Consider the following 71,697-nt stretch of genomic DNA (forward strand, 5'->3'; position numbering starts at 1 on the left):
CTCCACCTCCTGTCCTTGGGTTCTGGGATTCACTGCAACATCTCACAGAACTCACGAATCGTATCAAGGAAATGTCTCATGCGGTTGTAGAGGCTGGCAAGTCCCAAATCCATGGGTCAGGCTTAGGTTTTTCCTGACCCACGTGGCTGCAGGGGCGATGAACCCAAACTGGCAGGTCGGACCACACGCTGCTGGCTCACAAGGCTGTAGAAGCTGGCGAATCTCAGAAGCGACAGGTCAGATGGCAGGCTGCTGGCTCAAGGCTCAAGAACCGGAGGTCAGATGATCATGAACCAGACACAGGATTCAAAGTGAGAGAGGATTCAAAGTAAGAGAGAGAGCACCTACACATGTACATTGGATGCAGGCCACACCCCAGGGAAGGCTGTAACTTGAGTAAGATGGGACTTGAGTCATGCCTGCCTACAGCGGTGTGACTCAAGGTACACCCCACACTAATCCTGCCTCATTAACATAAACCTACCTACCTACCTACCCATTGCTGTAGAGTCGATTCCGACTCATAGCAACCCTATAGTACAGAGGAGAACTGCCCCATACAGTTTCCAAGGAGTGCCTCGCGGATTTGAACTGCTGGCCTTTTGATTAGCAGACATAGCTCTTAACCTCTACGCCAACAGGTTTTCCCATTAACATATAGAGGTTAGGATTTACAACACATAAAATGGAGGAGAACTAGGATAATTACATCAGATCACAAAATGAAGCACAACAATACAATACTGGGAATCATGGCCTAGCCAAGTTGACACATAACCCCAACCATCACAGATTCTATATACTTTATTTGCACAGTCCCACTCAATCATTGTGTGTGAGTCACAAAGATCATGGCTAGAAAGGCCATATTAAGTAATTCATTGCACCACAGCCTGATAAAGCATATTTACAAAAAATTCACGGCTAACATCTTAGTCAATGATGAAAGATTGAAAGCTTTCCTCCTAAAATCAGGAACAAGACAAGGATGCCCACTTTCCCCACCGCTGTTCAGCATTGTACTGAAAGTTCTAGCCAGAGCAATTAAACAAGAAAAATAAAAAGGCATCCAAAACCAAAAGGAAAAAATAAAACTATCTCTATTTGCAGATGACATGATATGGAAAAATCCCCCCAAATCCATAAGAAAGCTACTAGAGCTAATAAATTAATTCAGTAAACTGTCAGGGTATGAGATTTTTGATTTTGTTGAATCAACTCGATGGCAGTGGGTTTGGTTTTTTGGGTTTATACAACTACAAAGGAGCCCTGGTGGCACCATGGTTAAGTGCTTGGCCGCTAACCAAAAGGTTTGTGGTTTGAACCCAACAGTTGCTCCATGGGAGAAAGATGTGACAGTCTGCTCACATAAAGATTCACAGCCTTGGAATCCCTATGGGGCAGTTCTACTCTGTTCTATAGGGTCGCTATGAGTTGAAATGGATTTGATGGCAACAGGTTTTTGGGTATACAGCTATAGTAATCAAAACAGTGTGGTACTGGAATAAGGACAAACATACAGACCAAGAGAATAAAATTGAGAGTTCAGAAATAAACCCATACACCTACGACCAAATGATTTTTAACAAGGATGCCAACTCCATTCACTGGGTAAAGAATAGTCTCTTCAATAAACGGTGCTGGGACAAATGGATCTTCACAGGCAAAAGAATGAAGATGGACCAATGCCTCACACCATATGCAAAAATTAACTCAGAATAGATCAAACTAAAGCCAAAAAACTCTTAGAAGAAAACATAGGGGTAAAACGTCAAGACCTTGTTTCTGACAATGGATTCTTGGATATGACACCAAAAGCACAAGCAACACCAACAGCAAAAACAAAAAAACTGAACTTCATCAAAGCAAAAGAAGTTTATCAAAGGACTTTATCAAGAAAGAAAAGATAATCCATGGAATGGGAGAATATATTTGGGAACCAGATACCTGATAAAGGTTTAATATCCAGCATATATGAAGAACTGGTACAACCCAACAACAAAAACACAACCCATTCTAAAAAAAGGGCAAAGGATTTGAATAGACATTTATGTAAAGAAGATATATAAATGGCCAGTAGGCACAGGAAAAGATGCTCAAGGTCGTTCATCATTGGGGAAATGCGAATCAAAACCACAATGAGATACTACCTGAAACTGTTAGGATGGCTATTGTCAGAAAAACGGAAGTTAACACATGTTGACAAGGATATGAAGAAATTGGAACCCTTGTGCATTGCTGGTGGGAATATAAAATTGTGCAGATGCTGTGGAAAACAGTTTGACAGTTCCTCAAAAAGTTAAACATGGAATTACTATGTCATTGTTACTATGTTGTTAATTACTATGTTGTTGTGTCGGCACTAACTCATGGCAACCCATGTACAACAGAATAAAACACTCCCCAGTCCCGCGCCGTATTCACCATCATTGGGATTCTCGAGTCCATCGTTTCGTCTACTGTATATTTTAAGCTTCTTCCAACCTGGAGGGCTCATCTTCCAGCACTATATTGGACAATATTCTGTTGTTATCCATAGGATTTTCACTAATTTTCCGAAGTAGATGGCCAAGCCTTTCTTCCTAGTCTGTCTTAGTTTGGAAGCTCTGTTGAAACCTGTTCACCACAGGTGAACCTGCTGGTATTTGAAATACTAATGGCATAGCTTCCAGCATCATTGCAACATGCAAGCCACCACAGTACAACAAACTGACAGACGATCCCACTCATATGTATATAGCCAAGAAACTTAAAAGCAGGGATTTAAACAGATACATGCACACCAATATTTATTGCAGCATTATTCACAATAGCCAAAAGGTGGAAACAACTCAAATGTCCACCAACAGTTGAATGAACAAAATGTGATATATACATACAATGGACTATTATTCAACCATAAAGAGAAATGACGTTCCGATACATGCTATGACATGGGTGAACCTTAAAAACACTGAGGTAAGTAAAATTAGTCAGATATAAGAGGACAAATATTACGTGATCCCACTTATATGAAATACCTAGAATAGGCAAATGCATAAAAATATAAGTTTTTTAGTGGTTACCACAGGTTGTGTGGCCCGGTAATGGCAGTTATTGATGAAGGGGTACTGAGTTTCTGTTTGGGGTAATGTAAAACTTTGGGGAATTTTTAGTGGTGATGATAGCACTACATGGTGAAAGGAATTAATGTCACTGAATTGACACTTAAAAATTGTTTAAACAGAAAACTCTTTGTTATATATTTTACCACAATAAAATTAAAAAAAAAATTTAAAAAACACCAGGCCATTAGTTTGAAAAATTCTGCCACAGATAACTGATATTTAATCAGTACTTGAATAAGGAATAAAAGAATTTTTTTTAATGTGCATTGCCATTTCTTTAAAAATATGTATTTCTTATAAATACAGAAATTATCACAGACAGGGCTGTGCCAATTACCAAAAAAAAAAATCACCTTTTCACTTATCTTACACACGTTTACAGTGCTTTAAGAGAAACAATGACTGCTTAATGTACACAAGTCCATCCCCAAAGGAAACTACATTGAGAAAGAAAATGATCTGTTTTGCCAACCAAAGAGTCAGATAGATAATTGTGTGAAGTGCAGAAGGCTGCAAAGAGGAGTCTAGACAAATAAAATGGAATGCCTGAACCTTGCTCCAGTTATGCTGCTTCAGCCTGCTGAAGAATCTGACAGGAACTGCGACCATAAATTCACACCTGATGGTAAACTGCAGGTGGGGCTTGCTGGGGAGTGTTCTCTTTGGAAGTCCCTGGCCACAGGGAGCCTGATGTCAGTGCGGCAAACTCCCTCCAGTGTCTTCTACCAGACCTTGGGAAGAAGGCAAGAATGTGCTTGCCACAAATTTAAGAAAGCAATTAATTCTCTTGCCCATGGAAGGTGAGTAGCATTTTTATTTGTTTGATTAAAATTCTGGTTTGATTCTGGACGAATAAGCAAGATGAAGGGGTGGGAGGTCTGTGGGCTGGCCATTCTTCAGTGTGTGCTCTTGTTTAGCTGGTTCGAAATTTTTATTGTCGTCTTGGTTTTGCCAAGGAAACTTTCCCACATTCTTTCCTTCATCTATCATTCTCTGAGGAAGGACAGCACATCCAGAATGGAGGACAAACATGGCTGCCAAAGACCTCCTGGACCAAAGAGTGAACTAGGCAGGCCTGGAATGCATGACTCTGTAACTTGTGTACTGGAAGTTAAGCTTAAGTTGCATTTAAAAAAATCAACTCCTGTCTTCAATGTCCTGGGTGACTGGCTGTATAAGGGAACTACATGTAAATCCTTTTGTAAAGCAAATAATCAGTCTGGCTGCTGATTTGGCTTCTAAATCTTGATTTTCAACACAGAACTGTATTAGGTTTGTTTGAATCCATAGTGTGAATCCCAGAGACTTCAACAGCGTAGCCTGAGACAAGATGATTCGGAGCGGGCAGAAAGTCATCCCTGCAGGAGCAGTAATAGCACTTTGACTGATAATCGCTCCCTGGGGCAGAAATGGAAACCTTGGTGGCATAGTGGTTAAGTGCTATCGGCTGCTAACCAAAAGATCAGTGGTTCAAATCCACCAAGTGCTCCTTGGAAACTCTATGGTGACAGTTCTACTCTGTCCTATAGGGTTGCTATGAGTTGGAATTGACTCGAAGGCAATGGGTTTGGTTTTCTGGTTTTGGTTTGGAGCAGAAATCATGGCTCCTGGGTTTGAGAGGCTTTGACTCACTCAGATTCACCAAGCTGCAAGTACAGAGCATTGTTTTTGTAAGCTGGGAGTGGCAACAGTAAGGTTGTTTGAAGATTGCTAAAATAATTCTACTTGATCCACTCAAAGGAGCACCAATTTCGTGATGAAATAAATAGAGGTGACATTCTGGAAAAGGTAAAACTAGAGATGGTGAGAAGATCAGTGGTTGCCAAGGGTTAGAGGGGACAGGAGAGGGATGAATAAGTGGACACAGGCATTTTAAAGGCAATGAAACCATTCTGCATGATACTGTAAAGGTGAACATGTGACATTTAAAAAAAAAAAAAACTTGCTGCTGTCGAGTCATTTCCAATCACAGCAACCCTATAGGACAGAGTAGAACGGCCCCATGGGGTTTCCAAGGAGCACCTGGTGGATTCAAACTGCCAACATTTTAGTTAGCAGCCACAGCTCTTAACCACTACGCCACCAGGGTTTACTTTTGTCAAAACCCATGGGACTGTCCAACACTAATTGTGAACCCTGATGTAAACTATGGACTTAATAATAATGGATTAATATCGGTTCATCAGTTGTGACACCTGCACCACAGGAATTCGAGATGTAGCTAATAGGAGAAACTGTGTGCACGGGAGAGGGAGTGGATGGGAACTCTCTGTCCTTCCTGAACAAGCTTGCTGTAAACCTAAGACAGCTCTGAAAAATAATGTCTGTTAAAAATAATCATGATAATAAAATTGGTTCCAGCAGTTTAGTTCCCGCCTGTCTGGGAAGGAGATGAGGCCCATAGGCCGGCTGCTCTCCTCACCGAGGCTGCCTCATTCACCAGAATGGCTGCTGGGCACTTGGGAGGTTTGTTCAACGAACGTGTGTGCAAGAGAGAGGTTTGAGGGCTTTACAAAAGAAGGGCAACTACACTACCTGGACAGGTGGTATCTAGCACGTGGGGTCAGTGAGGTCGGCGCTGGGGGCTGGGCTGCTTCAGCGCACATGCTGAGTCTTCTGCTTCCTAGCTTCATCACAATGCCAGCAAGTCACTTCAACTCTCTTGCTTTCCTTACTTGTAAAACAGAAGAAAATAACAATACCTAACTCATAGGATGGAAACCCTGGTAGCTGGTTAAGAGCTACAGTTGCTAACCAAAAGGTTGGCAGTTCAAATCCACCGGGCACTCCTTAGAAACCACATGGGGCAGTTTCTACTCTGTCCTATAGGGCCGCTATGAGATGGAATGGACTCGACAGCAATGGTTGTTTTTTTTTTTTTAACTCATAGGATAACTTTAACAACAGAATGATGGAATACATGGAAGGTACTTAGCATAGTACCTGATGTCAGTAAGTCATTAATTATTCTTTAATAGGCTAGCATTCTGTGTGTGCAAGCATGCACGCATCTGTTTTTTCTCTTCTGACTGCTCCCCTGCCCCAGTCTCAGACTTACAGCCTTTTCTCAACTCTGCCTCATCCAGACAAACCTTGGTGGCTAATCCCTGCTTTTACTTTCTTCAGAAGCAGCAATCCAAACGCCTTAACTTTCTCTTATCAAGCCAAGCGTTTCTTAACTGTGTGGTCTGTACAGAGCACAGCATTTGCCTCATTCGTGTCCAGTGATATGTCAGGAGCACTCTGGATGGAAGAAGGAGGAGGAAAATGGTGGCATAGCCTGGGGCTGGAGGCAGGCGCTGCAGCTAGCCGAGGCTAACAGATGTCTTGGGCTCTGTCCTCTTGGCTAGGTCCAGGGTCTGACTGCTGAGTGAGAGTGGGTAGGGGGTCTGGAGAAATCCAGCGTGGGCAACATGGAGCACTCTGCATAGGGTTTCATTTTGTCCTTTCATCCCAGGGTGAAAGTACTGATTAGGAAAAGGAGCATGTTCCAAAATGTTAAAGTCAGCAGGCAAAATTATGTGGACCTCAACTCATGAGCTCTTCGGCCTGCACAAATTGCCCTCTGTACTATGGATTTGAATGTCCAGGATTTTTGGGGGGGGGGGGCCGGTGGCTGCAGGGAATTAGGATCAGAGCAGATTCTCAGAAGTTTTGAAGATTGCAATCAGAATGGCTGCTGTAGTCAGCAGCCATGCTTGCTTCAACCTTCCTCCCCCTTCCTGCTGGCAGGGCGCTGTAGCCCAGGAGGTGGAGGCTCTTTTCATCTAGCATGAGGGAACATTCAGAGAGTTGGGATGCCATGTTGGAAGCACTCAGCTCCAAAGCAGCCAGGACTGAGTGCTCCCCTCCCACCCTCACTAGAGAAGCTGAGGCAGGAGCTAGGACCAATGTTCTCTAAGGCCCTTCAGAGTCTGCCTGACCGTGAAGGCCACAGAGTTCAGTCTAGTCCAAGATGCATGGTGGAGCACCAGTGAATGTCTCTGTCCACTTCAGACCAATCCATTGGGAACAGGTGTGAATTGCAGCAGGAAGGATTTAGGCTAGGCATTTCAAAACACTGGCAGCCAGTCAATTACTAAATCAATAAATGTTCCCTGGGCTCCGTGCTGAGTTATGATGAGGTTGGAAAAGAAGCATTTGGGTTAACTGTGATGACAGACCCAAGACGTTAGACATGGAAAAAGAGATGAGGCTTCACAAAGTGGGAAGGCCATGGAAAGGAGACCAGTTGCAAAACAGAGGCCCAGAAAGGTTAGGAAATTTGCCTGAGGCCACACAGCTTCTCAGCAGCAAAGCTGTTCTTGAAGGAAGAGTATTAGCTATGTAAGCTCTGCACAGGAAAAGCCCAGGAGGGCTGTGCCCGGCTGTGTGGGGAAAAGGCACAGGAGCCAGGCTGACGATGGAGGCTCCTTGGAAAGCAGGAGATGGATCAAAAGGGGACTTAGAAGCCAGGTACAATAGAAAAGGGACTATACAGCAAAATGTATCTTTTGGTGTGGGGTTTACTCATAATTTTTATCATCTTGTCTACCTTGGAAACTCTATGGGGCAGTTCTACTCTGTCCTATAGGGTCGCTATGAGTCAGAATAGACTTGACGGCAATGGGTTTGGTTTTTTTGGTTTACCTATGGTTTTCAGCATTTTCCTAGGTTTTTTTTTTTTTTTTTTTTTTAATATGTGTAGGTTTCTCTTTTTAACCAGGCAAAGAAAAAAAAAAGAAAGAAGCAGGCGTAGAGTTTTGTAATTTTTCATAACCAACAGGGAACCATCAGGGGTTTCCTAAAGAGCAATGGTTCGGTGGAAGTGTTTAAGGAAGCTAAGACAGGCAGTGTTAGGGAAGATGGATGGCTGGGGCTGGGGGTAGAGGTGGGAGGTGATGTCAAGGAGACTGGCTGGGGACTACAGTGGTGAGAGGGGAGGCAATGGAATCTGGTCTATTCAAGTGGTAGAGCTGGGGAATGGAAACATCTAGGAAAGATTTATCTGTCAGTGATCTGTCTGTCAGTGGAGGCTTGAGTGTTGCTATGATGCTGAACAGGTTTCAGCAGAGCTTTCAGACTAAGACAGACTAGAAAGAAAGGCCTACTTTTGAAAATCAGCCAGTGAAAACCCTATGGATCACAGTGGTCCAATCCGCAATCCATCATGGAGATGGCACAGGACTGGGCAGTGTTTTGTTCCGTTGGGCATGGGGTCACCATGAGTCAGGGGTTGACTTGACAGCAGCTAAGAACAACAACAAGGAAGGTATGGGAAGGAGACTTGTAGGGTCCTGGTGACTGATGGCATGTTATAGGGGGGCAAGAAAATGGTGAGTGACAAAATTGCCTTTGAAGTTTCCAACCTGTGGCAGTGTCATTAGTAGGAATGAAGAAATGAAGAAGAGGCACTGGATCAGGGGGCGGTGGGGATTGCTTGCCATTGGGATGCACTGCCGCCAGGTGGTGTCTTGTTCTCTGGAGGCCTTTTGGATGCCCTCCATGCAAGAAAGCTTGAGGAGGGCAGAGAAAAGGTGTGGATAAGCTCTGAACCCCAAACTGATGCTTTTCTGGAGGAGTTACCCACTGTGAGCATCACTCCACAAAAGTACTCAAGGTCAGACAATTAAAGCAACACTAGAAGTGCTCTTTTCAGATAGTTTGTGAGACAAATCAATGCAATCATCTTGCAAAAAATCAATTTCCCTGGAAAATAAAGTTGAATTCTACCCAACAAGTAGCATTAGGTAAACCCTGATTAAGAAAACCACTGTTTGGCAACATTGTGAAAACTGCAAGTCATTGAGGAAAGTAAACACTTTAGACCCAATGCCATTTGAGGGCTGTGACTGCTGTTCTGTTCCCTTCAGTCGTGGGGCCTTAAGCTCTTGCTGCTACAGATCTGTGAACCATGCCCTCCCTGCCTTTGGAGGCTCTGAAAGGAGAAAAGAGCGTGGAAGGTGACCCGAGCTGAACCCAATTTCCTTTCCCTGTTCAGTGTGTGGAAGTCACCGAATATCCAATAACTGGACGGAAAGAAAAACCCATTTGCCAGTCACAGAGGCATCCGTGATCCACACAGCCAGCAGCTGAGGAATGATTGCCTGGTCTCAGCACAGCTCAGAGTTCCTCTGTGGTCATTGGATCGGTACCAATTTTCAGAAGTATTTCTTTTTGTCAGTGGCTATATGCCTGAAAAGTTTTACATAAATCAAATCCTATTTTAAACTCTTAGCTATTTAACATGACAGCCCTGTTTGCATAGTGGTTAAGAGCTCGACTGCTAAGCAAAAGGTCAGGAGTTTGAATCCACAAGCCGCTCCTTGGAAACTGTATGAGGCAGTTCTACTCTGTCCTGTAGGGTCGCTATGAGTGAGAATCAACCCAAGGGCAACAGGGTTTTTTATAGGCCTATGCTTCTCAAATCTTGATGCGCATACAAACCAAGCTGACAGTCTTGTTAAAATACAGATTCTGACTCAGTAGGTCTGAGGAGCACTTGGGACTCTGCATTTCCTACAAATTCCCGAGTGGTGTTGATGCTGCTATCCAAGGATCACATTTTGAGTGTCAAAGTTGTAAAAAATCCTTAAAAAACCAAACCCAAAATTCTTTAAATGTGAATATGTTGTTGTTCTTAGGTGCCTTCGAGTCACCTCCAACTCCTGGCAACATTATGTGTGACAGAATGAAACATTGCCTGGTCTTACACCATCTTCATGATTGTTGGTATGCACGAGTCCACTGTTGTGTATTTTTAGTGCCTTCCAACCCAAGGGAGCTCATCTTCCAGCACTATATCAGACAATATTCTATTGTGATCCATACTGTTATTATTGGCTGATTTTTAGAAGTAGCTCACAAGGGCTTTCTTCCTAGTCTGTTTTAGTCTGGGAGTGCTCCAGAAACCTGTCCACCATAGGTGGCCTCACTGGCATTGATAAAGCAATGGCATAGCTTCCATCATTATAGCAACAAGCAAGCCACCAAAGTAGAACAAACTGATAGATGGGAGGTAGAAATGTGACTATAACAACCCCTTAATTGTAGTAAGTTAGGATGTTTCTTCAATTTTTTTTTCAATGGAGGCAACAGCTGCTGCATACGAAGTATTGATCTAAGTGCTGTGTGTTAGACAAGGAAGATGGCAGAGTAAAAAAAATTCTAAGACTTTGATTCACATACTCATTTAATTTGGATAACTCATGCCAAAACCACCCTTCTTCCTCCCTAGTGACTCTGTAGGACAGAGTATAACTGCCCCATAGAGCTTCCAACAGCTCCTGGTAGATTCAAACTGCCAGCCTTTTGGTTAGCAGTCATAACACTTAACCACTACGCCACCAGGGTTTCCTGGCAAGTTTTACGGAACTGAATTAAGAGCTCCCTAATTAGTTAAAAAAAAAAAAAAAATTAGTTACACGGTAGCAAATTAAAAAGGCTCAGCACCCTCCAGAAATTATTTTGACCGTGTCAGCTATATCTACTGATGCCTGATCACCAAGAAACTTGGGGAGGGTGGGAGAAAGGAGATGGTCAGGCTGCCAATGCCAGTGTTCCCACCGACATTCCCAGAACCACTTTCTTTCTTGGGTTCCTTTGTGAGGAACTTGTTGGAACTACTAATTCATTGTAATGTTTAAGCCATGTTTTAGTGCACTACAGGGTTATTTTCAAAAATTAAACTGTATTTTGATGATCTTATATGCTCCACAGATTGTGAATGTACTCATTTTTATAAAATGCCGGAAAAAAGTCTAGTAATTATTGTTCTAAACAAGCCTTTCTTTCTCCTTTTAAATTAATATGGAAAGAAAGAAAAAAATCCTCCCTAAATGAAAGGTCTTTAGTATGCTGCGTTTCCCCCAGTTGGCTCCGGGTCATTGGGGGATGGAGGATCCCTGCTCCTTCCTTTCTCCAGCAGCATCACCCCTGGCCCTTGTCCTGTGGAACAAAACACCCCAAAGAAGCAGCAGCCTCTGGTGGGGAACGTGTTTATATCCACAGCGTTCTGTATTTTAGGGTTTTGGAGAGGAGGCTGGGTGATGGGGCAGAGCAGTGGAATTTTTTCACATCTAAACAGTAAATGAAGTATTACTGTAATCGCTTCACTGAGCTCATGGAAAAACTCAAGTCACTGAATGTTAGCTTTACGGATGAAGCAAGTGAGGTCCAGCAAGATTATCTGACTTGCCCCAAAGCCACTAAATCTTGCTAGAGGAAGACCTAGAGGCTGGGGCACCTCCCAGCCTCTCATGCACAAAGGCCATCTTTCCTAGAAATTGTGATGCAGCCAAATGCTTCCCTAGGATTCAGTCTCAGTGTGAATCTCTTTGGATGCTTCCCAATACCCTATACCAAGCCGTCAGTTGAAATGTATAACTTATTTTCTTTCAATCAATTAAATGAACATTTCAGTTAATTACTTCTCTAGGTGCTGAACTTTATCTTTTCAGTGACCTCTAATATATATAGAACAATTACTGGGGAAAGGTAATAATAATAATAACTCACATTTACTTGAGTTATGTCATATAATCTACCCTACAGTCCTATAAAGTCAGTTTTATCATCTCAATGTTATAAATGCAGCAGTTGAGACTCAGAGAGGTAGAACAACTTGTCCAAGGCCACACAACGAATAAGTAGCAGACTTGAACCCAGGTTACCTGCCTCTAGAGCCTACTACACTCAACAACTCTGCCATAGCAATACCATTGCTCAGGCAAGGCTGGCATTTACTTGGTGGATCTTAGCTAGGGGGCACAAGCTACAAATCTAGACCATCAAGCAAAATTGTCAAGGGTGCTTCATCCATCTTATCACATACCTTCCCAGGAAGTTTCTTTCCTTAGTCATGAGCACCCCAATTTTATAAGTGGGTTATTTTCACAGCAGCTCATACTCTGCAATCAACCCATTGGGACCTGTGTGCTCTGGACCTCAAGCCGGCCAGCCCAGTCTTCCCAACTCGTGACTTAGGGACTGTCTTAGTCATCTAGTGCTGCTTTAACAAACAGAAGTTTATTCTCTTACAGTCCAGTAGGCTTGAAGTCCAAATTCAGGCATCAGCTCCAGGGGAAGGCTTTCTCTGTCAGTTCGGGAGGAAGGTCCTTGTCATCAATCTTCCCCTGGACTAGGAGCTTTTCTGTGCAGGAACCCCAGGTCCAAAGGACTCACTCTGCTGTCTTGGTGATATGAGGTCCCTGTCTCTCTGCTTGCTTCCCTCTTTTATATCTCAAAAGAGATTGGCTTAAGACACTGTCTAATCTTGTAAGTCTCATCAATATAACTGCCACTAATCCATCTTATTAACATCATAGTGATAGGATTTATAACACGTAAGAAAATCTCATCAAATGATAAAATGGTGGCCAAGCACATAGTACTGGGAATCAACGCCTAACCAAGGTGACACATATTTTGGGGGAACACAATTCAATCCATGACAGGGACCATACATCTGTACTCACTGAAGGGGTCATTGCCCTGACACCTCTTTTTGCCTGACCACTAACCAAGTAGAAATGCAGCAGACAGGAGTGTGTGTGTGTATGTGTGTGTGTAAATCACTAGTTCTTCCTACTCTGTTCCCTGGATTTTCTCCCTTGAGGCTCCAGAAAAAAAAATAAAAGGATAATAAATACCACAATGAGAAAAATGATTCATAGGCAAAGTGAAACCAAATCCCAGGAGCCCAAACTCAGAGCATAAGCAGCATTCTCTCCCTCAAAATTTGTTTTGGAGAGAAAGTCTGCTTAATCCAGACTAAAGTATGTGTTTGGCAATCCTCACTAGTGAGCAGTTTGGACCCCAACTTGTCGCAGAGAGTACAGGAGTCATTTCTTTCAAAGTAGTGGAAGCCCCCAGCACTGAGGCTGACCCCCACAATCTAGGGTAGCAAGTTTGCATCGGGGAAGGATATGGCTTTCCCCAAGGTTAGAGTGTAGAGCATCCCCTAGTCTTTGTTGCAGAAGATACAGGCTTGGGTTAGAATGTTCCAGGAAACTTTCTATAACCTAGTAATCTTTGGTTTCCTGACTGCCAACGGACCATTAGAAACCACTCATTGGTATGATCCAGCTTGAACTCTCTGCCCTACCTGGCAATGATGGTGGCTATCTTTGAAATGTTCTCCTGTGGCCTCTCTGGATCTCTCTGGGCCTCTCTGTCCGTTCAGACTTCCTTCTCTGTCTGCTCCTCAGCCTCTCTAGTTTGGTTCTCCCCAGGGCTCTGCCCTGCCATCCTTTCTCCTCTTCCTCCTCATCTCTTCCAACACAGGCTCCCTAAGGGAGCTCATCCAGTCCCTGGACTCAGCCATGACATGCATGCTGTTAGCTCCCATTGAATCGAGTGTGACTCGTGGTGACCCTATGTATGCATAGTAGAATTGCTTCATAGGATTTTCAAGGCTGTGACCTTTTGCAAGCAAATCACCAGGCCTGTTCCCCAAGGCACTTCTGGATGGGTTCAAACCGCCAACCTAGTAGTACAGTGCTTGACCATTTACACCACCCAGGGACTCCTGTACACTACAAAAAGAAAAAAACAAACAAACCCGTTGCCCTCCAGTGGATTCCAACTCATAGTGACCCTATAGGACAGAGTAGAACTGCCCCACAGAGTTTCCAAGGAGCGCCTGGTGGATTCAAACCGCTGACCTTTTGGTTAGCAGCCACAGCACTAAACCACTATGCCACCAGGGTTAACTGTACACTAGTGATTCTCAAATCTGCATCTCCAGCCCTCACACTTCTTTTGAACTCCAGACCTTGAGTGCAGCTCCCTCCTGGACATCTTTACCCTGGAAATGCAGGTGGCACAATGTGAATACAATTGAAGTGTCCTCACGCACCCAAATGTGCACCTTCACCTGTATGCCCCGTCCGTGCATCCAGTCATCCCAGCTGCATGCCTCGCAGTTGTATCTGCCTCCTCCCTTTCCCTTATCCTCCATAACCAAGCACTTCCCATGTCTTATGTCTAGTCAATGCTACCACTAAAATCTCCTTTAGTGAGAAGGAGAAAACCTGTCTCCTCTGCACTCCCCCCACCAGTCTCCCAACTCAGGTCCTCAGTATTCCATCCCTACTCCAGCTCTAAGCTGCTCCATCCATTTCATGCCCCCCTTTGCTTCTGACCTTCCTTCACTCTGTTTCCTCTCTTCCATGGCTCTGCCCTCTTCCTTTTCACCTTCTTTTCATCAGCTTTTTAACATATTCAAGCCTCTCTTGAATATGTTAAGAAGTGTTTAAAGGCAAAGATGTCACCTTGAAAACTAAGGTGTACCCACCCAAACCACGGTGTTTTTAATTGCCTCATATGCATGTGAAAGCTAGATGATGAATAAGGAAGATGGGAGAAGAATTGACACCTTTGAATTGGGGTATTGGTAAAGGATACTGAATACATACCATGGACTGCCAAAAGAACGAACAAATCTGTCTTGGAAGAAGTAAAACCAGAATTTTCCTTAGAAGCAAGGATGGCGAGACTATGTCTCACATGTTTTGGACATGTTATCAGGAGGGATCAGCCTCTGGAGAAGGAAGACATCATGCTTGGTAAAGTAGAGAGTTAGTGAAAAAGAGGAAGACCCTCAATGAGATGGATTGGCACTGTGGCTGTAACAGTGGGTTCAAGCATAACACTGATTGTGAGGGTGCTGCAGGACTGGGCAGTATTTTGTTCTGTTGTACATAGGGTTGCTATGAGTCAGAACTGACTTGATGGCACCTAACAACAACAATGTTGTCTCCATCATCTCATGTCCTCTTCTCCCTCAAGCCACCATCATCTGGCTTCAGCCTCCCCACTGCCCTGAAGCTATTCCCTACAGCCAAGTCCCCAGTGATCTCTCTGTTACAGATACAGAAGACACTCTTCAGATCTGTCATGTGTACAGCATTATTCACTGCTAACAGATCCCTCCTTCTAGGACTCTCCTCCCTCCATGACAGCTCCTCACTCCAAATTGATTTCCTCCTACTGACCCTCAACCCTCCTTTGCTCTCATCCCTCCTGTTCATCTTCTGCCATCATCCCACCTCTTGCTCCATCTGCCCTCACTGGGGACTCACCCACTCTCACAGCTTCAGCTTCCTACAGGCCACAGATGACTCCCAGGTCTGAATCTCCATCCTAGCTCCCTCACTTGAGATTCAGATCTTTCGAGCCAGCTGCCCACAGGACACTCCGCCTGGATGAACCACAAGCACCTCAAACTCAGTGTGTCGAAAATCACGCACCCTTTCCCAACAAACCTACACCTCTTTCCACATCCCTAGTTCTAAAAACGGCTCCTCCGTTCACCAAGATGCCCATGCCTGAAACACCTTAATTGTCCTTGACTCCTCTTTCACTACTACTCCCTATATACCAAACCAACCAAACCCACTGCCATTGAGTCGATTCCAACTCATAGCGACCCTATAGGACAGACTAGAGCTGCCCCATAGAGTTTCCAAGGAGTGCCTGGTGGATTCAAACTGCCGACCTCTTGGTTAGCAGCTGTAGCACTTAACCACTATGCCACCAGGGTTTCCACTCCCTATATACAATCTCCAAATTTGGCTGAGTCTGCTATCTTTCAGACGGCCCTTGAATTCGCCCGCCTCTCTCCATCCCCCCTCCTCTGCCATAGTTCAAGCCTTCCATCACCTACCCACTCATGGTGGCCTGATCTTCCTGCCTGAGTCTTGCCTTATTTTATCTGATTCACTCACAGCCTATGCATGACACTGATCATGTCACTTGCCTGCTTCCCTATCACCTTCAGGACTCTTAGCCTGGCACCTGGGTCTGGGTCCTCCCCCGCTCCCTTTGATCCCACCTTCCTACACTTTTGCCAACTGAATAACCTGACTTCCTGAATGCATGCCTTATTTTGCTGACCTAACTCCTTCTCATACTTCAAGCCTAAGAGCAGACGTCACCGCCTGTCAGGGTCAGGTGCCTCCCCTCGGTTTCAAAGCTCCCCACCCTGCCCCTCTCCATGGCACTTTTTTGGGGGGGGATGCGGATCCCCCCACCACCACCGTGAGTTTTTTTCAGAAGGGGCCTGGGTCTCATTTATGTTTGTCTTTTCAGAGGTAGCAGAGCAGCTAACCGGAGGGTGATTTATAACCGCTTGGGTGAGTACTTACCTTTCAACCGTGTGATGATTTGTTTACTTACTCTGAGCTCCTCCAGGGCAGAAACTTGTCTTTTCAATCTCTAAGCAGCATTTATCTGGCATGTTGTGCTCCCAAGATGTATATTGAAAGCGATAATGTGTGAATACCAAGGTGATGCACCCCACCCTTCCAGAAGGTTTCCAAGAGTAATTTGGAAGCCTAACAAAACCTGCCCCTCATTTCTGGCTTCTGCCAATCTTAAGATGTACTCTGTCTCTCTTTCAGTTAGCAAGACGGGACATGGAGAGGGCTTCTGGAATGGGAATTAGTATTCTCGGGATCAGAATGGGCCCCCTTCCCTCGCTCCTTACGGCCTCAGATCAGTGCAGGGTCTTTGGGCTCAGGGCGGTGCAGGACCCGGGGAGGGTGTTAAGTTTGAAAGGAGCCTCAGAGACAACTGCTCCTCACTCACAGACCACTCCCTTTTGAAGAGGAGTCAGCCTCGCCCTTTGAGCCAGGTTGGTGAGGGGAGGGAGGGAGAGAGGACGTGAGCGAGGAGAGTTCAGTGGGGAGTGAGTGAGCCAGGAAGAATGCGAGTGAATGGGTTCAGAGCGGAGCCGGGAGGCCTGTGGGGGTCGGCGAGCGGGGCGGGCCGCACAGGCGCCTCGGGCCGCCCTCCCTCCCCGCGCCAGCGGCCGGCTTCCCCGCCCCTCGCCGCCGCGCCCTCCCGCTCGCCGCTTACTTAAGCTGGCGGGGGCGGTGGAGGCGCTCTCACTTCCCCGGAGCCGCCCGCTCACTCGCCCGTAGCTGGTCGGTCAGCGCGTGTCCTCCGACTCCATGGCGCTTCTCGTGCGGCTGCTGCCCCTCGCCCTGGCGCTCGCCCTGGGCCCGGCCGCGAGCCTGGAGGGACCCGCCAAGTCGCCCTACCAGCTGGTGCTGCAGCACAGCCGGCTCCGGGGCCGGCAGCACGGGTAAGCCGATTCTCCCTGCTGGAGTTGGAGAAGGGACGGGAAGCCCTGGGTCCGCGCGGACGCCTGGGGCATCGCCGCGGTCTGGGGGAGCAGGGGACAAAGCCCGAATGAAAAGCAGGCAGCATGGGGGGCTCGGAGAGACCGGCCCTGCAAAAGGTGGAGGGTAGGATAGTGGGTGCCGATAGAGGGAAAGACAGCGGCAGCCGCACAGTAGAGGAAGGGGTTGAGGGAACTGTGTCACGACCCCCCCACTCAAGCAAAGAGAGTGCAATGGGCCAGGCTTTCAACCTCACCTCCCAGCCGACAGGAGGACGGGCGAGTTGGCAGCTCTCAGCCCAGAATCCCCATGGGAAGGTAGCCAGGGCAGAGAGGAAGCCCACCCAGCAGTGCACACATTCGGAACCCTTGAGGTCCTTGTCCAGGGACTCCAGAATGAGAGTAGGAGGAGAACAGGAGGCAGCATCCACGGCCCAGACTTCTGGTCACCTGTCCCATGGCCTGAGCCTATCACCTGGCACGAGATGGTGCTCTTGGGCCCAGCAAGGGTAGGTAGGTGCCCTCTCCCCTGCCAGATGTAGAGCAGGGGAATTCACTGGGCCCTCACACATTGTACAGATGGGGAAACCGAGTCCAGAGAGGATACACCACTTTTCTATGGTCCTCCAGTATACACTGGAGCCAGGATTGTCATCTGTCTTAAAGCAATAGCTGGGTTTGTAAATGTGGGACATTATCATTGTAGGTATTCCTGTGAGACAGTGAAGATGTGTTGGCTTTAGGAGGCAAACCCAGGCAGAGGGTCTGACCTGGTGGAGACCCTGGCATAGACCCAGGCAGAGGTGGGCAATATTTCTACATCCAAAGCCAGGCCACACATAGCCAGGCTTTCGTGCGGCTTCCAGCCTACCTGGTTGTACCAACCTTTTTTTTTTTAATAACTGGGAAAAACTATGTGAGTAGAGTCATGCTCAAATGTCTTTGGGACCTGGCATTCAAACCCAGGCCATGACCAGCCCTCCAGTGACCGAGTGGATTTATAGTTGGATCAAAACTCCCTAAGCTGTTGTTAGCTGCCATCAAGTTGGCCCCTGACTCATAGCAGCCCCATGCACAACAGAACGAAATGCCATCCCCATGATTGGTTATCAGTCTGACTGTTGTGATCCATAGGGTTTCCTTCAGTTGACTTTTGGAAGTAGATAGCCAGGCTTTTCTTCCTAGTATGTCTTAGTCTGAAAACTGCTCTGAAACCTGTTCAGGATGATAGCCACACACAAGCCTCCGCTGACAGATGCGTGATGCTGCGCAGAAGGTGCGTTGGTCGGCAATCAACTCAGGTCTCCTTTGTGGAAGGCAAGAATTCTACCACTGAACCCCAAGTGACCTCAAAACTCACTAGAAGGAGGTGACTAGAGATGACTTCATAGGCCCTTATAAAGCCATGGCTCCCTACAGCTAGGAGTGCTCAGAGGGACACTTGTTCACCCTTGTTCACACTAGTTACACTTGTTTCCTCTGCCTGAGGCTTTATGGTCTTACCTAGCCTTTCAGGTGCTCAGGGCTGGCGGCAGGGGCAGAAGGGCTGTCCTGGGAGTAAGTCCAGCCACTCTGCAGAGTGAAATCAAGCCAGGCCATGCCTCAGTCACAACCTGGAAAGAGGAGAATACTGGGGACTATCACGCCGGCTTTTTATCACGCCGGCTTAGGGAAGTGGGAGAATCACATTTGACTTAGGCTGTGTGTATGCTAGAGAGCGAGGGGGATAAGTCAGAAAGGCAAGAGGGATGTGAGACTTGAAAGTCAAAATGTGAGTAACTGGCATTTGTACTATCCCTGCCCAGCTCACCTTAGTCCCTCTACCTTCCTTGCCAATGAAGCTTGTCATGTTTGGGTGCCACAGTCTGCCTGAGAGGCATCTATTCCTTCTGTGGCTTAGCTACTAAGTTAAGAGAAGATCCCTCCCACTAAGGATCATCTCTATAGCAAACCTCCTTTCCTTCAGAGTCCAGAAGAGCCACTGGAAAATGAGCCCCCTTTCCTTTTTTAAAAATGCAGACGCTCTTTACTGTGAGTTTCAGATATTAGATCAACTCCCCACCGTAGCCCTGCAGGCTAATCCTCTCGATTAGCTTCTTGCGGTGCAGTTTGAAAGGCCTATGGTGATCTGTTATGGGCTCTAAGAAATCACAAGTGGGCCCCCCCCCCCCCAAGAAAAGCCTGGATCCACCGGCAAAGGGACTAGGACAAAACGATTGCAGTTACGGTTGCGTTTACTCCGAGCTGACTGTCCCACAGGGCCGCCTGGCCTCGCACGTGTGGGTGTGGCACCCTGTGCAAGATGGATAACCACGTTCACGGTCCAACACCTCACTCAAATCAAGGACTGGTGGGAAGGAAGGAAAAACCTCCTCGCTATTTTAAGGAAATCAGCGTGCTCCAAGATGTGAAGGAAGAAATGACAATTGTACCTTGTCCTGTGCCAGGCTTTATCACCCAACACCACTTTTGCTTTCATCTTCACAACAACACAGTGCGATCTATTGTCCGTGTTGTCATTTTACAGTCAGAGAAACTGCAGCTTAGTGAGGTAGAGTGACTTAGTCCAGACACAGAGCTGTTGGGAGAAGCGTGACTGTGACTGTGACGTAGTCTCTTGACTCCCGACTGTGTCTGTGTTGCTATAGAAAAGAAAAAAAAGAAAGGAAATACAAAAAAGAGAGAAGTTAAAACCCGATGACGCTTCCAAATACCAGCAACCAAAAGCTGGACAGTTTCCTGAAGCACTTAGTTGTCAAGTCCACATTTACAACGTTGTTAAGCTCGAGGAAGAAGGCCCAGAAATGCTTCCTTGGCTTGCTCATTTCAGTGAGACTTCAGCATAGATTTCCTCTATACACAGCCTATCCTGATGTGAGAGGGAGCAGCCCCCAGCCTCCGCTCCTGTCACAAAGGGCAGCAGCAGTGGAAACTCCTCCTCAAGGGGATGTTGGCGCTGTACCCACAAGAGACTCACTGAAGATTCGCCAGACACCCACGGACAGTTGCAGGGAATTCATTGACAGTAATTGTTTCCTACTCGGTCATATGAAAGAACTTTTGAGGTTGTGTAGCAACGAACAATACCTCAGGTGTGGCATATGGCCAGTAGGGACTCTTCAGAGATTGTTGGACAGCGCTTGCAACCTGTGACTCCTAGGTAGCAAGCAGGGAAGCAAGTTGTTCAGACTCACCGGGGACTAGGAGATGTGGGCTCTCCTCACCTGGTTTGTGGTTTCTTCTCTGGGCTTATGTTCCCTCACTCTCAGGTTCCTGCATCAACTCACTAGCATTTGCTGTGGCTCCTTAGCCAACTCACCTTTGCTTATTAAACAACAAGTTGGACAAGAGGTGACAGCCGTGTGATAGAAGAGACAGGGCAAAGAAGTAGCAAATCAGAATGACCCCCTAACTCGATAATCTGAATGCATACTTAAGAACAGACCGATTTCCTGCAGCCCATACTGTGGGGGTGGTAGGTGTAGCTCTCCGTGCAGTATCAGTGTCTTCCTGAAAAACACTGTGCACATCAAATGATGTCGATTGATAACATTTTTAAAGTACAGGAGAAACTTGGTATTAAAGAAACGCTCTGTATTTTGGATCACAGCTGAAGCTCTCCCAGCACAGAGGTTTTGTGAAAGCCCTCAGCTCCTTTTGCCTTCCTCTGACTTGTGTGTGATTCAGCCAGATGAACTGCCTGCCCCAGGCTCAGCATGACCTCCCTCCGCCCCGTTGTCACCACACAGCCACAGCAGCCTCCTTTCACCAGGGTCTCCTGACGAAGGTCCCGCCAGCACTAGGCCCGAGCATGGCTCAGGTCAGGATTCTGCACAGCAGAACAAAACACCAGAATCCCATGGCTCTGCGAAAAGAAGCTTCCAGCAGAACCCCAGGGCATGGACACTCAGCTTTCCACAGAGTTACTGAGAGTTCTTCTGAGCTAGATGGCCCTAAAAAACCACACAGTGCTGTCGAGACTCTTTCGTTAGCACCGTAGCACTTAACCACTACTCCACCAGGGTTTCCTGGTCCTGGGAACAGTATTTTCCATAAGTCTATTCCAGGCTCCTTCTCTGCCCTGACCTAGTGCTCGGATTCATATAGAACCTAAAAGAAAGAACAAGGCAGAGCACCTGTAATCAAGGTTCTTTGAGGGTAATGAGGAGAGAGAACATACTTGCCTATAAATGTTGTAGGTTTCAAAGCTGTGTTTGGTAGCCAGCATCAAACAAAGGGTATGGCAGCTGTATCCCAGATGAGAAGAAGGAAGGAAGAGTGTCACCTAGGGCAGTGGAGGAATACTTCGTGAGGAAGTGAGACTCCCCCGGGTGCCTGAGTAATGAATGACAGAGTTAAATGGGAGCATGTCGCCTGCAGTGGTCCTAATAACCACAGGCCATGCACTCTAGTTTCCAGCATGGACATTCCCAATAGGTTGTCCTTGGGGGCCAGGCAGCTGGCCTGGGGACGCAGAGTATGTTTCTATATGGAGCGGCCTGGGAGGGTCGCTATGAGTTGGAATCAACTTGACAGCAACTGGTTTGGTTTTTGATTGGGAGGTATTAGGGCCTGACCTCGGCCTCACCCACAGGACAGTGGGACCAGCTATGTGCACTGGAAGGCCAGGTTAGAGCCTGTAGAAATTTTGGCTGGGTGTGGAATGGGGTACAGAGAAAGTCTGGGGACTTCTCTCATAGCTGTTTTGCTTGGGAAATATACGACTTTTACTTTTTTCGTTTTCACAATCTGTAACATGCAATCTAAAATTTTTAAGATGCTTTTATTTATACTTATCAATTGCCCATGTCAAATAATACTTATGTGAAATTATATCCGATGTGCAAGATATACTTTGTCAATTTTCAATTTGGAAGGGCTGATGGAAATGTAGGTGAAGGGGGCCAAAGTCAACCCCCAAGCCATTTCCTGATGACCACCACTGAAATGGTTGTATCTCCTCCATCATAGAAGTTCTAATGTCCCAGGGTGGACGGGGGGCAGGGTACTGTGGTGGGAAAAACGTCACAGTGTGGTAGGTGCACTGACCATCTTGCTGATGCTGTGGCTTCTATTTTCAGCCCCAATGTGTGTGCTGTGCAGAAGCTCATTGGCACCAACAAGAAGTACTTCACCAACTGCAAACAGTGGTACCAGCGGAAAATCTGTGGCAAATCAACGTGAGTATCTAACCACTCCAGACTACCAACCACCAAGGAGGCTGTGCTGTGTGCATGCCAGCTGCAGTGCCCTTGGCCTAGGCCAGTCTTCTAAAACGTCAGGCTGCCCAGAGAACCATGAAGACATGCGTGCAGACATGTCAGGGCACTTGGGAGTGGCATTTTTAGTAAACTGGCCAATTTTGTTTTGCATTTTTAACATGCTGACAAGACTTAGATCTATTTTTCAGGTTTGGTTTGGTATTTCACAAAGCATGAAATGTATGTGTGTGCGTGCGTGCACATGCACCCTTCCATCCTCATTAAGTGATACAGATATTCAGTAGAGAAGCCACTAGTGTGTGACTCAGGGAAAGAAAGCGCGTTGTTGAACTTAAACTAAAAAACATCACCCCTACTATGTAGTACTAAGGTAGACAAACTGAAAAGACTTAGAAATACACGTATTATGAGAGAGTATAACATATTAAGAACATAGACTCAAGCTTCCTATTAAGACCCTATCACTGCCACTTAACTGGGCAAGTTGCTTCATCTTTCGATCCTCAATTGCCTCATCTGTAAAATGGGAATAAATGTAGGACCTATCTTATGTGGCTGTTGTTAAGTACTGAATGGGAAAAAAAATGCATGTAAGAGGCTGCATACAGTGCCCGGCACATAGTAAGTGCCCAGTAAATGCTAGCTGCTAGGTCACTAAGAGTCTAAATTGACTCGATGGCACCTAACAACAGCAACAACACTATTATTACCCCAGGATTTGCAGATCTAGTCTGTACCAACAGAATTGAGAGTGCCGATAGGGCGTGGACTAGTACGGTTACAGTAGGTCTTAATACCTCGATCAGCATGGAGGGAGAGAACATTCACTGCCAGGTTGCCTGGTGGCAACAGGGTAGCGTGCATGCTCTAACAGAAACTTTTAGAATTCTGGGGAAACCTAATCTGTTTTGGCGCCAACCGTCAACAGATTTCAAAGCTGGCTCTCTCCTGCTGACAGGAAGATGAGTTGCAGGAAACCTCTTGAGTCACTTGTGAGGTCTGATCTTCCTCTTGTCTACAAATGATGGGGATTAAGAGACTCTAAGCCACTGCGTTGAACCCTTTTCAGTGCTGGAGATTTTCAAATTTATTGCTTGTATCGTTGCCTTTGAGTGGACATCTCTAGCTTAATAACCAGCTAAAGGAAGGAAAAACACTCTTTCCTTCAAACACACTTGGAAATAAATATCCCAATTTATGACCTGGATTTTGTTAGGTAACTATCAATTCTAGCATACATCAAGGGAAATTAGGAGACATGGCAGAGCTGGGAAAGCCCAGAAGAGTCCTAGGAGCCTGCCTAGGGCAGGTCCATGACAGCTGGCTCCCTGCCTAGTTGAGAGTCCAGCCTCTAAGCTAAGAGTTGAGTGAGCTAGGAGGACGGATCACCCAGGTTCCGTGAACAAACACTGGCAGCCATTCCTGCTGCTTTGGACAGATAGAGAGGAAGCAAATTTTATACCACACATCCTACTCTGGTGCCCAAATTAAAAAAAAAAGAATACCTTGCGTAAGGTTTGCCTTTTTCCCACGTACATGTATTATCTACTGAACTGAACAGCTAATTAGTTATTCAATTAAACACAAAGCCAGGCCCCACATAATTGCCTCTTGAAAGGTGGCCAAAGTGTTGGTGCCAAGGAAACAGCTCTTCTACATCTCATAGCCTTAGGTTTCAAGAAGCTCCTGCCTTTTTGTTAGTTCAGGTTTCTGTGAAATGGGACCCACTGGAATGGCAGGCTGGCAACGGGGTGACACCTGCCATCCTATTTCAGGACACTTCTTATTTTGAAGCATTTCCCTGATGAGTTAACAGTAGCTTGATAACATTCCCCAGATGTTGCCAGGCTGACACTGTTATAGATGATGAGTTGCCTTGGTTTATTGGCTCTTGTCACCTACATTTGTTTCCATCTGTGTGCCAGGACAAGGCACAAGCAACACAGCTGTGTGTTGGCAAAATAGTTCTTGCTGACCAAGCCTTCCCCTCTGGGGCAGGTTTGGCTCTGAGAGTGTGGTGGTGTGATGGGGCAGAGCCTTGCACCAGTGAGCATAGGGGAGCCCAGGTGCTGGGAAAAGAGAGAAATAGAGGGATAAAGTGTGGGTGGGGAAAGTGAGGTTTAGAGAGGAGACAAGCCAAGCCCAGTGCCCAGTCCCAGCTGCTGACCTGATCTTACAAAGCCAGAAGGAGATATTCACATTCAACGCTTCAATGTTGTTTTAGGCAGCTTTAAAAAGAGGAAGTAAGGATAGGAAAACATGAGCGGATATAAAACTTCATGATCCAGGACAAGAGAGGCCCTTCCTGGAACATCACGTGCAGCATCAGGAAGGTGGAACTGACTTGGAAAGGATCCAGAGAACTCAGATAGGGAAAGAGGAAGAAGCCGAGCTCATCTCTAGTATCCCAGAGCGAGATTAGCAAGAGCAGCCTTGCAGTTCACTTGTGCACCCAAGATGGGGACCTCTGAGGAGCTGCCACCTGACCACCACATGGCCAGAATTAAGTGCCATCCATGGTGGTCAGGAAAGGAAGGGGAGAGGGCTGTGCTGGCTAGAGCTGACATCATCCTTGTGAAAGTGGGTACTTGGATGCATTTATTTGGGTGAGGAACAGACTGGGAAATGGGAGCATGATGGTAGCGGGAACAAAGAGGATCATCGGAGCATTGGGCCAACATAGACTTTAAGAATTTTCTTAGCAAGACCCCAGGGAAGAGGCTGCGGCAAAGGTGTGTGTTGGGATGAAAGGGAGCAAAGTGTCAAGGGGTAGAGGTAAAGCATAAGTCATCAAGGGACCCAAGACCAGAGGAGAATTTGAACTTGAAAACAAAGGACACTAACTACAGGGAGTGAAGACTTGACAGTGTTAGGTCACACAGAGACACAGGGACAGGCCAGGTGAGGCAGGAGCCTGGAGCCACTTGTCTGCTGCTGTGAGGCCCTGGACTCTACCTCCACGGAGAGAAGAGGACTGACCATGCTCGGCAGTCATGTCATCAGGTGATGCTATGCTGTTAGCCCTGGATCTTCAGACAATAACTTCAATGCATTTCCACAAAAGAGAAGAACCTGAGTCTTTGGTGTTATTTGTCAAGCCCAACATATGGATTTTGTTACAGACAGTGGTTATCAATGGGCCTCTATTTAGTGACTCGAGTGAATTTTATTACTTGGAAAGTTACTTTAGCTTTTATTTCAGATCTTAAAAAGCACCAGAGTGATGCATTGGCTGATCAAACAAAGGGGACTGGCTGGAGGTGGCATCCCATTCTGTGATTTCAGGCTCCAGTCTGATTAGTAACCATAAATTTTTCACATGCAGGAACTTGAGCGATGGTGCAGGAAATTGTGATCAGGGCATCTTGCTGCCTTTCGCCAGGCTACCTTTGTGTGAGCCCTGTTGAAAGGGAGGCTATTTAATGGCCACGTTGGAGCTGACATCATGGGGTTGTAATAGTCCACAGCAGAAGCTCAGACATCATAAACGTGGCACAGGGAAAGCCAGTGTAGCAGCTAACAGGGGGGGCCAGTGTCCCTTTCAAAAGTCTTGAAATTATTTCATGAGTAACACATTTCGCAAGGGCAATACCAGTTCCCTGGAGCCAAGATGCACTGGCAGAACACTTCCATTTCTCTGGTAGCAACATTGCTTTGCCCAAGGGCTGATGTATTAGTACTTCTTCAGTGCTGAGTTAAAGTTTGGAGATTTAACTTTGACCAAAGCCAGCTGGTGCAGAGCCACGTGTTTCCATCACCTGGCAGGGCTACTTCCAGTAGATCTCATTCTGAGCAGGGCGCCCAGAAACATAGGAAGTAAAGCTGAACAAAACAGAGCCCTCCTTTTCCTCCCTTCCATATATCCCACAACTCTGGTTCAAGGCAGAAACAGAAGAGGCAAGTGAGAAGTCACCCAAGAAAGCCAGCCATCCCCAAGCCCCTCACCAGCACCTCCTTCCCTGTTTCATACCCCTTGGTAGCCAGCTGGGACCCTGTTGATACTCCGCTCCAAGATAACAGATTTGACACTTAGGCAGTGCTTCCTGAAGGTTCTGTCCCATTCTCATAAACTCCGAAGAGGCTACTTAGCTGACATGGAATTTTGTTCTGTTGAGTACTTATAAGTATATACATGAACCTTTGTACTGTCTGGGGTAAGTCTCTATGGTGGGCTGAATAATGGCATCCAAAGATGTCTACATCTAATCCCTAGAACAATGTTCCACTGCTATTCATAAGGTTTTCACTGGCTAATGCTTTTCAGAAGTAGACTGCCGGGTCCTTCTTCCTAGCCTGTCTTAGTCTGGAAGATTAGTCCCTGGAGAAGGACATCATGCTTGGCAGAGTACAGGGTCAGTGGAAAAGAGGAAGACCCTCAACGAGATGGATTGACCCAGTGGCTGCAACAATGAGCTCAAGCATAACGACGATTGTAAGGATGGCGTAGGACTGGGCAGTGCTTCGTTCTGTTGTGCATGGGGTCGCTATGAGTCAGAACCGACTCGACGGCAGCTAAGAACAACAACAACACAATCCCTAGAACCTGTGGATCTCTTACCTTACATAACAACATGGACTTTGCAGATGTGATTAAGTTATAGATACTGAGATGGGAGATGATCCTGGATTATCCAGGTGCAGTCGATGTAATCATAAGGGCCTTATGAGAGGGTCAAAGTGAGAAAAGCTGAAGTTGGCATGATACACCACAAGCCAAGGAATGGAGGCTGCCTCTAGAAGGTGGAAAAGGAGAGGAATGGATTCTTCCCTCTAGGGAAGGCTCTAGCCTGTAGAAGGAATGCAGCCTCTGATTTTAGCTCCATAAGACTGATTTCAGATTTTTGACCTCCAGAACTATTAGATATTTTGTTGTTTTAAACCACTAAATTTGTGGTAATTTGTTACAGCAGCAGTGGAAAACTGATACAGGCCCTAACTATTGAATATTGTGGGGAATTTATTTATTGCAATGTGATTTGACCTGTGGTCTCATGCAAGATACTGCTTTCAATGAAGTTATTAACCTAATTTCTATTTTATGGTACATTCTTGGAGTCCTGTTAGAAGAAGCTCAACACTTGAGCACTTAGTGCTTCTTATATGGTAGCTCACTCAATTCTCACAATCACACTGTGAGATCAGTAGATTATACTCTGTTTACAAATGGGGAGACCGAGAGGCTCAGAGAGGCTAAGTGAATTGCTCAAAGTCATCCAGCCGGTAAGTGGGGAAGGTCTGCCCACTCTATTATATTGTCCCCAGGAAGAATCAAGCCTAACAGCTTATGTCAGTGACAGGGGGATATCCTTACATGCCTTAAGTGAACAGCCCTTTAGGACCTGGGTGATCTGTAGATCTCTGTCTGTAGTCCCAAAACCTGTGGCCCTGGGTCCCAAAGATAAGACCTCCTCAGAGTCAGCAGAAACTCCTTGGCCCAGAGTTACCAGCCTTCCCCTCACCCCCAGTCTGGTGGTCATTCAGATCCCCTGCTGCAATAAGGTCTCCCAAATCCCCTAGCCAGATGGAGGGAGTGGGAACTAGAAAGACACACTCAGCAACCAGGAGCCCCTAACATGCCCTCACACACTTCATACAAACAGATTGCCATACCAACTTAAGGACATTTTCTAAAGACACACTCCTCGTCACTAAACAAACTCCAGATCCTGGTGAATGGAGTAGTAGTTGGGACCTTTGATGGTGGACAGAAGGTTAAAGCAAGCCCTGATTTTCCAGCTAGAGACCTTGAAGAACGTGAGCTGCTATATTTCCAAGGCCAGGGGTGCAGACAATGAACCACTCCAGCAAGGCAGCCCCTGGGGCAGGTCAGATGTCTAGACCATAGTGGTCTGTGTTTGCCCTGGGATTCCTCTTGGAAACCATGACACACTGAATCGTTTACCTTCTGACACAGGAGACTGGCTCTCAGTCCCTGTTCCTTGCCCCACCTACTTCCCAGAGTCTAGTTAATCCCCAAGCATTTACAGTCAGAACCGAGGGCTAAAACCATGAAGTGCATCTGGGAAAGAATGATTGTTTTAACTTATCATATTAACTTCTTGGAAAATTACTTGAGGAAGTGAAATACGAATACTTCTCTCTTTACCAAATCATGAGCAAAAAAGTTAGAAAAGAATGGAGGAGAGTTCCCAAACCAGCTGTATTTTTAGACCTTTTTAGACCTTTGCCCCCTCCTTTAAATGCCCTTTAAATGGTTCTTCTGACCTGGGAAGCTGTAAGAAGATCATCATTATTTCATTGCACTAGTAGGGATGCTTTTTCTGACCTGAGGTTTTTATTTATTGGGCTGAGTCTGGCCAAGGAGAAGCCTTTAATCAGAACAGCTTTTGCCGATGAGATTAAATTGAGAGACTCTGACCAGGGAAGCTTGAAACTGGTGGGACTCAGATGGCGGGTCTCCATGGTTTCCATCCTTCCCTCATTCATCCTAGAGATGACATCAGACCCATGACCCTGTGATTATCTCCCAGCCCCTCTCTCCTCAGCAACTGTGTTCTCCCTAGGGTTCAGAACCCAAGTAGAGTGGCACACTGGGCTGAAAACAGGGAGGGCTGGGGCAGGCCTCTGCTTCTCTGGGGCCACGCAGACCTGTTTGAAAAGGGCTGGTCTTGTTGGGACAGTTGAGAGCAGCTCAGCCACCAGCTGCTGATCCGTCTCAGCCCAAAAGCCTGGCTCACACCTGTGTACTTAGAGTCTCACAGATTCCAGGCTGTGGGCAGCAGGAGTGCTGGCGAGGAGCGGGCAGCAGGACAGAGGATTGCGAGAAAGCTTCCTGGCAGTTGTTAACTATGAAAAAGCCTTTGGCTGTGGGTGGCTTTGCTGCATCTGGGACTGAGCCTCTGCTGGGTTAGTGTGTGGAATAAGCATCTACATGTGAGCAAAGGGAGTAGTCCAGCAGCTGTGGGACTCAGTGCAGAGCCTCACGTGGAAGCGTGGTGAGTTCTAACAAGGGTTAGCCCCCGTCACCTTGTAGAGACCACATGTGTCCTCTAGAGGTCAAACTTTCCAAATCTGTCCACTTTCCCCCCAAATATTTGCATTGTCAAGAGCAATGGAAACAGAATTGGACTTGAAATGTGAGGCAAGTCCTAGGTCCACTTTCCCCCCAAATATTTGCATTGTCAGGAGCAATGGAAACAGAATTGGACTTGATGAAATGTGAGGCCAGTGCTAGGCCTGCCCTACCCAGCTGTGATCTTAAGAAACCTCTTCCCCCTCAGAGCCCTTGCAGCTTTCTGATCTATCCTAAATATCCTTGTCCATGCTAAGACTTTTCTGCTTACATGTATCCCTTCCTTCCCAGCCGCTCAGACCTCCCTTTCCCTTGGTGTCATTTCTCCTCTCTGCCCACCAGTAAGTTCACAGAAGAGGAGCTGGTTTTCTTTTGTCCTGAAGTACTTGTGAGGCCAACTGAACTGTTCAGCTCTTTGATTGCTTTTTGGGGGAATGGAAGAAAGAAGCTGGCAGCACAGAAGAAGAGTCGTGGCCAGCTTGGCTGGATTCTCCCAACCATGGTGTGTGTAGCACCCATGTGCACAGGGTCCCCAAGAGACACAGAGGACTATGAGAGCAAGACCTGTCCTCCAGCTACGCTTCTCCAAACCATGGAATTCCACACAGGCACTTTTGGAAACTAATGTTTGGTGGCTTGACCTAATCCCACCTCTCCAGGGAAGGCCTGGGATACCCTGCATAGGTGTCCCCCGGTCCTATGGATTCAAGGCTTGGAACTCTCCCTAGGTTTAGCTAGCAGAAGCTGGCAGTCACTGTCTTCCCAACTGCCTACAACTGTCCCATTGGGTGCTGGGATGAGTCATCTAGGGGAAATGTGGCACTGTGACAGTGAATATTTTTCTATCCATTGGCCAGAATCATGAAATATGAGACTGAAAGGAACTTAGAGATCATCTAGTTTAATTAACGCATTTTATAGATCAGGAAACTGAGACCCAGAGAAATGGACTTTCAAGGTCACCCTGCTAGTTACTGATTGCTCACAAGTCAAGTCTCCTGATTCTAGTACTGATTTTATTACACCACGTTGCTTTTGAAAAGTTGTGTTACCAATCAAATCATACTTCAGTTCCAGATGACTTTAGTCTGCAAAGATGAAACTATGAATCGGCCAAGGTCAGTCCTGAGGCCATCAGCTTGTTTAACTGTTATAAATACAGAAATGAAAGATTAGAAAGGGTCAGGACAGTAGGAGGCCTGGGGAAGGCCAAGAAGGAGAAGAGGGTGGAGGGAGCAGGGAGAGAAGGAGGTACATAGCCTGTCACTCCTCAGTCATTTCTTAAGGGTCATTTCTGGCAAAGTGACACCAGCAGTTCCCTGGTAGCCTGAGGGTACCAGCGAATCTGTCTTGGAAACAGCCCTCTGGATAGCAGGTGAGCCAGGCTTTTATTCACATGACTGACTAAGGCTTCCCTAAGACAACTCCAAATGAATTAACTAGAGCAAAATGTCCTGGGCACACTGAAGGTACCCGCCAGCTCTCCAAAACCCATATTTCTTGCCTGCCAACCCTCTGGTGTTGTCATTAGGCACCATGTGAGAGTTCCACAGTGAGGAGTTCCGTGGTAAAACCTTCTGCAGTCCATGTCTGATTTCTCTCCTGTCCCAATGTACGTGTCCCTGTGTTAGAAAGGAAGGAGAAGGACACAGCTGTCCACATCTGTTTCCAGGGCTGCCAAGGAGAGGCTGTGCTCATGCTATGTGTACAGGAGTGGCCTTAGGTAGATTTTGGTGTTCGATTTTAAGCAAGCCTTTCTTAAACCAGTTGCTGTCGGGTTGACTGCAACTCATGGTGACCCCGTGTGTGTCAGAGTGGAACTGTGCTCCATAGCATTTTCAGTGACTGATTTTTTGGAAGAAGATCTTTTGAGGTGCCTCTGGGTAGACTCAAACCTCTAGCCTTTAGGTTAGCAACTGAGCACATTAACTGTTTGCACTACCCACCCATTGACTGTAGGTTTTTAGAACACGTGTCAGTTTTGGGGCTCCCCCAAGAGCACTAGGTTAGCTGAGGCTCCATGTTTCAGACCTCTAGATGGTAGATAATTCTTCATAGTAAATGTTCCGTGATGGACAGTCCGAGTTAGGAAAGGAAAAGTTTTCAGTCTCCCTGATCAAATGTTTTCAAAGTTTAAAATTGTATAGTCAGTATTGTTTCCATCCAAATGCGAAGATCTTGCAAACTGGCAATATTGATGGCTTCCTAGAAGGACAACGGGATAGTTGAAGATGAGGTGGGTGGGGAACTTTTTGCTATATGGACGTCCACCCTTATCTGTGGAGGATACGTTCCAGGACTCCCAGTAGATGCTGCAACTGTGGGTAGTACCGAAGCCTATATATACTATGTTTCTCGTATACTTACATATCTATGATGAAGTTGAATTTATAAATTAGGCAAAATAAGAATTTCTTTTTCCTTCTTCACAATTTCATAGAAGATTCATTCTTACTATAGGTCTTAACAACCTCAGTATACACAATTCTTTTCCTTTCCCGATTAAGTTGAGAATTTTCACTTTTTTCACTTAAAGGAAGCACTTTACGGCTTCTCTTTGGCATATCTGAATTGCCAGCATCACTACTCTTGCACTTTGGGGCCATTCTTAAGTAAAGTAAGGGTTACTGGAACACAGGCACTGCGATATCACGACTGTCAACCTGATAACCGGGGCACCTACTAAGTGACTAACAGGTGGGTAGCATATACAGCATGGATACACTGGACAAAGGGACACTGGACAAAGGGATGATTCGCGTCCTGGGCGGGATGGAGCAGGACAGCGAGAAATTTCCTTAAGCTACTCAGAACAGCGTGAAATTTAAAACTCGTGAATTGTTTATTTCTAGAATTTTTCATTTAATATTTTCAGACCACAGTTGACTGCCGGTAACTGAAACGGAAGAAAGCAAAACCATGGATAAGGGGGACTACTGTATAATTCTTTATATATTTTTAATTTTGAACCTCATAAATGTTTTTATTCATTAAAAACTTTTTAATTAAAGAAGTACAAAAAATAAAAACAAAATATCTTGATAAGAGGAGCTTGGTTTGATCCCACTTATGTGAAATATTCAGAATAGACAAATGCATGGCGACCAAAGTTTATTAGTGGTTACCAGGGGTGGGTGGGAGGGGGAGATGGAGTGATACTTCTTAAGGGTGGATGAGTTCATGTTAAGGGTGAATTTGGAAGTAGATAGTGGTGATGGGTGCACAACAGAATGAACGTGATTAATGTCACTGAATTGTACGTGTAAAAATGGTTGAAATGGCAAATGTTTTGGTATATCTATTTCACCACAATAATAAAAAGGTTTTTGTTTGTTTGTTTCAAGTTTTAAAGTTTGATTGTAAAGACGGAGAAAAAACTTGATGATTATATATACGCCACCCTTCTTCTTGGTCATTAGATCAGAAAGCTAGAAGGCACCTGACATTTAATGTAATGACCACCTCGTGATACATACACATGTTTTACAGAGAGGAGAAGGGACTGACTGGGGAGTCCCAGGGAGTTAGTGTCAGACTCAGAGCTAGAACTGCTCCAGGCCTCTTTCTGCTCCTGTGCCTCGTGAACACTAACCATTGGGTTTCTCATGACTTAGCATGGAGATAAATATGTTGCTGTGGTCCTCTCGTTCCAGTTGGTCTGCTCTAGGTGATGGCAACTGCCTGGAACATTCCACAGAGCTGAGGAGGAATGACAAGCTCCTTGCCAATGAAAGGCACTTGTATGACTTCACACATGAGCTCCTGAGAGCAGAATGTCTCACTCACATCCTCTTCCTCAGCCACGGAGGCAATTCTTCCTGGAGAGGGACCTGATGAAATGTGAGGAGGGAGCCTCGCCCTGCCTAATACCCATGTATGTGTGTCTCATTACAGAGTCATCAGCTACGAGTGCTGTCCTGGATATGAAAAGGTCCCAGGAGAGAAGGGCTGCCCAGCAGGTGAATAGCCAGGCCTTGCCTATTGATGTAGAGGGAGCAGAGGAGTGGGAGAGAGGAGCTCCCATGTAAAAGGCAGCAGTCTGAATGGGGGGTCATGGATTGAGGATGTGTTGACATTCTCCCCAAGTGTTCACCAGCCTGTAGGGTTTGTGCAAGGGGAAAGAGAGGTGGAAGCTGGAAACAATTAATTTCTTGCACTTACGCTTCCTGTCCAAACTGACCTCCTATAACAAGCTGGTGAAATAGGCTCTAATTCTGACCTGCCCGTGTTCTTCCCACCAGGCACAGGCTCCCTGGCCTTGTTGTCTCTGGCTGTGAGAGGGTCTAAACAGCAGGGGTGACCTGATGGCTCACCAGTTTCTGACAGCCCTTCTAGAGTGTAGATGACATAGGCTTGATCTCTGGCTGGGGTGAAAACATCAAGCCACCCATCCTCACTCTGTCTAAATTTGGCCCATGGGCGTCCCATGGGAGGACAGCAGCAGGCCAGGTAGGCTGACCAGAGCCAGCAAAGGGCACCCCACATGCCCATGGTCAGGCCAAGGACAGCCTGGCACCCGTGATTTTATCAGAGCCTTTCATTAGTCCCGCACACCACCAGCAATTGTGCAAAAGAGTTTTTTTTAACTTTGAAATATTAGCCATTCGCAGTTGAGAAGGTAAGACTAATACTTTAAAAAGAGAGAGAGGGGGCAATATGGCTGGTGCCAGGGTCACTAGGAGGGGCTGGTTGACATGGGTTGGGGCCCTGGTGTTCCTTAAGTGGAAGGACAGATAGGAGGAATGGAACAGGAAAAGGAGAATGGCCTTCCAAGAGGAGCTTAACCTTTGCATCTCCATTTCCCACCTTTTAAAATAACATTAACCTCACTGTCCCAGGAGAAGGTTCTTCTAAACTTCAGGCTACTTTTAGGAAATAATGTTTTATTATTTGCAAATACACAAAGTACTTTGAAGAGTTGTGAAGTTTTTTCCTTCTAGTAGGGACCATTAGGGACCAGTTTCAACAACTAGATAAGTCTGTGAGACTAATTTACAATTAGGGTAACTATTTCTGGTGGACATTCGTGCCTGTACTATCTAAATATCTGTGAACCAAAGCTTTGCTCTGCTGCGGTCCAAATGATTAAAAATTACCAATTATTTGAGTTCAGGTAGGAAGGCATTTGACTTACTGTTTTATGATGCATGTAACAAGTGTGAAGCTGCCCAGCAATAGGTAGGGGCTTCCTACACATTTCCCACCCCTCTTTATCTGAAGATATACCCTTCTGTCCAGAAGAGAAGGACGTATGTGATCTGGTTAGGGTGGGACCCCAGAGACCCATCTTTCTTTCTGTCCTCTGCCCTTGCAGCCCTCCCGCTCTCAAACCTTTACGAGACCCTGGGAGTTGTTGGGTCAACTACCACTCAGCTGTACACCGACCGCACAGAGAAGCTGAGGCCTGAGATGGAAGGACCCGGCAGCTTCACTATCTTCGCCCCCAGCAATGAGGCCTGGGCTTCCTTGTCAGCTGTGAGATGACCTTCTTCTGCCCAAGGGACCCTTATTGGGGAGAGCCCTACTTTGTAGAGGGGTGGGCTATTGAGCATGAAGAATGGGGATTCTGTAAGTGATCTACTGATTGCCTATTTCCAGAAACATTTTTCTTAACCTCTAATAAGATAAAGCCGTGAACTTCGGCTAAAATATACCTCATCAGGCTGCTTCCAATGCCTCATTGGTTCAATTGGACAGATAGACCTTGGTGTTCACTGAGGAAGGATCCTTGGCAGAATGGAGGCCTGGGTTCACTCTGGCTTAAGCATGTTTCCCAGGGTAGCAAGGACTCATCTCTTGCCACAGAGCTTGAATGTGGGGTCTGTAGCTACCTTACTGTCATGCTGTCCTTCCTTCTAGGAAGTGCTGGACTCCCTGGTAAGCAATGTCAACATCGAGCTGCTCAACGCCCTTCGCTACCACATGGTAGACAGACGGGTCCTGACCGATGAGCTGAAACACGGCATGTCCCTCACTTCCATGTACCAGAATTCAGACATCCAAATCCATCACTATCCCAATGGGGTACGGGAATCTCCAGTTATACAGCATTGTCCTTGGTCCCCAATGAGCCTACTCCTGGTCCCATAGGTGGGGTGCGTTTGGGAGGTTTTTCCTGCAGTAGATACCATCTGCTTCTTTGCACATGCTTCTCCTTGGCCCTCCAGTTTCACAGCTCTGAGACCCATGTTCTGCTACTGTGTTCAAAACACTGTTAATACCGTTTTCCCTTCTGGATGCTTCAAGGCTGTGCCTCTGATATGTTGATGTCTTATCCTTGCTTCTTCTCTGGGCAGATCGTAACCGTCAACTGTGCTCGGCTGCTGAAAGCTGACCACCACGCCACCAATGGTGTGGTGCACCTCATTGATAAGGTCATCTCCACTGTCACCAACAACATCCAGCAGGTCATCGAGATTGAGGACACCTTTGAGACGCTTAGGGTGAGGCACTGTGCTGGGAAGAGGCCCAAGCTGGAGACACGAAGTCTCTCAAGAGGGCCCTAAGGGGGCCACATGTGTGGGAGGAGCCAAGGATGTCTCTTGTGGGGAGTTGTGAAGGAAGTTTCCCTAAATGCTCATAAAAGTGGAGAATCTACTAACCAGACACTCAGCTTGACTACAAGGAAGGGTCATCATCATTACCTGTGCAATTCCTTCTGCCTGGCTTCTCCTTTGTAAAGTCTTCTTTCCTTGGCTCCTTGGAGAGCTCAGTGGTTTGTGGCTGCAGTGGGATAGGCCCCTTACTGCAGAGTCCTCCGAGCCCTGGGCTGCTTGGGTCTACACTGTTGTTCCAGAGATGAGAGGGCCCTTTCTCCAAGAATAAATTGCCTGTGAGGCTGCATGATGCCTCAGGACCACACATCCCCACCAGCCATAGGCATGTGTCCTTGGAGCCCAGACCAGCAGAGTAGCCCACATTGTGGGCATGAGAGCCTGGGGATCGATTTCCGGCCTGGCTTCTGACTGCTCTGTGGCTACAAAAATATGGTTCCCTCCCCCTGCCTAGCAGGCATGTTTCTTACAACTGGAGTGGTAAGCAGGTGTTCCCCTTGGCAACAGCTGCTCAGGAGGAAGTAAACACAGGCTGCCCCATCAGGATTTTTGCCCTGATTCAAAAAGAACTTCCTGACCACAAAGGATACTGTGGGGTGGTTCCTCACCTGGAGATCTCCAACACAGACAAATGCCCACGGGCCGGCTGGCATTGATATGGCCTCAGAAGGTAGAGGATGACTCTTAGCTGGCTCTAGAGGGACCTGAGGACCTTGGCTCTCTAAGCTCTCCCTCCCCCTCTCCCCTGCATTTCTCTTGGGTCACTCAGAGGTCAGGGGACTGCAAGAAAATGATGTTCCTGCAAAGTTGGCAGCACCTGTTTTAACTAACAGCAGGTGAGCCCCACTGAGACACTGCCTCTCAGTGTTTAGGTTTAATCAATATTCCTTCCTTCCTTCTTCCCTTTTGACCTTCCCTAACTCCCATCTTTTCTTCTTCCAACACATATCAAACACACTATTTCCCAGGTGTTATTCTATGTACTGCTAACCAGAGGGTCGGCAGTTCGAATCTGCCAGGTGCTCCTTGGAAACTATGTGGGGCAGTTCTACCCTGTCCTATAGGGTCGCTATGAGTTGGAATTGACTCGATGACACTGGGTTTGGTTTTGGTTTTTGGCATTCTATGTACCAGGGGCATAGAGGTGAATAAGACAGACAAATATTTGCCCTCAAGGGGTTTGTAGTCTATCTGGAGAGACAGAGAATGGACACATAAGCCACAGATTGTGATGAGCATTATAGAGCGGGTAAGTGCTGAGCAAGGAGAGTAGGGGAGGCCAATTGGGACTGAGTGGTCAGGGCTTTCTGGAAGAGATGGCATTTGAGCTGAGGCCTGAAGGATGAGAATAGGCCAGTCATACAAAATTCTGGGGCAGGAGCACATGGGTGGAAGGGAGAACAAAGGTAAAGGCTTAGAGGCAGAAACAGCAAGGAGGCCAGTGTGGCCCATGTGAGGAGGTGAGGTCAGAGCAACTGGCAGGGGCCAGACCTGCAGGGCCTTACAGACCAAGGGGTTTGTCTTCATCCTGAGAACAGTAGGAAGCCATTTATGCTTTTAAAAGATCATCTGGGTGCCATGTAGAGAATGAATTGTGCAGATGTAATCCTTAAGCTCAGGGGCTCACATAGATAATTATTACCAATAACTTCTCACAATAGTGAGAGGGGCAGCAAGCTGTGAAAGTATGCATGATCAAGTTGACTTTCCAGAGAAATAACATCTCAGTCAGGACCTAAAAATAAGTAGCAAAGCAAGGGGGAAGGACAGAAGGAACAGCAAGGGCAAAGGCCTGGAGACATGAGGTCATTGTGGCCAGAGCTCAGCCATGCAAGGCTGTGGTATGAAATGAGCATTGGTTCTGCTTGTCTTTCCAAACACCTTAAGTCCTCTGAAGGAAGCCTGGTGAGGCTGTGTGTGTATGTGTGTGTGTGTAGCTTTTGTCTGCAGAGAATTCTAGAGCCTTCAGGGAACCCTCTGTTTTCTTCCCACCCCACAGGCTGCTGTGGCTGCGTCAGGGCTCAACACCCTACTTGAAAGTGACGGCCAGTTCACACTCTTGGCCCCAACCAATGAGGCCTTCGAGAAGATCCCTGCTGAGACCTTGAACCGGATCCTTGGTGACCCAGAGGCCCTAAAAGGTGAGCACCCCTCACCTCCTGCTGCCACCTCCTTGGAACAGCCAGACAGGGCCCAAGGCCTGCTCTAGTTCAAAGTAAATACACCACCTGACATGAGGTGACTCAGAATGTCCACCACAGAGGCGACTTGGGGACCATCCCATCCCATTGCTCCCAGCTGGGCCATGTCTCTGCAAGGCCAAAGCAGAGCCTACCCTGGGTCTGAGGGGTGAGTACAGAATCCAGTAGCCTTTGTCTAGGGACACAGCTGAGCTGAGGAGGGAGGCAGAGCTGGAGGTCCAAAGCAGGCCTTGGCCAGACACAGGAAAAGCTAAAGGCTCATAGAAGCAAAGCCAGAGCAAGACTGTCAGGTGGGGCAGCAGCTTGGAGGCGTGGGGCAGGGTGGCATGTCCTGGCATCTTTGAAATGGAATCATCCGCAGCCGTTTAACTCTTCCTATGTCCGCTTGAGGGCCTCACGGATAATGCAAAATTAGAGTTAAAAACTACTAACAGTCCACTCTTGACTCTCCAGTGTTGGCTACATTCTCACCTCCTCAATGGGCTGCTAAGTTAGGCAGAGCACTGGTTATTGCTGGAGGAGAGGGAAGGGCTGAACATGTGAGGCACATTAGGAGGGGAAGCCCAGGGGGGCCAGGCTCTGTCCCCTCCTCCAACCTGCCCCCCTCCAGCTCCAGGCCATGGCTTTGCCACTCCTAGAGGGGGAATGAGCACTAAGCTGCTGTCTGTGATCTCTGAGCCCCCTGGGAAGTGGAGTAGGTCCCAGATCCCCCTGCACCTCCTGAAGATAATCCAGGGATGACTTCATTTCTTTTGAATCTATTTAAATCCACCTTCGTAATATCCTATATAAAGTGCCTAATGCATTTCAGACACTACATAAATTTTAAATGTTCTCTTCCCAGTCACGCAGGGATGGGAAGGGGCACGTTTCTGAAAGCACAGATGGAGATCTGCTGTGTGTTTAGCAAATGATTACTGGGTGCCTCCATGTGCCTGTTGTGTGCTGAGTACTGAGGCCGCACAAATTAATACAGCGCAGCCATCGCCTTCAAGGGAGTTAAAGTCTAGTGGGGACGACAGGCTCAAAACAGGTCATTGGAATCTGAGTTTAGTGAGCGCAGTGACAGGTACTCGAAACACCATGGACACGGTGGCAAGGGTTGGGGCACACACAGTGTGAGGGGTCCCAGAGGTTTCCTGTAAATGAAACTTAAGTATGACTCAGCATATTTTGCTTTCCACTTAGAGCTATGTTCCCCCAAAAACATGTTTTGTACAAAGCAATTTTTATCTTTGTGGATAATTCAAAAACCAAACCAAACCCGTTGCTGTAGTGTCAATTACAACTCATAACAACCCTATAGGACAGAGTAGAACTGCCCCATAGGGTTTCCAAGGAGTGGCTGGTGGATTTGATCTTTTGGTTCTTAGCCATAGCTCTTAACCACTGCACCACCAGGGCTCCTTGTGGATATCAGAACTCCTTTTTAAAGTGGAAAGAAGGACCTCTAATCTCTCCCTTTTCCTACTCAGTAACCAGTTTGCTCAAAGCAAGGGCCACTATCTGGTGCTATAGCTGCTAGACTTGAAGGAAGAGGGCCCTGATTCCATCTGGGGAAGTCTCCTTGTCCTTACTTGCAGATTGGCAGACAGGCAAGACAGCAGCCCTGGGCTGGTGTGCTCCATTTGACAACCAGTACCCAGCCCTGGCCCTGGTCACCCTCTGAGTGGCCTGCCACGTCGCCCCCACCCCACCATGGCTTCAGTTTTCTTCCCGGGGAATCTAAATCCCTCAGGCCTAGATTCCCATGGCAGCCTCTGGCTGAATCTGGTAATCACTGGCTTTCAAGGCCATTGAGACTTTTGCTGGAACCCAGTGACTCTGCAAGGCTGCAGAGCTTCCTCCTGCCTATGACTGCACAGTTTTGGTTCCCACACTTGGGAAGAATTGAAACTCACCTCTTTAGTGAGAACTGAAGGCAAAGGGCCTTGGTGAGCTTGGGGAGCAACAGTCTGGGAACCTGCTCTGCTTGGGGAGGATGAGAGGCATATGCTCTTTGATTGGTCCTTGCAGCTTGGGGGTGGGGGCACATCCTCCTTGATTGGTCCCTGCAGTTTCCTAAGTCCAGCATGTTTTGGGCTCTCTGAGGTGATGAAACCCTTTGCTGTCAAGTTGATTCTGACTCATAGCTATCCTACAGAACAGAGTAGAACTGCCCCATAAGGTTTCCAAGGCCATAATCTTTATGGAAGCAGACTGCTACATCTTTCTCCTGTGGAGCAGCTGGTGGGTTCAAACTCCCTACCTTTCAGTTAGCAGCCAAGCGCTTAACCACTGCACCACCGGGGCTCCTTTCTGAAGTAATGGGTGCCAGTGAAAGCCATGACTGGATTAGGAGCCCTTCTCGGGGACCCCAGCCCTTACCATCCCCGTGAAGTAGCACTTGAACAATAAATCATTATAGTATGGGATGGCGGAGATCATGTCTTACCGATTGCGGTTCGCAACCCCTAAGACAGATCCTGGAAACCCTTGGGTAAAATGAGTGAAAGCCTGGATAAATAATGTTCAAATAATTTAGAACTGCCATTTGCTACAGTTTTGATCTTTTCCTACCACATTTTACATTTTTATAAAGGCCAGTACGTAAAAGTCCCATGGCAGGCTCATTTGAGTTTTTCCCTAGTCCCTGAAGTTCAAGTACTAATAAGATAATCCACCTTGAAGTTCAGATGCTAAATAAGCTAATTGCTAACACTGGTTGAGCATTTACTCAGCTGTCAGGGTGCTCAGGGTTTCACATTCAGGATTTCATTTCATCCTTACAACAGCCCTAGAAGATGAATGCTATTATTATCTCCACTTGACTGAGAAGGAAGTTGAGACTTAAAAACATTAAATAACTTACCTAAGGTCTTCTGGGCAGTAAGTGGCTGAGCTTCAATTCAAACTTAGGCAGTCTGACCACAGAGCCCAAGCTAGTGTACAAGGGCAGCAGGCAGAAGGAAGATCTGGGCCAGGCCGATAGTCAGCACTGGAGAGAGCCTTCCCAGTGTGGGCTGGCTGCAAGTTAGCCCCCGAAGTCAGCTTACAGGAGGCACTGACTTGTGTCCTGTTTGGCCCCCAGACCTGTTGAAAAACCACATCCTGAAGTCGGCCATGTGTGCCGAAGCCATTGTGGCTGGGATGTCCATGGAGACCCTAGAGGGCACAACATTGGAGGTAGGCTGCAGCGGAGACATGCTCACCATCAATGGGAAGGCCATCATCTCCAACAAAGACACCCTGGCCACCAATGGTGTGATCCACTACATTGATGAGCTGCTCATCCCAGACTCAGGTAAGTTAGGCTTTGGGGGGCCTTGCCCCTCCCAGACCTCCATCCCCTCTGCCGTCAGTGGTGGCAGGATGGGAGGGAATTCAGGAATATTTGAGATCACATCCCTGCCTAGACCCAGTTCACAGGCTCTTAGAAGAGAAGGCCTGGGCACCCAGTGGGTTGCAGCCAGGTTGTAAAGAAGCTTCAGCTCAGGCATGGGAGTCCAGGCATTACCTTGGAGGCAGTGGGGAGCCACTGAGCATGTCTGGGAAAGAGTGATGTGACCACAGAGTCCTCTCTGAAGATCTGCCTGTTCTGCTTGGGCACAGGGCCATTTGCTGAACTGAGAGAATTTGCTTTCTCAATGGTGCCCAAGCCATCCCGGGGTCGCTGCCCAAGGGAGAAATGACTGAATGAACTAAATGTGTTTAATTCAGCATATAGGCCCCATTCTGGAATTTTAGGCAGGTTTACTGCCTATGAATAGAAAAAAAGAAAGAAAGAAAAAAGACCAACCTTCATTCTATGGGGGTCACTGGCATTATCTACCCTTCAGAAGCCATAATACGGAGAATGCTGCCTTTCCCTCCAGCATTAGGAGTGCCCTGGCCAAGCTGCCCGCAGGGCTCGGGAGAGCACCTGATCTCTCCCTTCCCTCTCCTCTGCCCAAATGAATTGTATACCACTTCCTTGAACAGTTAAATTTTCTAGGTGACTGTTCCCCTGATGACACAAACCCACTGGGCGCCAGCAGCATTCCTGCCGACGAGTGTCATGCATTTAGGTACATGAATAATAAATGAAAACAGCACTTTTAACTTTTGAACCCACTTTCTCCTTCCTTGTAGCCAAGACGCTATTTGAATTGGCTGCGGAGTCTGATGTTTCCACAGCCGTTGACCTTTTTAGACAAGCTGGTCTCAACACTCGCCTCTCCGGAAATGAGCGGTTGACTCTCCTGGCCCCCCTGAATTCCGTGTTCAAAGGTAACATGGGGGAAGCACTGCTGTTGGTTTGTCCTTGAGGACAGTCGCCTCACCCACTGCCACCTCCACCACACCCTCCCCAATTTACAGCACCCCATGGAACGTTAGCACTTCCACCCCAGCTCAACTGAAAGCAGATGTGACTTCACCAAAAACCTCCGAGGCTCTGTGGTTTCACTTGGCAGAGCAGAGAAAGCCTCCGGGAATCCATTCCTCAGAATGCAAGGGTCCGCATCTGTCAGGAGAGCAGGGCGGCCCTGCCCCCTCTGTGCAGGATCCACTGCCAATGTGATAGTAAGGGGGTCAGAGTGAGGGCACCACTGAGCTGTGGCCACGGGGAGGCAGATGAAGTGCTCAAGTTGTATCCGGGCCTTCTCTTCCTTCTTAGGGCAAAACTCCAAACACCCTTGCTTATCTGGACCTTTCCTTTTTCTTTTTTTCACAGAAAGATGCCAGATGTTAAGAAATACTGGCAGCCTCACTTGGTTTCTCAATCTCCATATCTGACCTCAAGCCAGGACACTCTTGACTAAACTTGTCTCTCAGATCATTCTCTTCATTTCAGGATTATTCCCCTCTGGGTCTAAACATGCCTCCTCTTGCAGATGGCACCCCTCCCATCGATGCCACTACAAAGGATTTGCTTCTGAACCACGTGATTAAAAACCAACTGGCCTCCAAGTATCTGTACCATGGACAGACCCTGGACACTCTGGGTGGCAAAAAACTGAGAGTTTTTGTTTATCGTAATGTAAGTTCTGGTTCCTAACTCATGCTCCTCCTTTCAGTCAGAGGAGTCCCTGGGTGGCACAGTGAGCTAAATGCATGCTACTAACTAGAAGGTTTGCTGTTCGAATCCACCCAGAGGCTCCTCGGAAGAAAGGCCTGGTAATCTGCTTTTGAAAGTCACAACAATGAAAGTTCTGTGGAGCACAGTTCTACTCTGCACGCATGGAGTTGCCATGAGTTGGAATCGACTCAATAGCAGCTGGTTTTCTTTCAGTCATCACTGAGAAATGGAGGCTGTGTTACTGTAAAAATTGTTCTCAGTCAGCATGAGCTTGCGAGAGAACTGGTTTCTAATAAAGAAGGAAATAATTTCTTGAAAGTATATCTTATACCAAAGTGGGATCCTGCCGAAGGATTAGAATGTCCGAACTACATGCCTGTCTCACCAGGATGTTTAAGCAGCAGTCCACCTTGACAAATGGAAGGAGGGGTAGAGGTTTGGAGTCCTATTTAGCTTATGTGACGAGAACCCCTTGAAATGAAGGCTGACACAGCCTTCCTCAGTCCACAAGGTTCTCTTTACTGTCTTTTCTCTCCCTTCGAACCCAGCGGTTACCCTAGAATATCAAACAGAAAATATAACACAACATAGCTCTTGATTGGGACCAGTCAGTGCCATTTGGCTATGGACGGTTGCCATCTATTAAACAAATCATTGGTCTCAATCCATTTATTTTATGATTGTTGATGGACCTCACGTGCAACATGATATCCTCATCACGGGGCCCCTGTGGCCATTATTTCCTTCTTTTTATTCTTTTGTTTCCTAGAGAAAACACATCACTTTACCCTAGACTTAATGACCCACCCCAATATCTCTTCCTGATCTTTGTGGATGATGGCATTAGCACGTGCCCCGAACAGCTCAGCAGGCCCCAGCCTGGGAAGATGACCAGCCTTTCTCTGCCCCTGTTCTGTGCAGAGCCTGTGCATCGAGAACAGCTGCATTGCTGCCCACGACAAGAGGGGGCGGTACGGGACCCTGTTCACCATGGACCGGGTGCTGACCCCCCCGATGGGGACCGTCATGGACATCCTGAAGGGGGACAATCGCTTTAGGTAACTGGCCCCATCCCAGGGTGCAGCTTCTTCCAAGTGGCCCCACAGGAGCCAGAGACTGGGCTCAATTATTTGTCAAGCTCCCCCTTCCTCAGGAATTCACAGTGCCCTGGTGTGACCATCCAGGCTTTGGTGTGGAAAGGATGAGGGTCAATTTGAAGGCTTAGGTTGGGAAGAAGTGTTACTCCTGGGAGGATGGTACTCCCATCCACGGGAAGCAGGAGGAGAGACTACGTTTTAATTTCTGAGGCACAAAAAACATCCCTTGCTCACTTTGAGGTTCTAGTTGAATTCAGTGCACGTGGTTTTGAGTGTGGGATGAGTTGCTCACTGTCTGTGGAGTATCTGCTTATTGTAACTGAGGGTCTCTTGCCACTCGTTCTAAGGCTTTCTGTGTCACTGTGTTTTCTTGCCCTGCTCTCTCCATTTCTGACTGTCTTATTCACCACTGGGTGCCATCACATTGAATGTGTTTTTCTGTTACTGAGTTCAGCTGCCTGCCCCATACAGGACCTGGAAGACCACCACACCCTGCCCTTCCCAGAATCCCATCCCCCAGGACCCAGTGGCTCACCTAGTCTCTGGATCAGCCATGCCTCTGACCTCTGTCCTTTTTCCTCCTAACTTCTGGCTGTTTAACTGCACTCAGCATTTATCTTGGGTTGGAGAAAAGACTTAGACAGCAATGTTGCCCTGCGTGCATGGGGAGGGTGTAAAAACCACTAAGGTATGTGAATTCCAGCAGTCTGGGCTCCAAGTATGCCAGTGATGAGGTGTTTGACGACAGTGCCCCGCCACAGGCAGGTGATATTTCTGGTATGTGTCCACAGCATGCTGGTTGCTGCCATCCAGTCTGCAGGGCTGACTGAGACCCTCAATCGGGAAGGGGCCTATACAGTCTTTGCCCCCACAAATGAAGCCTTCCAAGCCATGCCACCAGAAGAACTGAACAAACTCTTGGGTAAGGACCAACCTAAGTACGTTTTTCAACTTATATGAAATAGCTTTACCTGCCAGAGTCGCAGGAGGAAACAGCACACTACAAAGGGTTTAACTGAAAGGAATGTAATGACAAGACTATTTGGACAGGTGTGGACAGGATTAAGGGAACGAAAAAGGGTAATAAGACCCAAGAACTAGCAACCGTGGGAAGCCTGTACCACCCCATACCCAGGAGGCATTGAGGACAGGAGCCAGGGAGAATTTGAGCCTTGGACAAGGGGCCACAGGACAGCAGCCAGTCATATACAGCTATTGCCAGAACCATGGCAAAGGGGACCACTGAGTGCCCCAGCTTCTCTCTCCTCCCACCCCCCAACCCCCAGTTGCCTGTTGGGCCTACTGTTCCCTGATTACAGGAGGGCAAGGAAGCCTGGATGACACAGTTCATAGAAGTCAGTCTCCTAGGGTACTAAACAGGGCAGAGAAGAATAGAAAAGGGATTGAAGGTGGTTAACAACCGACCCAGTCACCAGGGTCTGTGTTTACTGAGGACCTAGGACAGCAGTGGCAGTGAAGCCATTTACCTGCATGAAATGCCCCTCAGGATGAAAGCTTTACCTAGAAGTTAAATGTGGCCCTGAGAGATTTAGTTGAGGATGTTTGGGAGGCAATATAGCTAAGAGCTTGGGCTACCAGAGTACCTGAAGATAGGTTCAAATCCAGGCTCATAAATTTACCAGCTGAATGACCTCTGGCAAGCTGCTTAACCTCTTTGAGCCTCAGTTTCCCTATTCAAAAGCTAAGGATGCTAAGAATACCTTTGTCACTGTGTCGTGAGGATGGAACGGGATGGTGCACACAGTGCCGGGTACAGTCAGTGACAGCTGTGCTGACAGGGAGGTGGGGTGTTCAGCTCTGACGGATGCCTGCAAGAGCCACTTCCACTGCCACAGGAAGGTGAGCCCAGGGAGAAGGAAGGATCTTGGCGGAATCTCCTCACCTATGCCTCACTTCCCACTCTGGTGAGAGCAGAACAGAAAGCTCAGGTTGCAGGCAGCTCAGAGCTGAATTTGTGTCTCGTTTAATCTTCTTTGCTAAATGAGCGCCGGTGTCTGTGGTGCTGATGCACGTTCTTGACAAGTGGGGAGAAGTTTATTCTGAATATAAACTTCCCCTCGGAATTTCCCCAGGTGGGCTGAGCCTGCCCAGCTTCATTTCATTTTCAGTTGTGTGGGAGCAGACTCCCTAGATAATACAAACAGTTAACATGCTCAACTGTTAACCAAAAGGTCGCCAGTTTGAGTCCACCCAGAGGTGCCTCAGAAGAAAAGCCTGGAGATGTACTTCCAAAAAATCATCCACTGAAAATCCTATGGAGCACAGCTCTACTCTGACACACATGGTTCACTATTAGTCAGGATCAGTTTGATGGCAACTGGTTTGGTTGGTGTGTAGGAGCAGAGGAGGGGACTGGGGAGGATGTCCCAGACATTCCCTGAGGCAGGCTGTAGGCAGGATTAAACCCCCAACATTTCCCGTGGATGGAGATGGGTCCAGTTGTTAGTGATCTCTAGAGAAGGAGGTCCCTTGCCCTGAGGGGCTGGCTTGGCTCAGTATCTTCTGGAAGTTTTTATTTTTAAAGAGAACTCTTACGGGTTCCAGAATGTGAATGTCTGTGAATCACTTGGTACCTGGTGACCCCATCCATGGCACTAACGTGGGTGTATCAACAATCAAGTGAACTCTCCCAAATGCTCTGAAACTTACTGTGTTCTCATTTTCAAGATGCTGGAAATAGTCATCTGTAAACCCTGGGGCAATGCAGCCATTTGGCTGGTAATGTGAGTATTAGAGGCAGCCTTAATGGAGTTAAGAGGGCAGCTGGCAGCTTTAAAAATTGCCTCCCACACTTAATTTGAGAAGTGCCTGTGCACCTTTATGAGCAATAGGATGCTTTCCCCAGTTGGTGGGGAAACAGACGTGGGCTGGAAGGAATGCGAAGACGTGATGTGGAGGGAATACCCCAGTCAGCCCTGACCTCATCGGCTCCATGACTCCTCAGGATTGCAGCTGTTGAGTCTTTTAAGTTGTCCCTTCAGGAAACAACCGTTTCAAACAGAATATGCATTTGAGGGTAGAATGTATAAATATTTCACTGCTGTGTTATAACCGTCGGGAGCCACACTGATGATGAAATGTCCCAGATGCTGGTGCTGGAAAGGTCCCTGGCTTTCCAAGCAAATATTTAGCTCATGGAAACATGAGTCATGCTCATAGAGGAATATGGATTAACTCCTTCTCAGCTGCCAAGGAGCCCAGCATCACAGAGAGCAGCCGCTGACTGAAGGGGCAGCGTCATGGCCACAGACGTGTGCCTTGCGCCTGCCAACCATGATGCAGGTGGTGGGTCACAGGCTGAGCACACAGTGGGTGCTCAGAGACTGCGTATTACTTGGGCAGGAAGTTCTTCATCTTAGGGGTGACCGCTTGCATCTTCATTGAGCCCTCCTTGACCACACCAGTTACCATCCTTGGGATTGACTCCGCTTTCCTTTTCCCAAAAACCTGCAGGAAATGCCAAGGAACTTGCCAACATCCTGAAATACCACATTGGCGATGAAATCCGGGTTAGCGGAGGTATTGGGGCCCTGGTGCGGCTGAAGTCTCTCCAAGGTGACAAGCTAGAAGTCAGCTCGGTGAGTGTGCCTGCAAATCAAAAGGCTGAGTGTGCCTTACCACCAGGGTGTCATGGCACAGCTCGCCCCCAAGATGGCATTAGACACATACACAGTCTTTAAGGTGCATCCTGAATCTCTGACTACATTTTATCCACCAAACTAAAACCAAACCAGTGACTGTTGAGTCAACTCCAACTCATGACTGCCCTGTGTGTGTGTCACGGTAGAACTGTGCTCCATAGGGTTTTCAATGCCACAGAGAAAAAGGGCCTTACAGGAAACCAGGTAAGATTGTGGTTAGGCATGAGTAAGAACTTCAGATTTTCAGGGGCATAAAGCATCTGATTTGGCCACTGGGAGAAGCCTTAAAATCCTCCTCCCCTTAGGGAGATAATAGGCAATTATTTGCCGTGCACGATCAGCCCCCTATCCTTACCAACCAGACCATCCCAAGAGGCTTTTGTCATTTCTGCTGTTTGGCCTGTGAGCGCCCCCTGGCTCTGTACCGCTGACCGTCTTTTGCAGGGACCATTCTTCCTGTGTATGGCTGGCTTGGCTTCTGTTCCCTCTTGCTCTCCCCTGACCTTCAGCCATCCCTTCACTCATCAGTTTCTGTAGCATGGGAAGATCTGTAGGGAAGTAGGGATGTGAATGACTTGTTTAATTTCTGCAAGTCACCTGAGAATCTCCTAGCATCTGGGGTTGGGTGTTACAGTCCTGTCTGTTGCAGGCTTCGGTCTCCATTCCCCCCTTGAGTCCATTACATGGATCCGAGATAGATTTTCCTCGGGTAGGGAAATCTTCATTGAGGCTTAAGGTGAAGTGGAAAGAGCACTTCACACAGAGCTGGAGGCTTGGCTACTGTTCCCGACTGTCCCACCTAATTAGAAGGCACGTTGCCTCTCTTGAGCCTTAGTTTCCTCTTCTGTTAAATGGGGCAATAATATTCACCCTCCTAACCATGCATATTCTAAGGGTTAAGTTACTAAGGGGGAACATATAAGAACATTTTGTAAGTTGCAGTGTACTGAATCCACACAAAGGGTTAGAATGAACCCACCAGTCTGAAGGTCTCTTGAGGGTAAGGACTATTTCATTCACCAGAGCATACCGGACACAGTGCACAAAGCCTGGCGTATATAAGTGCTTGGTAAACATTTGCTAAATAAATAAAATAAATAAGCTGTGCATTCAGCAATCGTTGTCTCTTTTTCCCTTAGAAAAACAATACGGTGTGTGTCAATAAAGAACCTGTTGCTGAAACTGACATCATGGCCACAAATGGTGTGGTCTATGCCGTCACCAGTGTTCTGCAGCCTCCAGGTAGGTTATGACCTGGTCCCAAAGCATTGCTTTCCCAGTCAGTCCTTCTCTGCAGGTGGCAGCTGGTGCCCAGGGGAAAACTGTTCCAAACACAGAGATACGAATAGCATGTCATTTTGATATTCAGATTGTACTTACACCAGCATCCCTGTGGCTGATTGAAAAGTGAGGGTTGGGAACTATTGGTTTTGAACAAATTATACTAAGGAACTTGAGGGACACGTTTCTCTGAACTGAATAGCCTGGGTGTCTTTGTCCTGCTGAGACACAGCCCAGTTGTTTGTACACATAGGATGCTGTTAGTGTGGCTCCAAGCATTGCTCATAGAGAATCTCACCTTGTGTTTTTGCTCTCTTTGCTTTGTGGTGTTGTGTGCTGTCAAGTCAATTCTAACTCATAGCAACATTATAGGACAGAGTAGAGCTGCCACGTAGGGGTTCCTAGGCTATAATCTTTACAGAGGGAGCCCTTGTGGTGCAATGGTTAAGTGCTTGACTGCTAACCAAAAGTTCGGCAGTTCCAACTCACCAGCTACTCCGTAGGAGAAAGGACCTGGCGATCTGCTCCCATAAAGATTATAGCTTAGGAAACCCTATGGGGCAGTTATACTTTGTCCTACAGAGTCGGTAGGAGTCAGAATCAACCCTATGGCACACAATGACAACAACAACAAACTTTGGAGGAGCAGACAGCCAGATCCTTTCTCCCACAGAGAGGTTAATGGGCTTGAATCGCCAACCTTTCAGGTAGCAGTAACCATCGTGCCACCAGCACTCACTTTACTGAACTTCAGTCCAGCTTCTAGCCTCACTTATGCATTCACCTTTTTTTCATCTCTCTGCCCATGAGCCAAATTCCACCATGAGTTCTGAAAAGTTGTTGCCGTTGTTAGGTGCCATAGAGTCAGTTCCAACTCACAGCGACCCTGTGTACAACAAAACAAAACACTACCTGGTCCTGCGCCATCCTCACAGCCGTTGCTTTTTGAGCCCATTGTTGCAGCCACTGTGTCGATCCATCTTGTTGAGGGTCTTCCTCTTTTTCACTGACCCTCTAATTTACCAAGCAGGTTTTCCTTCTCCAGGGACTGGCCCTTCCTGATAACCTGTCCGAAGTATGTGAGCTGAAGTCTTTCCATCTTTGCTTCTAAGGAGCAATCTGGCTGTACTTCTTCCAAGACAGATTTGTTCGTTCTTCTGGCAGCCCATGGATATATTGAATATTCTTCAAAAACAGCATAACTCAAAGGCATCAATTCTTCTTGGATTTCCCTTATTAATTGTCCAGCTTTTTGCATACATATGAGGTGATTGAAAATACCACGGTTTGGGTCAGGTGCACCTTAGTCCTCAAAGTGACATCTTTGTTTTTCAACACTTTAAAGAGGTCTTTTGCAGCTGATTTGCCTGATGCAACACATCATTTGATTTCTTGACTGCTGCTTCCGTGGCTGTTGATTGCAGATCCAAGTAAAAGGAAGCCCCTGACAATTTCAATATTTTCTCCATTTATCATGGTGTTTTGCTTATTGGTCCAGTTGTGAGAATTTTTGTTTTCTTTATGTTGAGGTATAATTCATACTGAAGGCTGTAGTCTTTGATCTTCATCAATAAGTGCTTCGAAGTCTTCATTTTCAGCAAGCAAGGTTGTGTCATCTGCATATCACAGGATGTTAATGAGTCTTCCTGCAATCCTGATGCTGCATTCTTCTTCATACAGTCCACCTTCTCGGATTATTTGCTCAGCATACAGATTGAACACGTGTGATGAAAAGATACAACCCTGACACACACCTTTCCTAATTTTAACCATGCAGTATTCCGGTGTCCTGTTTGAATGTGTTCCTTGGTCTATGTACACATTTCACATAGCACAATTAAGTGTTCTGGAATTCCCGTTTTTCACAAAGCTATCTGTAATTTGTATATGATCCACACAGTCAACTGCCTTTGCATAGTCAATAAAACACAGGTGAACATCTTTCCGGTATTCTCTGCTTTCAGCCAAGATCCACCATACATGAGCAATGATATCCTTCATTCCACGTCCTCTTCTGAACCCAGCTTGAATTTCTGGCAGTCCCCTGTTGATGTACTACTGCAACGGTTTTTTAATTATCTTCAGCATAATTTTACTTGTGTGTGATATTAATGATATTGTTCGATAATTTCTACATTCTATTGGATCACCTTTCTTTGCAATGAGCACAAATAATGGATCTCTTCTAGTTGGTTGGCTAGCTATCTGTCTTTGAAATTTCTTGGCATAGAAGAGTGTAAGTGCTTCCAGCATTGCGTCAGTTTGTTGAAACATCTCAACTGGTATTCTGTCAATTACTGGAGGCTTGTTTTTGCCAGTGGCTTCAGTTCAGCTTGGACTTCTTCCTTCAATACCATTGGTTCCTGATCTTATGCTACTTCCTGAAAGGTTGAACGTCAACCAGTTCTTTTTGGTACACTGACTCTGTGTATTCCTTCCTTCTTCTTTTGATGCTTCCTGCATCATTTCAATATTTTGCTGATAGAATGCTTTAATATTGTAAGTTGAGGCTTGAATCTTTTCTTCAGTTCTATCAGCTTGAGAAATGCAGAGTGTGTTCTTCCCTTTTGGTTTTCTAACTCCAGGCGTTTTCACATTTCTTTATAATACTTTGTCTTCTAGAGCCACCGTTTGAAATCTTCTGTTCAGCTCTTTTACTTCATCATTTCTTCCATTCGCTTTAGCTACTTGATGTTCGAGAGCAAGTTTCAGAGTCTCTCCTGACATCTATTTTAGTCTTTATTTTCTTTCCTATCTTTTTAATGCCCTTTTTCTTTCTTCATGTATGATGTCCTTGATGTCATCCCACAACGTGTCTGATCTTCAGACATTGGTGTCCAGTGCATCAGATCTATTCTTTAGATGGTCTCTTTTGGCTTTCAAGGACTTATTTCAGTTTTCTTCAGCTTTAACTTGAACTTGCATAAGAGCAATTGATGGTCTGCTCCACAGTCGGCCCTGGCCTTGTTCTGACTGATGATATTGAGCTCCTCCACATCTCTTTCCACAGATATAGTTGATTTTATTCCTGCATATCCCATCTGGCAAGGTCCACATGTACAGTCACCACTTATGTTGTTGAAAAAAAAGGCATTGCAATGCATAAGTCATTGGTCTTGCAAAATTCCATCGTGCAGTCTCCTGTGTCGTTTCTATTACCAAGGCCGTATTTTCCAACTACTGATCCTTCTTCTTTTTTTCTATCTTTCACATTCCAGTCACTAGTAATTATCAATGCATCTTGATTGCATGTTTGATCAATTTCAGACTGCAGAAGTTGGTTAAAGTCTTCAAATTTTTCATCTTTGGCCTTAGTGGTTGATGCATAAATTTGAATAATATTATTAACTGTTCTTCCTTTTAGGCATGTGGGTATTATCCTATTACTGACAGCGTTGTACTTCAAGATAGATCTTGAAATGTTCTTTTTAAGGATAAATGCACACCATTCCTCTTCAGTTTGTCATTCCTGGCATAGTAGACCATATGATTGTCCAATTCAGAATGGCCAATACCAGTCCATTTCAGCTCACTAATACCTAGGATATTGATCCTTATGCGTTCCATTTCATTTTTGACAACTTCCAATTTTCCTGCATTCATACTTTGCACATTCCACATTCCGATTATTAATGAGTGTTAGCAGCTGTTTCTCCTCATTTTGAGTCGTGCCACATCAGCAAATGAAGGTCCCAAAAACTTTACTCTATCCACATCTTTAAGGTCGACTCTACTTTGAGGAGGCAGCTCTTCAGCCGTGTTTTGAGCGCCTTCCAGCCTGAGGGGCTCATCTTCTAGCACTATATCAGACATTGTTCCGCTGCTATCCATAAGGTTTTGGTTGGCCAGATTTTTTTTTTAGAAGTAGATTGCCAGGTCCTCCCAGTCTGTCTTAGTCTAGAGGCTCCACTGAAACTTGTCCACCATTTGAAATACTGGTAGCATAGCTTCGAGCATCACAGCAACACGCAAGCTACCACAGTACTATAAACTGACAGAAGAGTGGCGATATGAAAAGTTACAAAAGGAAAATTCATTTGAAAATGTGTGCCTGGAAGCCCAATAGTGCCACTCGGGCATGGATGTTATGAATGATGTGCTAATAGTTTCTCTCTCTTACAAAAGCCACCTTTCTCTTCCTCTGCAGCCAACAAACCTCAGGAACGAGGGGATGAGCTTGCAGATTCTGCACTTGAAATTTTCAAACAGGCAGCAGCATTTTCCAAGGTAAGACGCCTGCTAGGTTTGCCCCTGGTCTGAGCAGCTTTGTGTCCTCTGCTTAGGCCCATAGAGGAGGCTCTCTAGGCCCCTGTCTTCCTTGACTGCTCTCCCAGGGCTCTCTCAAACCTTCTGCCTACTCACACTGGGGTATCCTCAGCCATTGCCTGTGTGGAGTTCAGAGAGAAGAACCCAGGAAGCTCCTGCTTCTTTTGTGGGTCAAAGCCCAGGCCTTCAGATAGAGGCCTCAGAATAGGGAAGCAACTGCTGGTGAGAACGCCTGTAACTCTGGATTCCATCTGTCTAAGGAGGACACCTGGCCTGCCTGGGCTTCTGAGTCACCATTCTGTGATTTGTGACATTGCCCATCATGGGTGATGCTGGAGCTCCCCTGGGCAGGGGTGTGGACTCTGTGCAGTAAGGCTGAGGCTAACCCTGTCTATGAATGGAGCCTGCCTTCCTTGCCTCAGCCCCACCTCCTTCCCAGAGCCTCTGACTCTTTCTGTACTTCTTATCCTGACCCCCAGTTTGCCCAGAGCCTAAGAGTCCCACTTGTACATGAGTGCTCTGTGCCTGGGTCCAGGAGAAGCTCTTTGGGAATGCAAGGTATCTTATAGAAAGTTCACATTTCCAGAGAAGAGGCTGCAGGGGGCAGTCTTTAACCCAGACACCTGGAGCTCCAACATGGCACTTCAGGTTTTGGACAGAGGGGTCACCTTAGTGACCTTCAAGAAAGGGTTTTGGCCTTGAGCTGCTACTACTGAGAGCCACCCTCCTGTGCAGTCCCGACTCTGCAAACTCTAGGCTGTGGTCTCTATGGAAAAGCCTGGCTTTGGGGTCGCCCAGAAATGTCCATCTTCAACTCAGCTTGGTAGGGACTGCCATGTCACTTAGGGCTGCCAAGGCTGACTAAGGAGCTTCCCAGACCCACCAGTTTCACTTCCCCCTTCCTCTTTCTCACCCTCGGCATTTTTTTATGAGTAGGGGTGGCAGTGGGGCAAAGCCACTGTCATAAGCAGATGCAGGTGTAATCTTCACTTGAAAACCTGATAACTTGTGTTTTCTTTCAGGCTTCCCAGAGGTCTGTCCGACTAGGTAAGTCTGGCCTGGTTTGAAGTCCGCATTTGACCTCCAAGCAGGCCCGAGCTTGCCATCTGCTGCACGTAGATAAGAACATCCTGGTGTAATATAACAAGCCCGGCCTTTAGGGTCATACCAGCTGGATGAATTGCGTTCAGACACTACACCCAATTTCCTTCTTCCTTCTCCATAAGGTGAAGATAATAACAGGGAGTTATTGGCTCTGGGAGCCTGGGAATATGGCACAGGGACTTGGCAGAGCCCACGGTGCAGAGGTAGTTCCACACTGGTGGATGTAGAAAAATCCCAGCTCAGAACATCAGACACTGAGTGAGGTATGAAGTTTCACAAGCCAAGAAAGCACCTACTATGTGCAGGATCACATGGCAGAAGGAATTCTTTGGCCCCATCTTCCAGACTCTGACAGTTCTAGGCAGGCATGAGGAAGCCTGCATCTTTTTCACCTTTCTAACACCTCTCTTTCAGCCCCCGTCTATCAGCGGTTGTTAGAGAGGATGAAGCATTAGCGTGAAGGACCACAAGAAGAATGCACTTCAGCAGCTCCCAGCCAATTTCTCTCAGTTTGCTAAAGAGACTGGATGTTTTTTTAAGCCAAAGATCACACTTCGATGTATATGGGCCGCATCATTAGGAGACCTGAGCCTTGGGTACGGGGTGGGGTGGGAGGAGGGAAAGAGAGGTACTTTTTATTTTTTTCTCCCTAAACATGGCTGTTAACCCACTGCGTGCAGAGACCTGGATGTCACTGCCTGACATTCACTTCCATAAAGGACCTGTCCCACATGGCAGGTTTCCCGCCCTTGCCAAGTGCTCAGGAAAAGGGAGCCACAGTTTTGTGGAACTCACAAAACATGAATTAAGCAATCAAGCATTATGGGAAAGTTGTGGCACAGTTTTTGTAAAGCCCTTCAGTTGGAGAAATGGCATCTTCATAAGCAGTGAGTTGAATTGTTCTGTCAAGTGAGTCTGGTGTGTCCATCTAGCTTGGACACTCCTATGTGGCCTTGTCCAGGTAGAAAAGAGAGGGTGTGCAGAGCATGGAGAGGCGCAGTATTTCCCAAAGAGAAGTATGGCAGAGCCATGATGTGTTTGTAATAATAAAACCAAAGAAATATGTGCCCTGTGTGGACGATGATTGTGTTCTGGCCTGTGTAGTTGGGAGGATGTGTTTCTGTGCCTTACGTAGAAGCTTGCGGCTATGTTGGCCCTTCACACATCGATTCCACCCAGGGTCAGCTCGAGAAGGAGTTTGAGCAATGGTTTGGGGGAGATTCCAGCAGCTGGCCCTCAGACCCTTAGACGGCTCATGGGGGCTTGAATCTATCTTTGATGAACTTGTTTGCATTTCAGCCTCCACCAGTTCTGGGGGTGCCAGTCCTCAGTGTTCACCTTGCCCAGCACTTTGCTTCCTCTCTTTGGCTAGAAGTATCTCCCTTCCAGCATTGCGATTCATTCTCCCACCCTTGTGTTGTACTTTTGAATGTTTAGCACCACCCCTTGAAGAGGTCTCCATCATAGTCCCATTATACAGATGAGGAGGCTGAAGTTCAAAAGGGAAAACCACTGGTAACAAAGAAATGGGCCAAGTTGGAACTGGAACCCAAGTCTCCTGACTCCCAAAGGCCATCATTTAACAAGCAACCAAGTCCAGGTTTTCCAGGCTCATACTCTCTGTGGTAGCCATGTTCACGTCCTTTTCCTTGTCCCTTTAATCTCCACCATCTAAAATGTCTGCGGCACTCTGAGAGGCAGTTTGGTATGCTGTGTCCTCATTGCTCACTACCTATGTGGCCTGGGCTAGTTAGTTAATCTCTTAGTGCCTCTTTTCCTCAGTTGTAATGGGGAGACAACAGTCGTATCTACCTCATGAGTCTGTCGTGAGGATGAAATTAGATAATCCGTATAAAATGCTTGATGCAGTTAGGCAAGCTATCTTAGGCTGCTCGGAATCAGTGCAGTTGTCAGCATTTTTGTATGTCTTTCCCAAAGGTGGCCCACCTTCTGGGAGAATGGGAGAGCCTTTCCACTCACCCCCTGACACCCGACTCTGCCAAGACTTGTTCACTCCAGCAGTCTCTGTTCATTTCACTCAGTGGACCCAACAACCCAAAGATATGTCTACAGCACTACTGCTAGTCAGTCCACAAGGGCTGGGAATCAACAGTGGACGAGACAGACAGATTTCCTCTCTTAAATGACTTCCACCAGTCTGGGGAGAGACAGACATTATATGCCATCTGTTAAAACCTTTCATCCATTTGTTCCACAAATATTTATTAAGGGCTACATGTGTGCACCCCATGTTAGGCCCTGAGGAAGAGACAGGTCTCTATTCTCATGAAGCTTTCATATTGATATGGAGGAGAATCAGCACTCAGCTAATCACACTGACTGTGAAGAGGACTCTGAAGGACAACAGTGTGGTTCTGTGACAGATGGTAATGAAGTGAGGGCCAAGGAAGTGGTGCCCTGGAGCTCCCAGAAGTGGGAGAAGCTGAGAGGAGTTGAAGGAGCTACCCTGGAGAGGGAGGGGTCAGACTAGAGGGGGCTCAGGGAGAAGGTGCCCTGAGAGGTGCAGTTTCACTCTGCGTGCACCTGGTCCCTGTCACTTCCCATGGGTCTGCCCTGTTCACCCCAGCTTCCCGGGGGCTCCTTGTGTGTCCTGCCATGAGCTGATCACGAAGGCCTCACTCATGCTAGGCACACTGCAGCTATGCTTCACTTTTACCACCCAAAATGCACACACCTGAACTTTACCAAGACAACATCAGGACCCAAAGAGGTGATTATTTTAACTTTTAAAGATCTTTTTATCTAAAAAGAAAAAAAAATCACCACAGGATCACTTAAAAATGCCAAAACCCCTGTTGTATTTAAGGCACGTGCCACTTCTGCCCTCATTTGCCCCTGTTGCCCCCACCCGCAGCTTCCCCAACAAGGGGAATCTATTCTTTAAACTCGCCCCTGGAAAGTCCTCTTTGTGGCTAAAAACCATGCATGGCTGCTGCCCTGCCCTCCCCCAAAGAGAGGGTCAAGTTCCCCTTTTCTGGTTCCTAAACACACCCCCCACTTCTGGTTCTCTTGGAGACCCAAGCTAAGTATTGAGTGCTGCCATGTGGAGGACTGACTCCCAGAGCTGAGAGGTCTGCTGCTGGGTGTTCCTAAGGAAGTGCAGATGCTGGAAGGAGGTGTGTGCCTCTCTGTGCCCCACCCCATCAGAAGGCCAGAGGCAACCCAAAAGAAAAGTGCCCAAGCCTAGCCTGAGCCCTGCCTGACAGGCCCCAACGAAGGAAGAGGAAGGACAGGAAGAAGGGGAAGGGGCTCTGCTTGGTCCACTTATCTCTTTTCTGTTACTTGGGGGCTGCAAGGACTTCTGGGTTTCAAAAACAGTCAACGTTGGGGTCCTGCAGATCTCCCAGGATAGAGGCTCAAGTTTCCCACACCAGAGGCAAGCAGCTTCCTAGATCTGGTCTCAGTGGCCAAATGAGAGGCCACCCCAGCTAGAGGGCCAGAGGAGGGGTCGCTGCTTTGGACTCTGTGTTTATTCCCACCTCTACCAAGAGCTCATCTCAGATAAAGCAGCCCCCACACACTCTGTTAGGGCCTCAGCTAGAACCCTTCACAAAGAAGAGCATCTAGGATATTGTTTTATCCCATGTGAAGAAAGCCCCCATCTTCCCAGTGGGAAGGAGATCACTAACTTGGGCCATGGAGAAAGGAGAATGGGGCAAACGGGCCAGTCTAGGAGCCTGTTATTTACAGTGATGGGATCCCTGAAGAAAAGGAGGTGATTCCTCAAATATTAATCCAAGGGGGCTGAATGAACCCAAAGCCTGAGATTATAACCCATCATCGTCCTCTCTTGCCTGAGTCCCAGGAATTCTCATCTCTAAGGGTCTTAGTTAGGGGACAGCCCAGTTCGGTTATGAGAAGTCCCTGAGAAGGGCTAGGCTGGTAGAGGCAGGTATCTTCCATCTTCCAGGCCCTCTCACTCATCTGCATTTCTGCTGACATCATTTGGGCTCTGGCCTCACCCTCCCACCTTGTGTGAGGGACTCTGAACTCCCTGTAAGCTCAAGCCTCCTGGCTAATTGTATTTTCAAATCATGTCTCAGCAATGTTGTCCCACATGCTCTTGCAGCACCTTCTCACCCCTCCAACAAGAAGTAGAATCTATTTCCCTTTCCCTGAAATCTGGGCAGGCCTCTGTGACTGTTTCAAGAAATAGACTGCAGGGAAATCTGTTCACTGTGACTTGCAAAACCAGGTCACAAAAGGTAATACAGCGTTCATCTGGTTCTCTCTCTGTTTGGCATACCTACTCTGAGGCTCATCAGCAACCATGCTTTGAGGAAGTTCACACTAGCCCAGAAGGAGCAACTGTAGGAAGAGGCTCAAGTGAAGAGGAACTGAGGCCCCCAGACAACACAACACCCACCAACCACCAGATGTGTGAGTGAACAAGCCCTCAGATGATTTGAGTCCCCAGACTTCACTATGAAACAGAGACAAGTCTCCTCACTGTGCCCTATTCCAATTCCTGGCCTACAGAATTTGTGAGGACAGTGAATGGTTATTTTATGGTTTTATAGTATTTTAAATTTTGTAGTAATACCACCATCAATAATAACTAGACCAGAGCCTCCAGGGTGAAGCAGCCCCCACTGTAATCTCTCCAGTGGAGTTATCCAACCAGGACACATCCGTGTGCTTTCTGGGCCTAGCCCTGAGCTTAGTGCCCTTGGAGACTGGGATAGACTATGCGTTCCTAGCAGTCAGAGACTAGTGAAGGAGACAAGTGAAGGATACGGGAACCTTGGGCTAGGGACACCCCCCACCTTCAAAATAATAGCAGCAATGTTGTTGTTAGCTGCCGTCGAATCAGCTCTTACTCATGGTAATCTTATGTATAACAACAAAATGTTGCTCGGTCCTGTACCATCTTCACAATCATTGGTATGTTTCTGTCTGTTGTTATAGCTATAGTAACCATAGATGGCATTTACTACACAATTACATGTGCCACATACTGTGTTATGCGTGAAACTGCATCATCTTTTCTATTCCTTATATCAGTCCTATGAAATGGGTGAGTATCATTAGAATTGTCAATTTACTGCTGTGGAAATAGAAACTTAGAAAGGTTAAGTGGTTTGCCAAAGTCACAGAATAGGAACGGGCCAGAACACAAACGTGGCCTGTGTGACTCTTAACCACTCTGCCCTCTTTTGCCTACACTCAGCCCACACTCTTCACCACTCTGCTGTCTTTCACCCCACCCACATCAGGGTCTAATCAGGAGGAAATTAAGCAGATAGCCCTGGGCAGACAGATGTGGGTACCTGGGTGGCCAGAAAGGGTTTCAAACCCCAACCCCGCTGAGAAGCTCAGCAGACCTGGTCTCAGCACTGCCAGGAATGTAACTCATTTACATGCCCCTGCAGGGGTGGGCATGAGGGACAGCAATAGCCACAGATGTCCCAGCACCACATGGATGTCAGGACAGAAGAAAGGGATTTCTCATCCAGAGGAAAATACCTCTGTGCTTGAAACCATAATTCAATGTCATGCTCTGAGAGGAGCTTCCCGGAATCTTGTGCTCAGAATTCTTTCCAAAACCCTGGAGAGAAGGCCATGGAATGAGGGATGGGCCTGATGCCCTATCCAGAGAAGTCAAATGGGGCCACCTCTGGTAATTTTTGCCTGGTGAGGGAAGAAACTCCATGGGATCCTTTGGCCAAATCCCTGACTAAGCCAGACAAGAGAATATGCAGTAGGATAATGGGGAGTCTAGGACAAGCCCCCTACACACACATACACACACACCCCTACCTCTACAGGCCTAGGAGGCCTAAAGAGACCTCAGGCAAAAATTTCTTATACTTTAGACCCAGTCGTGGGTAGGGAGGGGAGAGGATTCTGAGGCCTGGGGGAGGAAGGCAGCAATTGAGGAGCAGTTGCCCCACAGGAAACTTCCTGTTCTGGCTTTAAGCCTGTAGAGTGGAGGGAGGCTCCTCAGAGCCATCTATACCCCAGCCAGTTGTGGTGGTTGTCCCTGCCATCATGAAGCTTGTCATTGGTAGAGAGGCAGTAGATGTGAAGGATGAGGAAGGTGGAGAAGAAAATTCAAGCTGAAGGAACAGTGTGAATAAAAGCTCTGAAGCAAGTGTGTGAGTTTTGTGTGACCAGAGTGGAAAGAATGAAATTCCTCTGGTGAGTTGTCTAGGAACCATACCAGAATTTTAGCATACCTGTGTTTATTGCTGCATTATTCACAATAGCAAAAAGATGGAAACAACCTAAACGCCCATCAATGGATGAATGAATAAACAAATTGTGGTACATACCTACATAGAATACTATGTGACTATGAAGAATAGTGAGGAATCTGGGAAACATAACATGGATGAGTCTGGAGGACATTTTGCAGAGTGAAATAAGTCAATCACAAAAAGACAAGTGTTATATGGTTCCACTATTATTAAAATAATAATTTTAATCAAAAATAGATATACACACACAGAAAGCAACGTTCTTTGATGGGTGCCAGGGTTGGGATGGGGAGGAAGGGAGAATCACTTTCTAGATAATAGATACTTGTTATTTTTGGTGATGGGAAAGACAATACTAAATATGGGTGAAATCCGTACAACTTGACCAAGATAAATGAAGACACTAAGAAGTATACAAGAAAAAGGGACAATTTCAGTAAATGCTATAACATATACATTTTTGCAACAACATTAACAACAACCAAAAAATATGTATGTGGTTATATAGGTAGATATGTATTCATCTACGTGTATGGGAAGGTCAAACAAACCAAACCCCCTGCCATCGAGTCAATTTTTACTCATAGCAACCCTATAGGACTGAGTAGAACTGCCCACTGCCCCACAGGGTTTCCAAGGTTGTAAATCTTTGTGGAAGCAGACTGTTGCATCTTTCTCTTGTGGAGCAGCTGGTGGGTTTGAACCACTGACTTTTTTCATCAGCAGCTGAGCATTTGAACCACTGCCCCCCCAGGTCTTCGTATAGGAAGGCATATGCAAGTAAATGCACATGAATGTATAGGTGTGTCTACAACCAAAAAACCAAACCCATTGCTATAGACTCATAGTGACCCTATAAGCATATGTATATATATATTTGTATGAGCTGTATATATATCACTACATGTAACAAAACACACACGGGGCACAGTTACGGAAGCTTCCAAACAACTTGCCGGATTAGATTACTGGGTTAAAAAGCTTAGGACCATAGTCTCATAGGACAACTTAATCAATTGGCATAATATAGTTCATAAAGATAATGTTCTACGTCCTAGTTTGGTGAGTAGCATCTGGTGTCTTAAAAGCTTACAAGAAGCCATCTAGGACACAACTATTGGTCTCTACTTGTCTGGATCAAAAGAGAATGAAGGAAACCAAAGACTCAAAGGAGAAACTAGTCCATAGGACTAATAGGCCACATGAACCATGGCCTCTTCTAACCTGAGACCAGAAGAACTAGATGGTGCCTGGATACCACTACCTACCATTCTGACCAGGGACACAATAAAAAGTCATGGATAGAGTGGGAGAAAAATGTAGAACAAAATTCAAATTCCTAAAAAAAAAAAAAGAAAGAAAGCCCAGGTCTACTAGACCAATAGAGACCAGAGGAGCCCCTGAGACTATCTCCCTAAGATACCCTTTGAATTTGGAACTGAAGCTATTCCTGGAGGTCACCTTTCAGTCAAATAATAGATTGGCTTATAAAATAAACAATATCACCTGTGAGTAACGTCCCTCCATAAACAATCAACTGTATGAGACCAAATGGTCATCATTTACCCAAAAGCAAAGATGGGAAAGCAAGGGGGTAAGGGAAGCTAGATCAATGGAAACAAAACAGACAGAATGGAAATAATGAGAGTGCTGACACATTGTAAGGATTATAACCAATGTCACAGGAAAATTTGCATAAAAATTGTTAAATGGGAACCTAATTTGCTGTGTAATCTTTCACCTAAAACACAATAAAATATTAAAAAAGAAAAAATTTTTGACATTGTTCTCAGGTCAATGAGAAACTATTGGAGGATTTTAGTTGGGGAAGGAGAAATATGCCATCATCAGACGTGTTTTTAAAAGATTGCTTTGGCTTCAGTGTGGAGGATGGATTGAGGTGGAAAGTAGGTTCGCAGGCTGGGAGACCAGTTAGGAAGATGTTACCATCATCCAGGCAAGAGATGGTGGAGGACCAGGTCAGTGGTACTAGAGATGGGAGTATGTGAAGGGACTGCAGATATTTTTTGGAGGTAGAACAGATAGGGCTTGAAAGTGGATTGGAAGAAGGGCATGAGAAAGGGGGACTCGAGAATGAGTCTAAGGTTTTTGCCTTGAACAGCTCATGGAAAGGTAGTGTCATTTTTCCTAAAATGCAGAAGAATGTGGGAGAAGCCACTGGTGCAAGAAAACTAAGAGTTCTACTTTGGATATTTTAAGTTTGGGAGGCCAATTCAACATCCAAGTGGGATATAGAAAAGGATGTTACACATTCACGTTTAGAGCTCAGGGAAGAGGTTAGGACTGAGATGGTGGTTGAGAGTCATCAGATAGGGGTGCTATTAGAAATAGTGACTGGATGAGATCGCCTAGGGGGAGAGAGTAAGGAGAGAAGAGTGCCTAGGATGGAGCCCTGGGCTGCTCCAGTATTCAGGGATTTTGCAGAGGGGCCCAAAAAGTTGTATATAGGGTCCTGGAAATCAGGAGAGGAAAGCCTTTCAAGAAGGAGTGGACAGTCAACTGTGTTGAGTTACTGGCGTATCCATTGATTTGACCAAACACATATCAATTTTATCAAACACATATCGTGGATAACCTTGGCAAGAGCATTCTCAGAGGAGGCAAGAGGACTGCACTGGAGCGTGAGGGAAAGAGGAGGTGAGAAGATAAATTTTCTGGTTTGAATGCCTAAAATGAAGCTATATTTCAGGAATTGAGACCCTGCAGGTAAATGAAAAATTAAAACTAATCTACTTTGTTCAATCTCTCCTTCACACCTGGATTAGAAGCCCCTCTCCCACTTCCTGTTCACACATCACCATAGCCCTAACAACTTGTTTGGAGTAATTGCCCTCTTCCTTGTTGGCCTCCCATGCCAGAGTGTGAGCTGCTCAGAGGTAGGAAATCTGTCCCACTCCTGTGTCCCAGAGCCTAGCACATGGCCTGGTACACAGTAAGTATGCAGAAAGTGTTAACTAAGAGCTTGGTTTCTGGAGAACACATGGACTCTTCATTCAACAAGGTGGTCTCAGGTCCCTCAGGAAAAGGGAGCCTCTCCCAGACACTTGGAGGGAATCATGTATGTTAGGTGGAGGAAGCCTGCATTCAGAACTCTCCTGAGGCCTCTCGTAAAAAGTAGAGAGTGGCCTTGTGGGCATCACCATCCCCGGGGAAGGTCTGCTTCAGACTGTTTTGGCTAAGAAGACTCCCATGGGTCAGTAGGCCCCAGTTCAGGGGGGACATTTGGGTCCAGAGAATAGACAAATGGCTGCTTAATCACACCCTAGAACAGGTCGCTTCGTGTTGAGCAAGTGACCTAACCCCCTAGACCCTTTTGGGAGGAAGTTTTGTGCTCAGAGAGTTTTCCCCATTCAGGATGCTCTTCCCTCAGTTCTGTCAGATGGAAGAAGGTATGAGAGTTGGGAGCAGCAGAGAGACAGAAGGAAAAGACTTCTAATTAAATATCCTCATTTGGGCGGAAATGAGTTTTTGAGTGGACAGATGGTAAATCACTCTCCCCCTGTCAATGGGGACAGTGAGTCTCTATGACTTTTTGACAACAGCCCATAAAGAACATGAGTTTAAGGAAGCCATCTGCATGCAGGGATCTTTCCCTGATGAGGGGCTCTCAGGGGAGCTCCCAGAAGTAGAGGGTGAAGGAAACAGCCCTGATGAAGAGGAGATATTTTCAGTCTGCTTTAGAGTGAAGACTTTGTCATGCCTGTGGTGGGGTGAAGGGAGAGAAAGGGAAGGGAGAGAATGAGCTACCCCTGTGGTCCTCAGTTCTTCAGTCAGCAGGGGCAGCTCCTCAGAAAATGCTTGAGAACTAAGGAAAAACAGGGTCTCTGAGCTGCCAAGACACAGGCTCAAATTCGAGTCTGACTTTGAGAGGAAACACCTTCATTTAGATCCTATTAACTTCCAGTCTAGAATAGGGGTTCCTGATCTTCCTTACTGGAAACCCTGGTGGCATAGTGGTTAAGTGCTACAGTTGCTAACCAAAAGTTCGGCAGTTTGAATCTACCAGGTGCTCCTTGGAAACTCTATGGGGCAGTTCTACTCTGTCCTGTAGGGTTGCTAGGAGTTGGAATCGACTTGACAGCAATGAGTTTTTGGTTTTTTAATCTTCCTTAAACCAGGAACTCTTATAAAAGCTATGGACCTTCTCCTCAGGAAAATGCACAGACACCTACAATACACAGTTTTGATTTTCCTTCCTCCCCCTTGAGGCCCTAAATGCAGTTCATACAGAGCTGAATTCTGCTGCACTACAAGCTTCTTGAGTGCAGCTAGCAAGTCCTCTACCCTCAAAGCATCTGGCACAGATACTTCACGTGGTAGGTCACCAACATAGGACGAGTAGGTCATTGTTATAGACTGGATTGTGTCCCCTAAAAAGATATGTTGAAGTCCTAACCCCTGTACCTATGAATGTGACCTTGTTTGGGGAAATACAGTTTTTATGTGCCAAAAAGCAAGCCAATGTTATCAATTAGGTTAATGAGGCCATACAGAGGTAGGCTGGGTCCTAATCCCTTCTGAGTGATATGGAAGGGAAGACTAGACAAAGTCACACAGGGGGAAGACAGCATGTGAAGATACACCTACACGCAGCAAAGAAACACCAAGGATTTCCAGCAGTCACTAGAAGCTAGAAGAAAGACGTGGAGCAGTTTCTCTCTGAGGACCCTTAGAAGGAATCAACATGGCTGAAGCCCTGATTTGGACTCATAGCTTCCAGAACTGTGGGACAATAAATTTCTGTCCTGAAAGCCACCCATTATGTGGTATTTTGTTACTGCAGCCCTAGGAAACTAAGACAGTCATCAAGCAGCAACCCCGATTCTTTGCCTGCAATGGGGCATAAAAGCTGTTCCTGACGGCCTGACAAGGATGGAGGAGAAAGTGATAAAGCCAGGCATGATGTGCAAAAGCCTTCGGACAGTCCAACTCAGCAAACCTATTCTGGTGAGAAAGCCTGTGAGGTCAGGAAGGTGGGAAGAACTTTACTCAGAGCTCAAAACTTTTCTAACATATCAGAGTTCACACAGGAACCTGGTACAGTAAGTAATGTGGAAATATTCATGGTTTATAGTTTACATAATTCAAGAGAATTCATCCAGGAGAAATACTCATAGATCAAATAAATCCTTGAAGGCATCTATCGGTAGCCTATACCTTTTTTTTTTAAATCATGGAATTTATACCAGTAAATGATTAAAAATAAGAGCCTTTTTGTCATCTTTCTAACCCTATTTTTAGTAGAAAAATCATATTTTTGAGTTTAATGGTATTTCCAAATGTAGCTATCATTTTTTCTTTAACTCGACATTTTAATCCAATTTGTATTTGTTTTACTCTGTGGTGGGAATTCGGGGTCTCAATTAATAATTTCACCTCAAAATTTTTATTCCGCCCCCAGGAATTCAGTAATTCCTTCTCTATTGTGTTGTTCTGTCTTCTTGGTGAAATGTTTTATTTTTGTTCATATCAGCTTGTGTCTTAGGCCACATTTTCTGTCCTTTTGATCTACATACTGTGATTGCATCTGTACCACACCATCTAAATTGGTGTTAACTTAGTATCTTTTAACATCTCAGAGTTGCAGCTTTGTTTTTAAAGATACCTTTTATCTTTTTACAAATTAACACCTTTTCCTTGAAAAAAAAAAATAGAAAATATACAGAAGTGGAAAGAAAAAGTAAAGCTTACCTATAATTCTAACAACCAGTGACAACTATTGTCAAATTATTGGAGCAGATCCTTCCAGATCTTGTTTTTAATGAAAATGTGAGCATACATAATATCTTGTAATCTTCCTTTGTTGTCCCAAAATAAATTATACATTTCCAAAGAAAAGCAAAACGGGATCGTGGGTGGCAGAATTGTAAGATGGCTGCCATGACCTTTGTCCCTAGTTTTACTCCCTCAGTGGCAAAAGGGAGATTATCAAGTGGATCTAATCTAATCGCGTGAGCACTTTAAAAGCACAGAGTTTCCTCTCTTGGCAGAAGAGGAATTTGGAAAGTTTGGAACCCTGAGAAGAGCTCAAACAGAAGTTGCTGATTTAACGACTGAGTGGCCACATGAGAAGACAGACAGGAGCCTCTAGGAGCAGAGAGCAGCCTCCACTGACAGTCAGCAAGGAAGCCAGACCCCAGTCCTTATAACCACCAGGAACTGGATTCTGCCACCAACCTAAATGAGCCTGGAGACAGATTCTTCTCTAGAGCCTCCAGATAAGAGCCTGGCTGACACCGCAATTTCAGCCTTGTGAGACCCTGAGCAGGGAGGCCAATTTAGTCTACCAGAAGTCTGACCTACAAAACTGTGAGATAATTAACGGGTAGTGTTTGCAGCAATAGAAAAATAATAAAGTAATTTACACCAGTGAATGATTAAAAATAAAAGCCCTTTTGTCGTCTTTCTAGCTGTATTTTTTTAACATTAGAAAAATTGTATTTGGGAATTACCCTGTGAACATAGTTTTATTTTCCTAACCGGGCATCTGCAGAAGCCTGAGTTGCCTTTGCTCCGTGGAAAGCCTAGGTTCTGGGCCAGGACAGGGCTGGAGTCTGGGCCAGGCCCTGTGAGGCCCACCATGCAGGAAAAGGCCCTTCTTCCAGGCATCTGATGATTCCGCATCCCTAAAGCTGTCCCAGACCCACAGGGGACCTGCTTCAAGCTGGGGTATGGAACTCCTGTAAGGCTTTGGCCACACCTCTCCTCCACATCTGTGTCCATGGGCTTCCTCCTTGGTGGGCTAGCTGTCACCCCAAGGATACACACACATACAGTGGTACTACATCTGATTGACAAACTATGATCCCCATCAGCTGAGCCTGTGAGCTTCACAGGGCCTTCTGAGAACAAATGCCCGCTTTTGCATTTTAACACATTTTTGAGTCTTCTACTTTCTGCCCTGCACAGTGAAGACAAACCATAAGGCTGGCGGGTAAAGAAAATTCTGTCGAAACGGGCCCTGGAGCTCTTCCAAACACACCCTCTGGAGCCAATAATAATAATCAAGTCACTTTTTACTGAAGACCTAGTTAGTGCAAAGCCCTGTGCTAATATTTTATGCTTATATTTTCATTTGTTATCTTATTATTATCCCCAGGTTACAGAGGGGGAAACTGAGGCTCAGAAAGATTAAGTTACTTGCCCAAGAAGACATCATGAAATAAGCAGTGGAGCTAGGATTCTGACCCAATTCTGACTCTAGACTCTTCTAATCACTGCATTGGGTGGCCGAGGGAGGGTGGGTGTGTATACAGCACCAACCCTCACAGTAGTGGTTCTCAATCCTGGCTGCAGGTTAGAATCCTCTGAGGAAGTTTTAAATCTCTTGATGCCTGGACTTCGGTGCCAGAGATTCTGATTTAGCCGGTCTTAATGGGTTGCCATGAGTTGGAATCAACTCGAAGGTAATGGGTTTGGTATTGGTTGGTTTAAGGGAACTCGGGCCCCTAAGTATTTTTTAAGAGCTCCTCAGGTGATTTTAATGTGCTGAGCAATGGTTCTCAAACATTACCCTGCACAAGAACCACCTAGGGACCTTGTTACACGCGCAGTTTTCTAGGCCCAGCTCCGTGAAATTCTGTTTCAGAGGGGCTAGTGTGAAGCCCAGGAATTAGGATATTTAGCATACACCCTCACCAGTGCTTCTCAGACATGTTAACATGGAAATTCTGATTCAGTAGGTCTGGGATAAGGCCTCAGATTCTGCATTTCAAGCCATTTTCCACAGCACAGATGCTACAGGTCCAGACAGCAGGCAAAAAATATAGGGCTGCCTTGAAAAAGTGTTTCTCAAAGTACAGCCCCAGGATCAGCAGTATAACCTGGGAACTTATTAGAGATGAAAAATTGGGGGGCCCACCTCAGACCTATAGAGTCAGAAACTTCGGAGCCCAGCAATCTGATTTAAGAAGCCCCGCAGGTGGTTCTGATGGAGGGTACAGTTGGAGAACTACTACTAGAGAATCCCCAGGGACAGCAGCTCAGGGCTGGTGAATAAGGGGTGCCTGGTGCTTTCAGAAGTCTCTGCCTGGAGCTCCGCAGACAAAACTGTTTCCCCAGGGGGACAGTTCAGGTTGAACAGGAAGCGGCTAGGCCCGCCTGCCACATCTGGAACCTAGCGTGAATTCTCCAGTTTCCTGACAAGGTCAGGAACAGCCATGTTGGTATCATTATGCAAATAGGCAAAAAGCAACATTTTTTTAGGGAAAGCCATTGACTTTGCTATTTTAATTAGATCTGGCTCAGCCCTCTTTCCGGATGTCTTTTTACTGGTTCACCCAACAGCCATGAGGGAGATGCAATACAGGGATTTTTTTCCCTAAGGGAGTAAAAGTACCCATTTTTGGAAAGCAGTGGGATTTCCCTTGTCTGGAGAAACATGGCAAGTTAGCACTCCCTGAAAGGATGGGGTGGGAGTATCATGTTGTACATTCATTCATTCTTTCAACAAATATGTATTGCATGTCTGTTCTATGCCAAGCACTGTGTTAAGAACTGAAGTGAGAAATGGCAATGCCTTTTATTGCGTTTGTTAATGGTTTCTTTGCAATTATTGATTGCTTCACTTCACCTCTATGAGATAGGTATTATTATCCGCACCCTCCCCCCATTTTGCAGATGAATAAATTGAAGCTCAGTGAAATTGTCACATGCCCCAGGGCACACAGTGAGGGAGTTGTAGAGCCATGGGGTGGGAATGAAGGTGGGGAACAAGGCTGCTTTACTTGTTACACGTGTGCCTGCAAGGCTGTGGACTGAGGCGTTTAAAGATCCTTTTTTCTTTTTTTTTTTAAAGGGAATGGCTATTTGTGATGTGAAGAATTTACCAGTTTGTGTCTGCTAGGTTAGACCACGCTGATTCCAAAAGCTTCCACCCCACCCTGTCCACACGAGCCTTTAGAAGGGGAAGAGCCCTCGGCTCTGAATGCCTTTCTCCTGGGTCAAGTGCCATTTGGTCAATAATCTGTATCTTATTCATTTACTTGCCATTCTTTTCATTAGCCTTTATTCTGTGCCAGGGAGAGTTCTTGTCACCAGGAACATAATGGGAGCGAGGAAAACAAGAAACAGATCCAGGGAACACTTGGGTTCCCTGGTCCAGCTGTTAGGAATGGTGGGATCCTGCAGTACCCTCTTCCTACAGCCTGAGGAGACTCCATCCACTGACCCCATGCCACCAGAAAGATCCGATGCCAGGATCCCCTCCTCCATAATGTCACCAGGTGCCTTTTGGGGGGATGCCCTCCTCTGTCACAAAGACTATTAGCTTCTAGACAGGGACTTTGGGGAGTTCTGAATGGTCCCCTTCTAACTGCAGAGCCTGAATGGCTGTGGCTCTCTAAGCTGAAGCCCCCTCCCCCCTGAGAAGGTGCTCAGTGCTGCTGCAGGTGGAGGGAAGACTACAGGGTCTTGGGCCACTAGGGGGCAGAATTGGTCCCTTTCCTCTTCCCCCTTGCTGGAAAACTGGCCCAGTCCTCCAGCTCCCCAGCTGCTGGGCTCCAGAGAAGTCACATGAGGCTTACTCTCAAAGCTTGGCTGCCCTGCCTGGCCCTGCTATGGAAGCTTCTAAAAACCAGGACACCAGAAAGACAGGCCAAGCATGCAGCAGCACTCAGCACCACCAGAAAGTTTCTTGGCATCTGCAGGATCGGCCCTTCACAGAGAAGAAAAGAAGCTATGTTGCCATAATGCTGTGTTTCAGGTCCGAAACAAAGGAAGCATCAGAAGCACACACCAACAGCTGGCAGGAAGGCAGCTTAGTTAGAGCTGTGCTTGAGCAGAGGAGAGGGCTATCTTCACTTCGTTTACTGCCAAATACGTGCATTTTTCACCACCCAGTGGTTTCCCACCCCAGGCTTCTGCATTAAGATCAGGTATGTCTCCAACCACCCTCCTCAGGCTTGGATTCAAGGATTGAAGTCAGGGTCAGGGAAGTTACACCTTGTGACCCTTTGGGCCAGCTTGCTTCTGTATCTTTCCAACATGATCCCATTAGCTTTGAGCCCTGGTGGCGCAGTGGTTGAGCTCAGCTGCTAACCAAAAGGTCGGTAGTTCAAATCCACCAGCTGTTCCTTGGAAACCCTACAGGGCAGTTCTACTCTATCCTACAGAGTCACTGTGAGTCGGAATTCACTCGACAGCAGTGGGTTTTTGTTTTGTTTTGTTTGGTATGAGGTTTTGAAGTCTTGGAAGGCAATTAGATATTGGATATGTGCATTAACTCAGCAAATACTCAATAAGCACCTACAATGGGCTAGGTGCTGCTGGATGGCTTATGTTCTAGAGGGGAAATCCACATTGAACAAGTAAGAAGAAATTACATAAAAATCTGTAAATTGTGGAAAGCACTATGAAGAAAACACGTAAAGGTTGAGGGGGAATAAGAGGAAAGACATACATATTTTTTATTTAATTTATTTTGTTGTTGGGAATATACACAGAATATACACCAATTCAACAGTTTGTACACGTACAGTCCAGTGATACTGATTATATTCTTTGAGTTGTGCACCCATTTTCACCCTCCTTTTCTGAGTTGTTCCACCCCTACTAACATAAACTCACTGCCCCCTAAGGTTCCTATCCAATATTTTGAGTTACTCTTGTCAGTTTGATCCCATATAGTTTTTAAAACCCATAATGCTCAAGACAGGCATTTTTTATTTGTTAAGCTAAACTATTGAAGACTTCAGGGGATATTTTTTAGTTTAAGGTTTAAAGATCACTTCAGGGCAATAGTTTCAGGGGTTCATCCAGCCATCATGGCTCCAGAATGTCTGAAGGC

At 46.5% G+C, this 71,697-nt stretch overlaps 1 protein-coding gene across 1 annotated transcript; it reads left to right on the plus strand.

Annotated features, from left to right (window-relative positions):
* Positions 1-16,958: 16,958 nt before the first annotated feature.
* On the plus strand, positions 16,959-55,734 carry TGFBI (transforming growth factor beta induced). The gene is made up of 17 exons (XM_049873700.1): positions 16,959-17,175; positions 22,293-22,391; positions 33,361-33,425; positions 34,781-34,941; positions 35,326-35,490; positions 35,763-35,909; positions 38,020-38,161; positions 41,292-41,504; positions 42,332-42,469; positions 43,075-43,220; positions 44,181-44,317; positions 45,148-45,278; positions 47,831-47,955; positions 49,158-49,260; positions 53,447-53,526; positions 54,588-54,612; positions 55,084-55,734. Exons 1-17 carry the CDS (start codon positions 17,042-17,044, stop codon positions 55,122-55,124), a joined length of 2,052 nt encoding a protein of 683 aa, XP_049729657.1. The 5' UTR covers positions 16,959-17,041; the 3' UTR covers positions 55,125-55,734.
* Positions 55,735-71,697: the final 15,963 nt, after the last annotated feature.

The sequence above is a fragment of the Elephas maximus genome, chromosome 2 (genome assembly GCF_024166365.1).
Source record: "Elephas maximus indicus isolate mEleMax1 chromosome 2, mEleMax1 primary haplotype, whole genome shotgun sequence".
NCBI lineage: Eukaryota > Metazoa > Chordata > Mammalia > Proboscidea > Elephantidae > Elephas > Elephas maximus.

Bases quoted from the DNA above. Each gene is read 5' to 3' on its own strand.
- TGFBI (XM_049873700.1), top strand. From the start codon at position 17,042: ATGGCGCTTCTCGTGCGGCTGCTGCCCCTCGCCCTGGCGCTCGCCCTG. The intron at 35,491-35,762 runs GTACGGGAATCT...TTCTCTGGGCAG, and splicing joins TCCATCACTATCCCAATGGG to ATCGTAACCGTCAACTGTGC. The intron at 53,527-54,587 runs GTAAGACGCCTG...GTTTTCTTTCAG, and splicing joins AGGCAGCAGCATTTTCCAAG to GCTTCCCAGAGGTCTGTCCG.